Raw genomic sequence first — 72089 nt, 5'->3', positions numbered from 1 at the left:
CCAAAAGGTGGAGCGGAAGAGACTCGGCTTCATTGGTGACCTTCGTGTTTGAAGCCGCCTGAGGGACTCTCATCCCCAAGCAAAGACCCTTTCTGCGCACGGCCTCTAGGCGTTCGAACTGGCTCGGTGACGGTGATATCAGGGGCAGCTAATAAAGAATGCGGCTTGTTATAAGCGCATCATTCAGTTTAAGCATGGACATAGGATTGTTGCCCCAACGGACCCCTGCCGTGCGACGAAGAGCGTTGATCCTTTGCACTGATGCAGTGACTATACCATCAACCGCACGTTGCCATAATAACTTGTTGTCGATGGTAATTCCCAGGAAACGGGCACTTGTTGCACAACGAATTGAGTGGCCTCGAATATTCAGCGACAAACATGTTGACTTCAGCCTTGCTCCCGGGAAGAGCATGAAGGCCAATTTTTCCGCTGATAAAGATGGGCGCTCAACGATTGAAATAGCGCTCTTTGCTATCCGGGCCAAACGTTTGTGCTGGTACCATAAGATCCAAATGCAGATGTCATCGGCATGAATGGATATTTTAACTGCTTTCAGAGATAATTGCAGAACGTAAGGAAGGCTGGCCATAGCAGCGTTAAAAAGCAAGGGAGATAGAACACTTCCTTGTGGGACCCCGAGGGAAACGCGTCTCTCTTCGTTCGTTACATTTCCAAGCTAAACCCGGACACAACGGTCTCTTAGAAATTCATTTACGAACCGAAGAGCTTTACCCCACACACCCATGGCTTGTGGCCCGTTCACGATGCCTGCCTGAAGCACACAATCATGTGGCTTGGCAATGTCCATGAAGACGGTGAGAGTCGAGAGTCCGCTGACGTGGTGGTGCTCGATGTGGCTTAATAGGTCCAAAACATTGTCCTGGGCACTCAGTCATGGGCGAAATTCCGTCGTACACGATGGCCATCGTCTTCCTTGTTCAAGGTACCAAGTTAATCTTGTATATATTAATCTTTCCATCAACTTAGATACGCATGATGTAAGAGATACCGGTCGATATGATGCGAGGCTCGCAGGATCCTTTCCGGACTTTAGGACTGGCACCACCCATGCTGTCTTCCTAACAAATGAGATCTCTCCCGTGCTTCAGACATGAATAAATATGTCCAACAGAGCCCTTTTTCGCTCATATGGCAGATTTGTCAGCATTTGCCAATCAAATCGGGATCCACGGCAAAGTGTATTCTTAATTTGCTAAGTGCCATATCCAGCTCTCGAAAGGTGAATGGCGTATCCTTCATGTAAAAAAACTAGGGTGACAGAGGAATCGCCGCTCCTGCTGATCTGCCAGATGTGTACACATCTGCGAAATCCTCTGCAAGGGTTCGCAAATCTATTCCTTGCTTTAAAGCAAGTGCTTTAATTGAATTGCCTGTGTAAGCGGATCTTCCTTGAAAAACTATTTAATACTGCCAATAGCTTTGTCAAGGGTGTAAACGTTGATAAATTCTCACAGAAAGCGGCCCATTGATTTCGTCTTAATGTTTTCGTGTGGCGACGAATGGCAGCGTTTATACTGTTACATTTCGCTTTCGCAGATGAATTTCTTTTTGTTCTCGTTAGTTTTCGCTTCACTCGTCTCCGCGCTGCGCAGAGGTTCCCCAATTTCAAGTCAGGAGCAGGAAAATGGTGGGGCGAATTCAGCTCGCTTGCTTTGCAACATATCTGCGAACAGCTCACCAGTTTATTTGTCCAACGCTTCTCTTTAGGTGTCCCAGCGTGTTACATTGCAGAATCGTCGACCAGCAGCTCGAAATCCCAAGATATTGGTGCAGATGGGGAAATGGTTGCTGCCATCCTGTCTGGAGCCGTGGTCGATGATACCAGAAGGTCCATGAAGGAAAGTACAAGGTCTATTGCACTCGATGAATCTGGTGGCCTGAAAAATGTAGGTTTGCCACCGTTCGCCACACATAAGTCGGCAGCATCCGCAGCTGCTAGAAGTTCCTTGCCGCGAAAATCTACACTCTTCTCTCCCCAGAGTGGATGGTGCGCGTTAAAATCGCCACAGATTATTCGAGGAGCGGGACATCGAGTGCAAAAGTCCTTTAGGGGAGTCTCCATGGAGACTTTTTTTCATGGGCTGATGTACATCGATACTACACTGAGGTTTTGGTTTGCCAGGCACACTTGCACAGCAGCGACTTCCAGTGTGTTGGAACAGAGGTCTTGCACTGGTAAGGTGACGTGAGGTATTTCCCGCCTTATTTATATCATTGCGCTTTCATTTGCAGACGACGTTATGCTCGCGTTGCTGTGTCGGATGTGCCCTGGGAGCGTCCTTGCATTCGGTAGACCGGCTTCGGAGAGTGCTAGAATCGGTATTAGGATGTCGCGCAGGAAAAGTTTGAGTTCGCACAGACGTTTTAAAATAAAGCGGTTGACTGGGCTAGTTGGTATGGCATACTTGGGTTTTAGCAGCGCGAGAAAAGCACAAAAGACAAGAAAGGGACGAGACAAGCACGTTTTAAAAGACCGGCGCAGTTCCATTGCAATAATAAGGGCCCTTTTGAAGGACGAGATAGACCAGGTGGGCGGGACATTGCCATTATTCTACTGCGTGTATGTGGAAGCAGAGCAAGGTAACAGTGACTCTAGAGCCAGGACTGCTTCCAACATGTCCTTCGTTGAACTCGCAGGCATCTTAGCGACGTTTGAACGTAGTGCGGTGAACAGAGTACGAATAACGTGCTCGATGTTTTCTTGCTGTTTGATTCCAGATCGTACTTGAGGTGGGCTCAGTGCATCAGCGTAGGTACACTTGGCGGACTCTTTCGTGATACATTTCTCACCAGCGTTGAGCACTTGCATTGACTCAGTACCAGCTCTTGTCGGATTGAGGCGCGGAAAATTTCCTGCGTACTCGTTGTCCAAACCGCCATGTTGTGGCGCGCCGGACGTCTTCCTTGTGAGCGATGGTTCGTTCACAGTCTTCGGGCAGAGGACAAACGTCTTATTTCTTTGCTGCGCAGCTGTTCGTGCTGAACATCGGCCGTAGCTAGCAGGGTGGTCGCCACCACCGTTTGCACACAAAAGTTTTTCTTTACTTTTACACGTTTTAAAGTCATGAGGCCCCCAACAGCACTTACACCTTTGTTCCCCACGTCAGGGCTCAGCAACATTTTCAAAACGCTGACATTTAAAACAGCGTGGCGGCGTCTCCACGTAGTCTACAAGCTCGTGTCTGGTGAAGCCAAGGTTGATCTTCTCTGGACGTTCCGAATTGGGAGCGAATATGAGAACCACAAAGTCAGTGCGCCTTGATTCCCACTCAGAGGATGAGGTTCGGACCCGTCGTACGATTCTTCTTGCGTGGTATACTCCCTGAGGTATCAAGAAGGTTAACAGCTCTTCCTCCGAGTACCATCTTGAGACTCCATTTATAATGCATGTATTTTTCATATAGATGTGGGGTACACGGGCAAATATGGCAAGGCCGCAGATAATGTTGGTCTGTAGAAGCATAATAGCTTGGTGTTCTGTCTCTATATCCAAGAGCAGGGCTCCCTGTGCTGTGAAAGGGCTCTTAACTAGGGCTCAACTGATAATCGTTTCAATTTCCGAATATAGGTCAATAGGATTCACTTGCCTCAAGTTAGCTCCTTCGGATGTTGGGGCAATTAACACAGGAATGCCCACCGTCCCGTCTTTGCGATGTCGCACAAGGCGGAAACCACCCTCGTCCATGTCTAGATCTGTGAGGTTCGCCCCGTTGTGGTCCCCGACGGCAGTTGATTCGTCCTCTGATTCAACGCTGTGTTGTCGCTTGCAGTCAGGTATGCTTGCGCAAACCAGCTGGTGCTTCTGACCTGGTGTCACACCTTAGGAAGTCATGGCGGCGCTCTCACTGATGCTTGTTTCGTTTCGTCTAGCACCTTTCAACGTGGCGGGCTGCGCAGCACCCGTCGGTCGCCTATACGGCAGGTACCTTTTCGAGTCGTCCGACGTCTTAAGCAGTGCTGAGCCGTAATATAAACAAAAAGAACGATAAATGCAGACAGAGCTACTTAGCCAAGCAGCAACAGCTTCGTCGTCCTGACAACCTCAGAACAATCTCGTGCCCTAGCAGCGTTTCACACGTTAGCAACGCTGCACTTAAAACTCCGGAAATTAGTGTTGGTCCCATGTCACTGCGGATTACAAATAAATGAATTGACAGATGCTTTGGCACGAGCAATGTCACTTGATGGACCAGTAATTTTAGTACTTCCTGAGTTAGAATACTTATCAGGGGTTAGATATAGGCAATTCACTATTTTTACAGATAGTTTAAAAAATATCACACAGTGGACATATTATCAGAACCGCAAATTTCCATGAAAAGCCCAGTGGAGTCCATCAAAAAAACTTGAAATTATCATCTCCAGATTCCGGTGTCGTGTCCCTCCAATAAATTTCACTTACACAGAGCTGTCTGGCACTTTTCCCCCATTTGTCCGTTTTGGGAAGAAACAGAAACTATTGAACATTATTTTAGCTCATGTCGGAGCTATGCAGTAAATAAAGAAAAGACTTCTAGATATTCCATTTGCGAAGCTAGGTTTAAGTTTAACCACAGGAAATGCGCTAAATTTTGGTGCCTATGTTTTTGGAAATTCTCACAGAGAACCATTCGATGCAGTGTGTAATTTTATTCAAGACTCTGAACGTTTTCAACACAAAGGTCACGGTAACAGACACTAAACAAATAGTGTGTCCAGAAGTAATTTTCAAATGTGAATAAATCCGTGACATACTAAAAAAATTGCGTTTGGCAACACCAGCTGTCTGGTCGGCTCCCAAAGTCAAGGTATACCTATTAGTGTCTACTTTCTTGTTGATTTTTTTCACACTATCTAAATCTTTGGTTTCTTTCTTTTTTTAATATACATCATTCTACAGCTCCTCCCCCTTTTTGTTGTAAGCAATAGCGTAGTTATCGTCCATATGAGATTATATGTTCTCTTGGCTACTCCCCCAGAGTGGGTATGAGCCATGGATTCTAGGGTACAAACAAACAAACTAAATCATCGATTCTTGGCCGATCCTCCTGAGAGGGCACGAGCCTAGGCTGTGGAATCATCATCGTCATCATCATCAACAAGATCAACAAGGCAGGCGCTGACATAGCTTGATAAGATACATTTGTATTTAAATGTTAACAAATGAGCTTTACTGACATTCCTTTCAAAAGACCATAATAACATGACGCTTCATTATTGTACCAAATGTCTGGCTCTCCAGCAGCCCACACGGCACTTCGCCTTTGTCCTGAGAGAGAAGCTGCCGACGAGAGTTTTTGCTGCACCTGAACTGAAAGGAGGCGCGTACGTGATCGGCAAAGTGACCTCAAGGGGGATGCGTATGGCTCGAGGAGATTTTGACTGCTTCGGCAGTTGACGTTCGACAAGCGAAGATCGTGGCCATATCGGTGCCGCAAGTCTTGCTCAGGGGACGAATACGGAGTTTCCCACGCAAGGTATTGTGACAGCTGCAAAACTGAGCACCTTATTCGTATACTAAGCTGGCGAGACCATCAGCGGCACGCCGTCGACTCTCTTATGCGAATCACGAGCCGGCCTGGGGAACTTTTATTGTGACTTTTTTGCGATCCGTGTATTTAACATAGCCATATTTAGGCAAACGTATATCTTTGGGCTGCGTGGCAAATAGAAATTCAAAACCGAGAGCACGACGTTTTTGTAGTTTGTTCTGTAAACTTCTTGCGTTTCCTTCGGGTCCAGTGATACCAATAACAGTTCTGATTGAGTTTGTTTGTACTTGCTTTAGTGTTTGTTTCGAGCATGGTATGCTTTCTATCTGCGATTTATATCGCACGAACAATCTTGTTTTTCCTCTTGGTTCATTTTTTTATTTTTTCATATCCCTTTTTGTAATAAAATGCTGTTTGATTTGATTAAAATCTCCGGGTCTGCTATATGAGTAGGTCAGTCACACCTGAACATTGCTGCACGTGAAACGCAGCACGGGTCGACCGGCCTGCAAATAAATGTGAAATGTTTCACTTAGAGGCTTTTTAGGCGTCGCAGGCATGAACGTAAACTGGAAACTTGAGAGTCTGCAGCACGCTGCTATTATAGATGGGCGGGGCCTCACCAGAACTGTGTTGATACTTTATCTGCAAAGTATTCCACAAGAGAATAATGTAAAGTATGTTGGTTTGATAGATGGCCAATCTATGTCTTGGAAAAATGGCATTGAAAAATGGCATTGAATATACCGCAGTAACGGGTGGTCGCGCGGTTTGATTCCTAAGGCAACTGAGTTGTTGTCGGATAGGCATGCGCAGAAAAATGCTCCTGTTAATATATTACACGTACGTTCACCCGCTTTCGGAGTTTGGGTGCATTTCATACTCTGGGGGGCCTGCTTATACGCTTCATCGTCTCGTAATGATCGAAAGACAAGAATTGTTGGCATGTTAATTCTTCCTAAATTCGTCGAAATCAAGGTTTTGTACATGGAATCTCGGGTACCCCCAATTGCTGCCAGGGTGAAGGTGTAAGAGGTGCAATCATTTATAAGCCTGCACAATTCCACCGTATGACGTTCAGAAAATATTGCCTGTCTGGTTTTATTTTTTGGATCATACTCGCCGATATTCCGTACGCCTGAAATTGTGGCCAAACAGGCTCTTCTTGACATAATGTTCCAATTAGTGAAGTGACCAATAAGTATTGAGAGCAAATATAATAACATAGAATACAATTAATTTTTTTCGTGAAAAGCTCAAATAATGTCTTGACAGTTTTAAGTTCATTTTAAGTGATTACCTGGCCAATAAAAAAAGTCATTGCAACGGATGCTTTTCATTGCTGAGAATTGTGAACAATTGGTATTTTCTCGTCTACTCCACATTTATTCTATTCCTTTCGCCTTACAGATTTTGCGTTCATCTTTGTAGCAGAACATTAAGTGATCATTCTACCGCTCCGCTAAATAACAACATCAACAAGTGCTGCAGTAATTTTCGCAGACTCTTATCGGTGTGTTCTTCAATCACAGAAAATGGGGACTTGTATGTCGTGAGTGTATTTATATCTTTCATCTCATTTCAACGCATGTTGTGAGTGCACTGAAGTTTCAATAGGTTGGTTTGGCTTAAGGGACATAAGGGCCTATTTTCGAATAAATTTATGGATCATCTAGCAAAGTGACCCTAAAAGACCCGGTTTTCCGTCCATTTACAGCATCAAGTTGTGTAATAGGTGTCAGAATAAGCACAAAATTCATGTTAGGAAAAGTTCCTACTCCATTATTAGCAAACACAACCACATTTCAGCACCACAGACTCTCTTGAAACAGTAAATTAGGTCAAACAAGAGAACTTGAAGTTGTAGTCACTAGAATACGCTCTCAGTCCCCATATCTGACTTATTATTTAGGCAGAGCTAGTCTGGCAGTTTCCCCTAAATGTTCTGTTTGCCGAGTACGCGACACAATAGAACATTCCCATAGTTCCTACAACTGGTACTCTATTTTGCGGAAACATACTTCAGGTGTCGTTTGCTGACTCCTCAAACTATAGAACTAAATGTACCGAATGTGCTTTTGCTCGGGCCTTTGTCCCTTGGCCCCAGTGACGGGAAAGTTGCAACTGCCTTGGAGGAGTTTATTAAACCTTCAAAGAGATTTAGAATGTAGAGCATACCGACGCTGCTGTTTTTACGTAGCGTTTTTTTATTTCATAGTTTTTCTTTCTTCAATTACCAAGCTCACAGTTACTATTTATGTTTTTCCTCCTCAATATCTTAGTATTTGTAGTTTTGTTACGTTCGTTATTAGTTTTTTTATCCTTAACAAAATGAAATTCATTCCTGTAATTACGTAGGCCTATATGGTCAGATTTGGGTGCACGTTAAGGAACCCCAGGTGGTCGAAATTTCCGGAGCCCACCACTACGGCGTCTCTCATAATCTAATGGTGGTTTTGGGACGTTAATCCCCACATATCAATCAATTCCAGTAATTACGAATTTCTTTCGAAAACTATTCGGTTCTTTGCCAATCCCGTACCGTGAGTGTGTGCCACTGTTCAAGGTTCTACTCTATGCTGACATGTGCGCTCGTGTAGGCTGTCTTCCAGGCCAGTACTGTTTTTTTTTTGTACTTCAAAAACAGTGAAACGCACCCACTCTGCGGGACTGGCAGGCAGGCAGGCAAAAAACTTTATCTGAATCCGGAGAGCCATACCAACTTGCTGAACGTTCCATTCTTATACGAACAATACTTTTCAAGCAATTGCATACCACTTTTAAAGTACCAGTCAAAATTCAAACAGTCAAATATTTGAATAGGTCACATCAAAAGTGAATATTCGATTAAAGGCTAGATCGGCTGCCAGGTAACAATTATTCCACAAATTTTTAAATCAACCAGCCCTACTTTGTAACACTTTCAGTTGAATGTTGTCGCATCAAATTTATCAGCGAAAATAACTTATTACTAATTGAAAAAAAAAACTCGGCCATAAAACCATCAGCTCAGTAGTATACAGCTATCCGCACACGTTGACTGTGTGCAGCGCTCTTTGCCCTCCTTGTCTTTAAGACAGCCTATGTGTGATCCTCTTGTGGGAAATACACATGAAAATTTGGACGATTGGTTGCTGCTAACGAGAGTCCACCCCTCTACAAGTTAACAAAGTGTCGTTTGTGTCAGCGCGAACCTAAACGCGTGCGCGTTCCTTGATCGAAACGTTTATTGTCGCCACATGACAGGATGACCTTTTGAGCTCGGATGGACGACTAAACACTTGTGTAAAAACATTTTCATAATCTAAACACAGATGAGGTCACTAGCTTACTATTAGGATGCACCTGAACTTTGATTGCATGGTGCAGCTGCTCCTGAGCGCCTACAGTCACTGAGGGCTTTTGAAAGTGTCTTAAGGCTCTGTTCGAGTGAGCAAACTGAACATTAAATTGGGACATTTTCTCATGAAGAAAGTACTTTCTATTACTTCCTTTCCCTCCCTTTGTGTAGAAAGTATATTTGTTATTAAAATATATATTTGTTATTCAAAAACTCTAGCCATGGTGTGGCTTAAAAAACGGCGTGGCTTTCACAAAACATCAAAAAGAATTTACTATATTCTGTTTGCACCAATACATAGTCACGTGTGTAGCCCGATTCGAAGTGGTTTTCATGGTATTTAGAGATTAAATGCAGTCCATTTCCTGGAAAATACTCGCACACATAGGTCAAGTGGCATACAACGCTTCGGAAGAAATTTGCTTAGAACAATTTGCACCAAACCTTGTAATTTCCTTCTAAATTATGCACTGGTGCACAACCCTGTATATTGTGTGAATATTAACTTCAGGCATGACACTATAGAGTATTTCCGGCTAATGGTGCGCTCAAAAGAGACCTAAAAGTGCCATCTGCCCGCATTACGTAAGCGTTTCAACAATGTGTCTGAATTGTACCAAGTAAAAACCTCAAAGATATCTGTTTGACACTAAACCCTCCCCGCAGGTCAGATGGAGGTCTGTGTTTCACCATGAACATTGGTAAAATAAGGTGTTTTCCAAGTTCTTCAAAGGGTGCCTCCCTTTTTCCTCGAACAGAATTCCTGGCTATGGGGCTGCCCAGATGTTTATTTTCCCTTCGAGGCGCTGCTTTCAAGAGCTGGCTTCTACAGTACAAATAGGAGAATGCTGCAAACATCATGCGCTTCATCTTTCAAAAGCAAAGGTCAGTTAGTAGGGAGTGGTAACATTGTCTTACAAAGAAGGTCATTTCCACTGCGCAACAGCAGGAAAAATAAAAAAACGCCGAAGCGGTAATGGCGCAGTGCTTAGTAGTAAAACCTAATTGGCAGAAGAACATATCTTCGGTGCAAGCACAGGCATACACACACATAAAATGAATTCACATACCTCCACAGCAAGAAACAGTATGATGAGACGTTCTCCAAGTACACAAAATTTCTATATGAAAGCTGCATATCAGACCGATACCTAAAGGTTCACGTTCATAGAGTTATGTGACATCCCAGACTGAAAAATATGTCTACAGAGGCTGAGAGGAACGAACGGCAGCAAAAGCTTTTGTGCAGAGCACACTCAGCACCAGCGAAATCCTCCGATTCCATAGTCCCCCATAATCTGCGTAGTTCGGGAAAACTTTTGGACAAAGTTTTGCTCTCCCTTCACAATTCAAATCAAGTTCGTACACATAAGGCAAACTAAGTTTTAAGAATACAGCTGAATCTAGACATATGGCATTTCAAACGACCAGCAATCATCCTGCTTTCGAGTGTCGCTGCAGAAGTGTGCGTTAGATAAATGGTGCCGTTGGCTCGGAAAACTCCGGACAGGACGTGCACGGGGTCGAAGGATTATAAGCTTGTCTTGCCAAGTTGTAAGCGGACCCGTTTCCGGATATAGGGCCTTATAGAGTGGGGAGCCACTCGAGCAAGAGAACACGCACGAGAGTCGGCATTCGAGGAACGAGATTATACGCGCGTGAATCTGAACAATTTGTGAGGCGTGCTGGCTCCTAATTATTTGGGTGTCAGGTCGCAATAAGTGGAGCGACCATTGTGACTCAATAGGATTAGGCGTGAAACTGTCCAATGGGGGGTCAGCTTATTATGTATTGGCTGACTGTACAAAGCATCGCTGAAAAACCACTACTGTTAGCGAAGGCGTACGTCCAACGCAGTGTAGGCAGCAGCTAAGATTATGGTCTGCCTGACCCAATAAGTTGTCTAGGATATCATTTCGCAGCATTCTTCTTTGTCTCTAGTTGCGGCTTCTAGCTGCCTTAAAGACAAATGGCTGAAACTGAGACAGGCGATTTTTATCCTGAGAATCACGCACAAAAAACACACATTGCGAGCTAGATGTTACAGATACTAACCTACTGCAATGCACATGAAATATAGCAATGTTCACCTCACTTTAGCTCTCATTATCTTATAAAAGACTTGCATACTGCGTGATATTTTAGCCGGAACGAGACAGTATTTGTGAATTAGACATTGCCTTGAGTTCACAGTTGCATTCAGAGAACGTTGCTTGAATAAAGCTGCGAAGTAAGTATATGACGAAAATTGTTATGCAAGCTTGCAATAGATAGATAGATAGATAGATAGATAGGTAGATAGATAGATAGATAGATAGATAAATAGATAGATAGATAGATAGATAGATAGATAGATAGATTGATAGATAGATAGATAGATAGATAGATGGATATATAGATAGAAAGATAGATAGATAGATAGATAGATAGATAGATAGATAGATAGATAGATAGATAGATAGATAGATAGATAGATAGATAGATAGATAGATAGATAGATAGATAGATAGATAGATAGGTAGATAGATAGATAGATAGATAGTCAGACAGACAGCCAGCCAGCCAGCCAGCCAGACAGACAGACAGGCAGGCAGACACACAGACAGACAGACAGACAGACAGACAGACATACAGACAGATAGATAGATAGATAGATAGATAGATAGATAGATAGATAGATAGATAGATAGATAGATAGATAGATAGAAAGACATTGCAGTGATAGCACGAGTTCATCGATCAATAACACCAATAAAGGAGGAGGGGAGAACAGACGATGAAGACCACGCCATCGTACTATCTGGCCTACTGTTTGCACCAGTTTCTCGTAGTACATAATATATGCGCGTTTTTTTTTTTCATCAGTATGTACCCATGCGTTTTGTTCTCGTGAGGATTCCGGACAAATATTTATAATGAATAGGTTTAGGGGTTTTATAGTTGACGAATAAAACACACATATTTTCATTTCATGAATTGTTTTGTTCGGCAATGAGCAACCACAAGTAAACCTTCATTGAAGCAAGACCAAATTTTCGCAGAAAAATTAAACTCCTGATTGAATCAAAAGCTCACCAAAAAATTATTCGTAAATGGACGAAATTTGCTGCAATACAAGTCTGGAATGGAAGGAACGTATAATCCTTGAAGATATATATGGATGACACACAGAGACAAACGCACATGCATGTATAGATAGGGAAATAGAGCGCCAGCATGTGCGCGTCCTTCACCATTGTTCGTGTCTGCTTCACGCTTTTTAACAAGGGCTTTAATAGTGACAGGGTACTGCAGGCGTAATGATACCCCTATTCTAATTACGACGGTCTCTGCATTTTTCTTTGTCTTCTTCTAATGGTCCTAAAACCTCAAAGGTTGCGCCTGGAGACATTTTACTTCCGGAAAACGCTACGAGTGCGGTGGACTTGTGGCAGAGAAAGAGTTGCCGAGGGGACAATAAAGACGCAACTTCAAAGGGGAGCTCGCTGGTGCAGACGTTGAAACACAGACTAAGAGAGCCCTAGGCTTAGTGAGCGGTGGGCGTGGCACGAATTATGCGTCGAGCGTGATAAATTTTTTCAGCAAGCGCGTGCCATCTTCTCCCAGTCAAAAGCAGAGCAGCAACGACGAAGAGGAACAATTTGTCAGTACTTAGCTCTATGCCGTCCCGTTACCCGCTTTATCCTCCTTGAACAGATAGTTTTTTGCAGCCAATTTAGAACACCACGAGGCATTCCATGCTCGGCAACGGCTCTCAATCTTTGGCGCATATTCGCTCTTGGTGCCTGGCTGTACGTCACTGAGAAAGCTTGGGACACGAGCAAAAGTAATTTAACTCTTGCGCCTACTCTATTCCGTAGCCTCCAAAATTACGGGCGCGTGGCGTTGTTCTCTCCAGCCGTCGCAATCGCCGGGCTCCCCAGAAAAACCAGCGAGTCTCAACTCACGCGCCTGGCTCACGCTAGAGGCCGCGTTTAATGTGGGTTCCTTTAGCGGTGGAAACTATGGCAGAAAGTAGAGCACGCGGAATTTCAGCGTGCGTATGTTTTGTTTTGTTGTTTTCTTTAGCGTGTGAGCAAACATCACCGACAAATCTTCTGGCTGCACTAAGGCAAGTATTGTTTTCGGTTGGTGCTTTTATTTTGGTCCAATTGCCGAACAAAAGCATGCCAGCTGCTGAATTTTTCCTTTATGAATCATTGCAAGGAGCTATTATTTCGTCTGTAACAGAAGCAGTCTAGCATTCCATCTTTCTGCGAACGCGTATATGGGTGAAGACTGGGCTAACAATCATCACTGAATTACATTGCCCTCGTATCGTTAGAGATTTTTTCACTCATTTATCGCATACCAATATTTATCAGGTGGTCAACGCATTCTACTTACGCTCTAGATAGCAAGGTGCCATGATTGGGCTACTTAGTATTGTAATAAGTAACTTTGCCGGAATACTAAAAAAAGCTACAATTAGCCGACCTACATTTACTTCTCACGTCCTTCGCAATGAAAGTGCTTGAGTTATCATCGCCCTCTTTTATCGTCATCTGTATATTTATTATGTTTTGGTAGCACAATGTAAATATCCGTATCGGGTTCATTTGCAGTAATCTCGACTGTTTCAACTCAATGGTCGCACACACCGCCCAACGGCAACTTTCCGAAATTCAAGAATACGTCGAGGTAGACTACTGAAGAATAAAAATTGTGTGAGTGAATCTAAATGAAAAGAAGAGAAAAATGAGCCTGGTAACTCTCTCTTAAGGGGATGACACTTTAACAGTAGCTTACGAGGGATGGGGGTAAAGGAGGTATTAAAAGGATAGGAGGACAAGTTGAAGAGATAGAGAGAAAGGAGAGAGCGAGGCGCTGGGACAGCGAACGACAGAAAACGACGGAAGAGCAGAGAAGAAATATGGGCATGGTCCCAGGAATACGAGGACACAGCACGACTCGGCAAGAGCTCGTGTCGGCGTCAGGAGATAGCGTAGGGAGAGCCCAGTCGGCCAGAGCTGCGCTGTCGTCGGAAATCGCGGGGGCAGAACCGGTCGGCACGAAATCCAGAGATGGAGTCCCCAGAATAAAAAGTGCGAATTGTCACAGTTATGTAACGCGAAGTGTTTTATACCAGATACTCAAAACTCTGAACGCGTGCGGCCTTCTTCTTCAACAAGCAAAACATCTTTATGTTCGTTCTTACATTCACCATCATATCCACAGAACACCGTAAATTCATAGTACGAATGGGCGACCATAAGCGACCAGGGCACACCTGTAACCAGCCCGTAGTCGTGGCATAGCCGGTGATGTTCAGTCTAGACGTGGTTTAGACATTCTCTCTGTCTATTGTTTTCGGTGCGCTGGGAGGTAGTTGGAAAGAGAGACTGAAAACGCCTCGCGGGCCAGTGCGAAGCGTTGTGCGCTTCGAGAGCGCGGCTTCCGCGCCAGACTTGACGACAACGGCACGTTACGATGAGAGAGCAAGACAGTTGCTGATGTTGAGCGCCGAGTTTCGTTTGCTCAGTGACCGGTTCTCTCCAGCGGGTGTTATGTCTTCATAACGCGCTCATGCTGCGGCGTTCGCATGGTCAACTTGCGTGCATGCGTCGCTAGCATTCTGCATAGATGAAAGAAGATTTCGAATTGAAAGTCGAAATGAATATTTGATTCAATAATAGCGATTTAATAATTAGTAGCCGACTGGTGACGGTTCATACAATAGATGCTATGTCTATGCTCTAGTTTTTTCTTTTTAGAGAAAGTGACGTCAGGTCTTGTTTCTTCTATTCAAGAATATTTCAAACTACTGCGTATGACATATTATTGACATCAGATAGGAAAAAATCGGCGCATCCCTCTTACCGTGGGAATTGATGATATGTGGAGCACGAATAGGAAAAGTTGATATGTCACTTTAAAATCAGCACAACATTATGAGGGGGAGGTAAATGATGCAGTACATGACTTCCGTGTCATAATTATAAAGTTTGGATGCGTCGTTTACCTTCGTCATCTATCCACGTCACGTGATACTACGATACTAAGTTTAATATATGTGGAGCTAGCGAAACGACGGCGAGCACGATATTAGCGTGGTATGTTGTCACGTTCTCAAATGACACACGTGTAAAGGATTATCATGTTCGCACCAGTCATATATTTCGTCATCCATGACATCACGTAACACAAATTGGTATATCTAAAGCTAGCGAAACGGCCGCGACCTTATCATAAAGGGCCAAATTATATACTCCAATGTAGCGATGACGCGCACACACGCGGGGCACAGCGACGCTACGTTAGCAAAATGCGAGCACTCTGTAGTCTGACGCCAGGCGTGACCAGCACGACCAGCGTCTGTTGGCGCGGGCCGACGGCAACCGACGGTAAAATCGCGCCGATGCGTTACCCAGACAGTACTGCGTCTCACTCTTTTCGTGACGTAAGGACACCGGACACGCTGAAACGCGCATGCGTCAAAGCATCGCAGCGCGGCGTGCGCCTGCGAGTATAAGGCAGAAGCGATGCCTTGCGTGGCAACGCTGGCGTGACGTGTCAAAATTAACGCCGGCGAGCATGCGCACCACGTCCCGTCGAAATGTGTTGGTACCTTGACTGTGTCATATAGTCATGTTTTCACATGACACGCATCTCATGATTATCATGTTTGAACCAGTCACATATATGCGCCATCCATTGACTTCACGTAATACCAAACTTGGCATGTGTGAAGCTAGTGAAGCAGCCGCGAGCGCATTTTGAGTGTGGCGTGTAGTTATTTTGTTACATGACACGCATGTCGTGATCATCCATTTTGGATGTGTCATTTACCTATGTCGTCCGTTCGCGTTGCGTAATACTGAGTTTCGCACATGTGAAGCTAGCAAAGCGGCCGCCTGCGCATCATGAGCATGGCATGTAGTCATGTTGTTACATGACACGCATCTAATGATTGTCATGTTTGCACAAGTCACATACCTTTGTCAACCATTGACGTACCGTAATGCCAAGTTTGGCATATGTTACGCTAGTGAAATGGCCGTGAGCGGATCATGAGCGTGGCGCGCAGTTATGTTGTTACATGACACGCATGTCACAATTTTCTTGTTAGGGTTTGTCGCTTGTGTTCGCTATGCAATCATGTCATACCATACTAGTTTTGCAACATGTCATGTGAACGAGACCACCGCAAGAGCTGCAGGAGCATGAAAGGTTACTGATGACAATCATGACACACATGTCATTATTTTCATGTCATGAAATGGCGAATATGTTCTCCGTACAGTCATGTTATGCCATACGAAGTTTGGTATCGATATCATTATCAAAACGGCCAGGAGAGCTAAAAGTCGTAGGCGGATAGATAGATAGATAGATAGATAGATAGATAGATAGATAGATAGATAGATAAAAAAAGTGCCGCCACATCCACGAAATGAATGATGATGAATGGGCGAAGCTCCGGAGGTAAACCTGGTAAACCATGAATCCTCCGTACATTTTGCCCACTTGATTATATTGCAATGCTCCCCCTAGCGTACGTCGCCGCACCATATCGAACGATGACACGCGGCATATGTGGCATCACTCCCATTTTATAACACCTCGCATCTTTCATAATAAACTACACGTACCGCCGTCTAGTTTATAACATCTTGCATCTTTTGGATGGATGGATGGATGGACGGACGGACGGACGGACGGACAGATGGATGGATGGATGGATGGATGGATGGATGGATGGATGGATGGATGGATGGATGGATGGATGGATGGATGGATGGACGGACGGACGGACGGACGGACGGATGGACGGACGGACGGACGGACGGAGGACGGATGGATGGATGGATGGATGGATGGATGGATGGATGGATGGATGGATGGATGGATGGATTGACGGACGGATGGACGGATGGACGGATGGATATGGCTGTACCCTTTAGATCGCGGTGGCTAGCGTACTACTTAATGCCGTCAGCTACAAGTACCACCATCTAGTGAACACTGCAAGAACTGAACGAGAGGTGGCTGCATACAGGGGACGCACAGGCCACGCCTTGAGGAGCTTCGCTCCTAATAGATAGATAGATAGATAGATAGATAGATAGATAGATAGATAGATAGATAGATAGATAGATAGATAGATAGATAGATAGATAGATAGATAGATAGATAGATAGATATGCTCAAAGTCGCTGAAGTTCGCTAAGAAATGCTCCGCACTTAAAATGCGGGCACGAGGCACTAGCATGCGCATTGGGGAAGTCAATTGCGCCACCAACGACAGATTTGCGAGTAGGTGCGATTATAAAACGCTCGACAATCATAAAAACAGAAAGCCCAATGCACAAGCGAAATCAGAATGCCACATTCTGCACTCGCGGGTTACATGCAAATATATGGCTCACTTTGTTGTTCCTTTCGTGGAACTACTCGTGATTTAGATTGGACGCTGTCCAGAGACGTATTACAGGCGCGCTAATGTAATTACAGCTGCAACGTGTAGCGCGACGTGGTTTTATTGCTTTTAGGGATGAAACTCTTCATTGCTCACTTCGTCGGTCTTTCTTCTATCCAGCATAGCCAGCATATCCACGGAGTGAGTTATATGATGAGTGGGGCAAGCGTCCGTTCCTCCTAAGCGTGCTGTACTGTGATCGAAGTCGACGAACGCATGGACGAACAAATGCACAGATGAATGAACGGACGCTTCACCCCACTAATCATTCACTCCGTGCATATTCTTTGGTTTTGTTTATTTATCACTCGCGTGCCCAGCAGAGTTTTACTTGTCGTTGAGAAGTCTTACTGAGCGTGCCTCATCTATGGGGAAGACCAGATGTGGCGAGCACTGCTTGAAGGCCAGCGTTCCAGCCTAAGAAGCGAAGAACGCTTCTAAGGAGCAATAAAACCACGTCGTAGCGCAGCTGTGATTACATTAAAGCGTCTGCAAGAATTCTCGCGACATCATTACAACAAAAATCAGTGCTAGTTCAATGAGAACAGAAGAATCCATTCAATCGAGTGTAAAAAGTGATTCATGGACGTAGAACGCTGCAGTCTTCTCACCTTATTGCGGATTGCGCTGCCATTTTTCTTTTTTTTCCCTGGTGCCCCGCACCCTTTTATATACAGCTTACGAGCTTCGAAGTTTCAGGCACATGCGGATCTCTTGCAGAATGGAATGAAAAAAACTTTATTTCAGGCCTGCAGGACGCGCTTAGCGCGTAGCGGGCGTCTCCCACGTAGGGACCGACAGGGAGTACCTGGCGGCCGCTTCGTGGGCCTGCTGGACGGCCCATTGCTGGTCGGCAAAAAGTGAGCTCCTGAGGGACCTCTCCCACTTGCTTGAGGTAGAGTCGGGCGTAGTTGTTCTACACTCCCAGAGCATGTGTGCGAGTGTCGCTGTGTGTCCACATGACGGGCATGTGTCGCTGGGGTATGCATCGGGATAATAAACGTGAAGCGTGCCAAGGTTTGGGTACGTGTGTGTCTGTTATAGGTGTAAGGTTAATGCCTGCGGTCGGTTAAGTTTCAGATGTGGGGTTGGAAAAATGTGGCGTTCCAGGTAAAAGTGCTTTGTTATTTCATTGTACGTAATTGGTGAATCCCGATTGGTATCTAACTCAGCAAGATGGGGTTGCCCTGTGGCAAGGGCACGCACTGCATCATGGCCGATCTCGTTGAGGTTGGATAGGCACCCGGCACCTGGCCGAGATGGGCGGGGAATTAGATGACAGTGTGGTGTTTCAGGGCACTCGCGTCTGCTTTGCGCAGGATACGTAGAGCCTGGTCGGAGATGACTCCGTGTTCGAAGGCTTTGATGGCCGGCATGGAGTCGCTGTAGATAAATTCCCGTATGCTATCGAGCATAGCTATAGCTATAGCTGCTTGCTCCGCTACTTCGGGGTTTCAGGTGAGGATTGTGGCCGAGTTAAGAGTCTGTTGCGTGGATGATACCGCGACCTCGGCGAACGCTCGGTTGTTGTCATAGGCAGCGGCATCCACGAACGAGACGTTGTCCGCTTCCGTGTGTGTGCGCTTGAGAATGGCGGTCGCTCGCGCAAGGCGCCTGCCTCTGTTGTATTCGGGGTGTACATTTCGTGGAATGGGTCGCAGATTTCACGGAAAATTCGAGTTAACTCTGGGGGGTTCCTTGCCCTCGAGGAGAAGAAGCCGAGCTCGAGCAGAATATAGCAGCCCGCCTTGATGGCGGTGAGTCGGGTCAATTGCACGCGTTCCTGATCTTCAGCGATCTCTTCTAGCGTGTTATGTACGCTAAGCTCGAGAAGTTTGTACGTTGGAGTGGTGGTAGGGAAGCCAAAATCTCGTTTGACTACTTTGCGAATAAGCGCATTGAGTTTATCGCGCTCAGCACGTAGCCTTTTGTGTATAGTGGCACCGTAGGTAAAATGGCACAAAACACAGGCCATCGGCCATACCATGCTGAATGCGCCGGTTCTCGTCAGATCTCTTGCAGAGACATCGCAATTTTTACTGATATAATATAGGCGGCGCCAATCTACAGCAAAATAAAAATCCCATTTGAATATGAAACGCTTCAGAATTGACTTTGGCTTTCGTACTTCCATGACCAGGCATTTGCACACAAAGGTAAAGTTATTTAAAAGCGCAATACCATTTTTTACCGCCTCACAGAAGCTTCATCAACAGCGCGGCAGCCTTTTCGACCGAAAGAAAGAGCGCCGTGGTGCGGAGAAAATAGTGAGCCACGCTTCTCCGGAAACATGCACTCTCCGCGCGATTTGAACGGCCGGAGAGAAACCCGCCGTGGACCCGCAATCTCAGTGGCCATGTTTATTCACATGCAGTTTTCTGTCTCTCTGCCCACGCGAATGCAACCTGTGGTGCTGCTTTATTCAAACACATCTCCTCAGGGCCCTAGAAAAGTATTTCCCTGCATTTCATGCGGGAAATAACCAGCGAATGTCTTTTTAATGTTTCATATCCGATAACAGTTTATGCGAAATATAAATTATTTAGGAAGTGATTGCATTGCTATATAAATAACTGAAGCACTATGGTAGCAGTTTATCCCCTGTATATTTCCTTCAAGATGTTTACATATGCTTCGTCGACGGCAAGATTCTGCAGTGTCTGCATGACTGCTGATATTTCTATTGAATCAAACGCCTTCTTGTAATATATGAAGGCTATGCATAGTGGTTGGCTATATTCGAAGCACTTCTTTGTTACCTGATTGATAGTATGAATGTGGTGGATTGTTGAGAGATTTTTAAGGGGATTGTTCAGAAGAAGGGTGTTAGGCATGGGGATATACTCTACCCAGTGCTATTACCGCGTGCTTACAGGTGGTTTTTAGAGGCCTTAAATTTCAGAGGGCTTCTTAGGAATAAGAGTTAATGGAGAGTAACTTAGTAACCGGCGATTAGCCGATGACATTGAACAGCTGAGTAACTCAGGGGACGAATTGCAACTCACGATTATGGAGTTAGACAAGGAGAGCAGGAAGGTATGTCTTAAAATAATCTGCAGAAAATGAAACTAGTGTACAACAACTTCGTAAAAGAGTAGCGCTTCGGAATAGAAAACAGTAAAGTTGAAATTGTAAAAGACTATATGTGCTTAGGACAAGTAATAACCGTAGTGCCGAACCACGGTAATAAAGTAACTAGAAGAATAAGAATGAAGTTGAGCACATTTTGCAAGCACTTTCAAATCATGAGAAGTAGATTGTCACTATTCCTCAAGAGGAAGGTAGATAACAGCTGCATCTTGCCGGTACATAGCTACGGAGCAGAAACATGGAGTCTTACAAAGAGAGTTCAGCTTAATTTGGGGATGACGCAACGAGCGATGTAAAGGAAAGTGGTAGGTGTAACCTTAAGAGACAAGAAGAGAGCAGAGTGGATTGGGGAACCAACCGGGGTTAAAGGATATCACAGTTGAAATCAAGAAGAAATGAACATGGGCCGGGAATGCAGTGCGTGGACAGGATAACCCCTGGTCATTAAGGGTAACTAACTGGATTCCCAGACAAGGCAAGTGGGTTGATGGGAAACAGAAGGTTAGGTGGGCAGATGAGATTAAAAAGTTTGTGGGTATAAATTAGCAGCAGCTAGCACAGGACTGGGTTCACTGGTGGAACTGGGGAGTGGCCTATATCCTACAGTGAACGTAGTAAAGCTGATGATGTTATTGTTGTTGTTGTTGATGATGATGATGATGATGATGATGATGCATAACTGAAACAACTTTATTTGCTTTTCGTTTCCATAAACGAACAGGGTGTGTGAACTTTTAAAGAACGACTTGTTATATGCCCGGTCAGGTCCAGAATAAAAATTCTGTTATATTCTCCTTTGAGACAGATGGAACTAAATGGCACACAGTCTATTCGCAAATAATTTCAGCCAAATCGCCAGCTGGCAGAGAGACCTCGAAACATAATATTGAGACGCCTGTTGCAGACGACCTCATTGTTCGAACCTGTGGTAAGTGTTCTTGCACATTACTTCATCGTAAAAAAGCATTGAGAAGAACAAAAAAATGAAGGCAATCCAACACAATTTTTTTTGCCTTTCATTCTTTTTGTGGCGAAAATAATGCAATTGTACTTCTTCACCAGCTTTCATTTCCTAAGGCAATGGCGAAGACGGCGTAAAGGACCCACCTCCGCTTCATAAAGTTATTCCAACGATGATCGTTTATTTTCGTCACTTATGTCCTACACCACTGTACTAAAAGGTTGTGTTCTATCCTTCAAACAGTATCAACAAATCAAAAGGATAAAACAGATACCATGAATCGGAATGTGTGTATGGGAACGTAACGAAGCAATACAAAGTAATGGCATTTTACTGGAGGGCTCTGGATACCATCAACTAGCTAATATTCTGAAATTCCATTGTACATGGTTGTCTAACATTCCATTTCCATCAAAAGATTGGATCTTTCCCGAGGTTTTCATTCAAGCACCGTAAATAGTCTAGAATAGCCCGGAAACAGTTATCGTGGAGTTAGTTTCAACGTCCAGGCTGTGTTTTGTCAAGGCGCGACCAAGATTTTGCTATATTACGACGTACAGGAGTTTTGAGCTGTGCTGTTAGATCTTGGGCGCTTGGTTTCGTTGTTTTGTGGGCACGCGTAAGTGATAGAGACCTGCCTAATTCAGTAACGTTCATATTGCCTGCATGATGTGTAATCGTAGGGTTCAGGAAGCCAAAAAGGTCTTTTTACACGCACCTCTGCATCACTGTATAGCAGCAAGTATGAAGTAAATGAGGTAGCAGGTATGAAGTGTCGCAATCATGAAGTGAGTGAGAAGAAAAAAAGTTTCACACAAGCAGCGTGACTGTGCATGCCATACAAACAAATCAGAATGTTTTGAAGAAAGGATATTAGAGGGAATGTAAAACGCTCTTGACGACTATGTGTGCATGAATTGGACGGTGAAATCAAGCCGTTAGAACCATATGCAGACCAATTAAAGCTTTCTGCATAAACTCTAGTTTAAGAAATTAAAGTATAAACGACTACATAGTGTAGATGCTCAGCCAAACGAGTTTATAAACGTGTTGATCCCTACCTATGTGACACTGTTCTACGTTACGTAGCACCGGTCACTGATCTGATTGGATGTGTCTAATAAACATCATTTTATCTCTTCTGGGCAGCGAGTGTCATCTGCTTGTGTTGAAACAAGTAACGTATTTAAGTGAGAGTAGTCACAGTGTTTATGTCGAGGTTTCTTCCCTTCTACACAATGAAAGTGTCCTAGCTGATTGCTGTGCCCAAAATGTTCCAATTGGTGACTTGTAAAGCTGTGATATCGCCTAATGTTTATAAGGCATCTGGTAAGCTTGATCCCTTCCACTTGTTGCTGAACACAGCACATTCTCAACAGGAATATAGTGGCCTTCAAATTTGGGGATACCACTCTAGCTAATATCTACATCAACAACTGTGGGCTATCTAGCAGGCTCGTAGAATGCTGAAAAGACTGGACATAATGTATACACAGGTGGCATGAGCACGGGGTGGCAACCTTGGAGGTGCTTCCAAACATCACCGATATGTCCTGAATATAGGCCAGGTTTTAACGCGGTAGCTTTAAAAAGCTCGTGTCCCAGAAAACCCGCCACCGGCGTCGGCTCTGTTGGTTGTAAGCGAAATTTTGTCTGTGCTTCTGTGACCGAAAGATCAAGTTACCAAGATAGGCGCGGAATACCGCTACTTCTTCACGTGTGCGGGCGCAATCACACAGACAAAGCCACGCATTAGAAGGAAAAAAAGCGCTTAAGGTCACAAGGCGCGGTAGTTTCTTTACGCTGCCACCTCTCCCTGCTTAGCTTCCAGCGCTTTCGTCGGTACCAGAAAAGAGATGATGCAATAGCAGCATGCTACAAACCTTTGTAACTCCACTCGCACTGTATGGATTCTTAAACTTTTTGCAATGATGAATTCGTGAGACAGTAAGCTTTTCTAGTGAATTCATTTCATCATTGCTTAAAAAAGTGTTTCAGAGCCTATTTAACACGTTTTGTTCGACAGGCGTAGAGACAAAAATGAGCCCATTCGGCGATAATAGTACACGCTGGTCCAATCTACTGTGTGCGTGTTTGTGTGCGTTCGTGTGTATGTAACAAACATGTGAATAAGTATGCACTTAGTGGTTTAAGGGTGCACTAGATGCCATATTTTGCTACCGCGTTCAAGTCCTAAAGCCGAAGCTTGGGGTCTCCCAATTTTTGCATGAGTTTCTAAACGTCTGACCAGCAACTTACTTGGAGTAATTTACTCCCAGAATTTATGAAACACACCATCTGCTAAGCTCTTTTTTTTCAAAGTCAGGATGTTTTTACTCCAAAACAAAGCTGCTTCTTATGAATATCACCCAATATTTCTACAATATTTTATCTTGTGACTCGTATTTCATCATAAAAACTGACATACCACACGCAAAGGGCGAGTGTGTGCATCAAAAACAAACATCTCCATTGAAAAACACATTTACTAGGCAGTTTTTGTGCGATTGGATCGAAAACATACACTAATTTTGAAACCTATTACTTGTAAAATATAATGATTGACACATAATATGGGCAATTTTTGTAATCCTGACACGAGTGATTTCTGTTGCACCCTGTCCTGATGCGCATGCACGAAAAACCATGCATCCGCGTTAAATAACAATTCTGACTAATAAACCTTCAGTTAGGAGATAATTTAGACTCCAACCAAAACTTTTGAACAAACCCGACGTTCCGAACCGATTTGGTTCCTTCCTCCGGGGTTTCTGCGGAGGCTACGTAGCAGCGGCGTCTTTAAAGCACTCGCGGTGTGAATAATGACCCCCCTCTCTTTCTCTCTCGTTTTGCCGTGGAGTGCAGCCAGTGTGCATACACAGGGAAACGGGTTCTGAGATGGCGGTTAATATTATGGGCAGTACTCTGTATGTGCCACGACTCGAGTAACAACCTTCTACTCCAGTTCGGCTCTCTTTCAACAATTGTCGTCGCTTCGAAATTTATCTGGTGATCTAACGTCTCAGCATGTTCGGCGACTGCGCTGCGCTCCTTGTAGAACTTCCGCGCATTGTTGGCGTGTTGCTTCAGTCGTTGCGGTAGGTTTTCCGTCTCGCCAATATACGACGAGGGGCACGAGTGCTTTGAAGACGGTGCTGCTTCGTAGCCTCCACAGTCACCCCTGAGAAAGAAACCAAGTCGGTTTCAAAACGTCGGGTTTCTTCAAAACTTTTGGTTGGAGTCTAAATCATCTCCCAGTTTCATACCCAACCAGACGGAGCTCTGTCAAATGTTTAAATTCAAACCTTCAGTTGTGAGAGCAAGCGCTGTCCTTGTCAGCCTCTTCTGTCTGCCTGTTTTTAGTGCGTTTCAACAAAGTTTTCAAGTACGAAAAAATTGGCAGATCCCATGTTCAGGGGAATTAATGATATGTGAAGCACCATTGAGAAAGTTTGATATGTCACTTTAAAATCAGCTCAAAGTTACGAGGTGGAGGTCAATGATGCCATACATGGCTTCCGTGCCATTATTATGTATGGATGTGTGGTTTATCTTTGCCTTCAATTCACGTCACGTGATACCAAGCTTAGTATAGGTGGAGCTAGGGAATGCCCACGAGCAAGCCATGAGCGTGGTATGTTGCCATGTTCCTAAATTACACGCGTGTCAGGAATATATTTGCACCTGTCATACACTTCGTCATCCATTGACGTCACGTAACACCAAATTTGGTATATGTGGAGCTTGCAAAACGGCCGCAAGCGTATCATGAAGGGCCCGAAATACTTTATTGTAGCACTGACGCGCGTGCACGCTGGGCACAGCGACGCTACGTTTACAAAACGCCAGTACTCTATAGTCCCACGCCAGGCGCGACCAGCGCGGCTCGACGGCGACCGGCGCGAAATGCGGCATGCTGAATTTCGTGCCGATGCGCTACCCAGACAACACCGCATTTCTCTCTTTTCATAATGAAGGGACGCCGGACGCACTAAAATGCGCATGCGTCTAAGAACGCAGGGCGGCGCGCGCCTGCGATTACATGGCAGGAGCGGCGCCTTTTGTGGAAACACCGGCGTGACGCGACGAAAGGAACGCTGGTGAGCACGCGCCCAGCGTCACGTCGAAATGTATTGGCGCCTTGACTGTGGCATGTAGTCATGTTCCCACATGAAGCGCATCTCATGATTGTTATGTTTGCATCCGTCACATACCTTCGTCATTCATTGACGTCACGTAATACCAAATTTGGCATATGTGAAGCTAGCAAAACAGCCACGAGCGCATCAGTCATGTTGTTACATAACACGCATGTCGTGATTAGCATATTTGGATGTGTCATTTCCCTATGTCGGCCGTTCGCGTCGCGTAATACCAAGTTTGCTACATGTGATGCCAGGGAAACCGCCGCGAGCGCATCATGAGCGTAGCACGAAGTCATGTTCTTACATGACACGAATCTCATGCTTATAATGTTTGCACCGGTGTCATACCTTTGTCATCCATTCACGTCCCGTAATACCAAGTTTGGCATAACGGGAGCTAGCGAAACAGCCACGAGCTCCTTGTGAGCGTGGCATGTAGTCATTTTGTTACATGACATGGAATCTCATGATTATCATGTTCGCACGACTCACATACCTTCATCATCCATTCACGTACCGTACTACCAAATTTGGTGTATGTGACGCTAGCGACACGGCCGCGAGCGCATCATGAGCGTGGCATGTAGTAATGTTGTTACATGACACGCATGTCATGCTTTTCCTGTTAGGGTCTGTTGCTTGCGTTCGCCATGCAATCATGTCATACCATACCAGTTTTGCAACATGCCATGTGAACTAAACCACTGCAAAAGCTGCAAGACCATGAAATGTAAATCATGACATTCATGACATGACTGTCAAGATTTTCGTGCTACGACTAATTAAATATATTTTTCACACAGTCAAGTTATGCCATACCAAGTCTGGTATCGATACCATGATCCGGGAGAACTAAAAGTCGTAGGCGGATAGATAGATCGATAGATAGATAGATAGATAGATAGATAGGTAGGTAGATAGATAGATAGATAGATAGATAGATAGATAGATAAATAGATAGATGCGCTCAATCTCGCCGAAGTTCGCTAAGAAATGCTTCGCATTTAAAACGACCATTTCAAAGAAGTTACAATCCCCCCCCCCCCCCCTTTCATCAAGGAAAAATTCTTTATGGCCCTGGTTTCGTCTTGCTGCTGTTCGTTTTCCCTCTGTTCTTTCACGGGCACTTGTCTACACTCACAGCTTAAGTTCGACTTACAGTTCAGCCAGATTTGTTTGAATGGACCTACCTCGTGCTGATAAAACTGTTTTCCTCCTAGAGTTTGGTTAACTCAATTGGTGGCATGTGTGGCGAGGTGACAATAGTATGCATAGTAATTAAACTTGTATTGATTTACCCACCAGCAAAATATTCAAGAATCAAGCAGATTGAACTGCTGGCGCTAAGCATAATTGTTGCACGTGGTCCTGGCTTGTTCTGTGGAGTATTAACGAGCCCCCTCCCCCTCTCTTTAAAGAATGTAAAGCAGCGCACAAAGCGAGGTGAACATGTACAAAAGCAAGCGCTAACTTGGCGTCTACATGAACTGTCCAGCCCTGATACTAGTATTTTAAGCGATTAGCACCACATAGTTCATTCACGCATGCATCACCATATATTCACGTGGGTTCGTTAAAAGTGAGCTTCACTTATGACATATTTCTCGATAAGAAGTGTTGTTCAGAGAGATGTTAAAGACAGAATAGTATTCTGATAAGCGGTCATGTGTATGCGTTCCACGAGTGAAGCAAAAGTGCGTAAAATAAGGGAGAGCGACATGGAATACGAATAGTTTCGAGCTCTGTTCACTGAAGGAAAAATAAAAAAAAACATAATAAAAGAAAAGTGCAATTCTTCCTGCCTAGTGGCATAGCACCCGTCCATTCATGCTGTAGAAAAGTAGAGAAAATAAAAAATATATAAATTAAAGCTAGAAAACGCTCATGATTGATTTGATTTATTTGTGTGGTTTAACGTCCCAAAACCACCATATGATTATGAGAGATGCCGTAGTGGGGGGCTCCGGAAATTTCGACCACCTGGGGTTCTTTAACGTGCACCCAAATCTGAGTGCACGGGCCTACAACATTTCCGCCTGCATCGGAAATGCAACCGCCACAGCCGGGATTTGATCCCGCGATCTGCGGGTAGGAAACGCTCCACATGGTCAGGTCACCGCATAGTTTGGCATAGAACTTTAAAAAGCAACATGCGAAAAATTTCGATGCCGTACGACATCGACCGATGTATCTCATTGGCGCATCTGAAAAACGTCGCCACGTCGTCAGCGAAAACGATAAGCGGAAATCAATGCCATGAATCGACCTTCGTGAGTGGTGGTATAGGAAGGGTTTGCTGGTTTTCACGAAATCCGTGTCTGCACGAATCAACCTAGATAAGAGCAATTAAGAGAAAAAGACAGCAATACAAAATCTAGGCGACGAGCTCGGAATACAGGTTAACTTCATGCTCGGAGAGATTTGTTGAAGTTGCTTCATCAGAAAACCGCATTCATACGGCTGAATCTGCACTTAAACCAAGTTACAACATCTCTAATTTCAAGCAGATAGCAACGAGCTATCAGATGGCGTACGTACCGCCACCTGTTTGAAGTTTAAAAATATCCAGTACTTCAAAGAATTGATAAATATTTGACGTTTAGCGTCCCGAAACTCCTATATGAATATGAGAGACGCCGTAGTTGAGGACTCCGGAAGTTTCGACCACCTGGGAATCTTTAACGTGCACTCGGATCAGAGCACACGGGCCTACAACATTTCCGCCTCCATCGTGAATGCAGCCGCCGCTGCCGGGATTTTATCCTGTGACCTGCGGGTCAGCAGCCGAGTACCTTAGCCACTAGACTATGGCGGTAGGGGGTACTCGATAGAAATATTTACCTTTTGTAATGAGAGAAAAAAAATGAACACTGAAAGGAAAAAAAAGATAGCTTCAAAGTTTTTCACCGAGCCATCATACAATGGAAAATGACCATACAAATAAAACCTATACATAAATGGTGCATCATGCACAAGTGCGGCCTTCTTGTGTAAAAAAAGCACAACTGTGATCGAAATAATTGTTATTGGCTTCATGTGCGACCAATTTTTTAAATATACTTATAACGAATTTGCTATTAGAAGACATGAATGGATGACGAAGATACATGACTGGTACAAAGAAGATAATTATGACAGACGACTCATCTAAGAACATGGCGATATCCCACGATCATGCTCCACTCGCGATCGCTTCGCTCGCTACGCATATACCTAATTTGATATTACGTGACGTCAATTTGCGATGAAGGTAAATTACACGTCCAAGTACGATAATCATGGCATGCGCGTCATGTAAAACAAGAATACATGTTACGCTCATAGTGCACTAACGGCCATTTTGCTATCTTTCAATATACCAATATGGTATTACCTGCCGTGAATGGATGACGAACACAAACACCAGGCCCAAACTTGATAATTATGGCATCAAAGTCATGTGCGGCATGATATATATGCCTACCACCGCTGGTGCCTGTATTGAAGACTTTAGTGGTGCCGTCGTTACACAACTATAAGCAACGTATAATTGCATCTTATCTATATACGTGAGGGCACATAACAATTATAATCGCGTTTGCTGTGTACTACACCTTTACACATTGCAACGTCGTGCTGATTTTAAAGTGAAATGTGAACCTCTTTCATCCGTACTTCGCATATTATCAATTTTCACTGTATGTGGAATCTGCGAATTGCTTTGTCTACGTACCTAATATCACCAGTTGCACTTTACCATTGTGTTGCCCCCCTTTTAAAACTAACTTTTTTTTTTGCAAAATCATTGCACATCTTTCTGGCTATTACACTACAGCCCGAAGAATGATGAAAGTCAAGCTAACTCCAGCACTACAAACACAAAATGTCATGACAGAAATTGCCCACTTAACTTCCTCTTATCAGCTATCAGCTGGTAATTCCAATCTGGAGTTAACGCTGTGCCTGCTTGCATCTGAAATAAACGCTTTTTGCCCCCGTCTCTGCCAGGACTTCTTGCCTTATACCTCACGAGTTGATGCGTATAATTGTTATTTTTTTGTTCGCGAAATAGCTGAATGGAATAGCCTTTCTATGGAAGTTCTCAGCAGCTTCGATAGCATAGCATATCCTCACGGTACAAACTCAGGGTGACTTTTTCCCTGCCGGCATACGTGTGGTACGTCGTGTTTGGGCCTCCTCAGCTGACTCATCCCATAATAATTCGCCTCACCCCATGATAGTTGTGCTAATGTATGATGTATGTGGAGGTATATCAATTGTTATTATTGTTAACAGTGCTTTAGCGTCTGCTCACAGAAAGCTTTCACATTGTACGATGGTCCATAGTACTTCGTCAAGCTTAAAAGACATGTCTACAAAGGTTTGTATTACCGGTGGGGACATTTTATAAATTCCAAGACAACAATTGTCAGCTAAATGAATACCACCTTACCGAGTTCATATACACCATATCCACTGAAATTTTATATCGAGGAAGGTTGCTCAAAGTGATACAGCGAGCATATTTCCAAAAAAATATTGAGCATATTTCCCAAAATAATATTTCTTACATTCCATGTAAAAGCTGTTTTCTTTTGTTTACACGCTATTTTTCATTAATTTAATGTTTTTAACGTTGAACAACCTTCATCTTAAAGATGAACACACGTTGATACAGCACGTATGGGTTTTATTCATTTTAAGAGAATTCACTATTCACTAAGAGTCGTATTCACTATTCACAACCACACAGTCAGGCATTGTATGGCACAATCCTCATGACATTTTTCACGCGCATCGTAGTTTGCAAGCAGGAACATGTGCCCCATAGACTTTCAAGAGTGAAGATAACGAATGTCATAACCTTGTTAAAGGGGTCCTGCGACACTTTTGGCAAAACCCTATTTAGCACCGGAACGCGTATAGCGATGATACTGAGACGATTGCTACAAAAACTATGAAAACTATGAAACTATGTGTAAGAGTGAGCTTGGAAGTTGACTGATTCTTCAACAACAAATCTGCCATCTGTCGGCGTGGCGCAGCGGTTAATGTGCTTAGTTAGAAATCCTGAGGTGGCCGGTTTGATTCCGCACTGTCGCACCTATTTTTTACGGGTGTATTCTACGTGGTTTTTCATACAAATATTTTTATTATTTTTAGTGGCAGCTCGTCACGGTAGTTCTGACGCTGGTTCACGCTTCAGCACTGCCGGCGTTAGCGCGCAGTCCACCATACACCACCATACACCATGTGCTACCAACATTTCCACCGCCATAATGCACCGAAATGGTGGATGGTGGAATCCATCATTCCTATGGTGAACGGTTTTTCAATAGGTTAGTAGTAGTAGTAATTGTAGATGAAGTACTTATTATTATAAATATTAGCAATAGTTGTAATAATAGTAGTTGTAGCAGTAGTAGTTGTATATGGTAGCAATGCCGTTTACGGCTGAAGAAAAGCTTCCGCTAGAGTTTTTGGAAGCTTACTTGAAAACAGTTAGGTTATGAAAAATGCAAACGATGAACCACACAGGGTGATTTTTCAGCTCAAAGCAGGAAGATCGAAACACCAATTTCGTAAGAAAAAAAGAAGTGTGGTTTTGTTTGTGCCGCATGAGCAGTTTGTCGCATTGTTTCTTGGATGCAACATAATTCATTTTCGTGCGTCGTGGGTCATTAAGCCTTCTTTATAGGTGCGGCATCGGTCCCTGTTGTTTAACTAGAGGCCTTTTCCTCTTCTGAAATTTGCGTTTTTCTATTACATCCAACAACTGCGTTCGCTGCAGAACTTGCGTGTTACGTTTATCTTCTACTGTCACTATAAACACGCAGTTAATCATGACAAGTGCATTAACGTTTGAATGAATGCGCACCGCGCCGACATTCCATTAAAGTATTGAGATCTTTGCAGTTGCTTCGGTAGTGTAGTTATTAAGAGTAAAATTAGATAACGCCAATGCACGTGTTTGTATACGAACAATTGTGCTCAGGGGCTATAGTTGAATTTTTCTATACAATTGACGAGGCTTAACATTGTGCAGTCTTCCGAAACTGGAGGCATTGTGTGCACAAGGTGATTGTTTTACTGTCAGTGGCATATTATCAAACGAAGTTACGAAAACGGGCTTCATGGACATGTACCTTGTGGACATTCATTTGTCTTCATCTTTGGTAAAACCTATGTGAGTATTATGAGAAAGATACAAAGAAATAGCTGCTACATATGCGCAATAGCTAAAATTTGACCGCCAGTAGTACTGGGGCGTCTCCGTTGCTCGGCATCAAAAAATTACGAATACTGAAAGAAAGTGCTTTGTCTTTAACGCACTACATACAGCCGTCAGATTTAATACGTTACCTATGTATAAATGCCTGCAGGAGTCTTCTTTTTGGTTTTCACAATTTCGCACACAAAACATGCCCTCTGGGAGATGTCGTCTGTTGCACCCGGTTCCTGTGTTGTACCCACAGAAGGCTATTAAGGGCGAAGCTCCTTGTAGTCTGACCTTGTCACGCATCACGCGTAACCGAGAGAAGAAGAGACGAGAAAGAAAAGAAGGTAGTATCTAACGAACAGTATAATAGATGGCGCTGTCTCATAGAAATAAATACAAGATGCAGTAATGTAAGGACATTTTAGATAGCGCTGTACCGCTACTCTCCGATCGACTATTGTGTGGGCTGTGCCTGGGTACGTGGAGAACGAGTGCCTCTTTCAGTCTCCTGGATAGTCGATCTACGTGGCGCATGGTTGGTGGGTCATTGAAGAAGCTGAGTGGCAAGAGCGTTGAAGACACTTGCACTCGGCTTCCTTGGCTAGCCTCTCGTCACTGTTATCCACGTGCCGTCTACATTCGCGAACGCGATCGGACGCATTAACACATGCATAGACAGACGGACACACGGACAGATGGATGGATGTGAGCTTCACCCCACTCATGATGATTCGCTCCTTGAGTATGCTGGGATTTTTCGTCCTTGACACGTTTGGCAATCGTTCGCGTATTTCTGTCTTTTTTTATAAATAACTATAGAACAGTTTAGATTCGTGCTGTGATTCTTCTGTGGTCGTCAGCGTTTCTGGTCGCCTCGCCGTCTGTGAATTGTGAAGGCGTACATCCCTTCATTCAATAATGCAAAGCGAACTTCAAAACACTCTAGACAAAGACGCGCTATATGTAGCCAGGTCTGCCTGGCCGCAGAGTGGCCGTTGCATTCAAAGTAGTTAGGTAGATCTTCGATGAGAAGTAACAATGTAGCTTATTTTTTTTGACATTTCAGCCAAAGTCTAACCTTCATCAGGAATGAGGGTACAATTCGTTGGTGTTCACCTTTATACAATTTTAGACAGAGAGAGAGTACGTAACACAAACTGAAAACACAAAGTAGACCCCCCCCCCACCACCTCCTTCAACTGTTTTATCCTTCTTATTGCTTTCCTTTTCCCCTTTTCTTCTTTTTCTTTTTTTTCGGCGATCACCTTTAAGATCTCCGGGGTCGGCTTATCCTTTCTTCTACTAACGTAGTGTTCCCCGCTAGACGGCGCCACATGGCTGTGGCGGGTCAGGGGTGGAGAAAAAGAGCTTTTTAGGGGCGAAGCTCCTTATAGCGGCACCCGTTCGTCCTTCGTAGTCATAGTCGTAGTCGTAGTGTGTAACCAGTCTTACGTTTTGACCTCCAAGGTGGTGTCTGTGGGAGATTTCTCCTGAACGTCGTTGAACAATAAAAAAAACTCGCAGCGTGCGCGTTATATGAAAGCCGCATTCTTCTGTCTCTCCTTCCCCAATAGCAGCCATTGACATGTTCCAGTACGAAACGTTAGTAGAAGTAGAAGTGTTGAAAGCCGACTTCTGTGTCTCTCATTCCCAGTAGCAGCCTTTGTTTACCTCCAAGGTAGTGGCTGGTGAGATTTCTCCTGTGCGTGAATAAATAATAAAGAATTTTTGTTCAAAACGCCGTTGATTGATGAAATAAACGAACGAAAGACGCCAGATGTTTTCTAAATGTAATAAAAAAGACGCCAGATGTTTCTGAAGCAAAACAAAAATAAGACGCCAGCTACTTAACAAATAACGCCACATGTTTCCTAAAGCAATGGTTTCATAATCGAAACCATATCAATACAGGTTTGTAGTTGCCGATGGTCGTTGCCGTTGGCGTGTTCTCGTAGGGATAAGGATGCCGAAAGGCGGAAGCGCAGGGCAGCGGCGGCGCGAGCTTGCAGACAGGACCCTGAAGTGAGAGCACGCGAGGCAGAAGCGCACCGGGAAGCTGCGCCATGTCGCCTCCAAGATCCTGCTGTGCGGGAACATGAAGCCACATCAGCAAGGCAGTGTCGGCAAGATCCCGCCGTACGTGAACAAGAAGCTGCAGCGGCACGTCAGCGTCGGCAAGATCCTTCCATACGGGAACGAGAGGCTGAGGCAGCACGTAAATGTCGCCAAGGAGATCTTGAAAACCTTCGACAATAGGAAGCGGCGAGGAAGTGCGCATATCGCCAGGAGCGCCCAGAGATGAGAGAACACGAGGCGTCTGCAAAGCGTGTCATGAAAGAACACGAAGGTGCAGACGCCCATTTCCATAGAGATTTCCTGAAAATCACCGTTGGGCGTAGCTGTAACGTATGCGATAGACTCTGGTTCTCTAACAACCTAATCACGATATCGTCGATCACAAAAGAAAAGTCTCGCAATAATGCCATCACCACGTTGCAGCGAGTTTCCCGGCGCAACCGCCGAGGATTACAAGGTTTCCTCGAACTGTAAAGATTCTCTGACGGGTGGCAAGGTACCTTTGATGAGCGTTTCAAATGGTTACAAGTATCAACCGAAACCAAACTTGCCTCCCCTAAGTCGAGTAGAAGAACACCTCATTGCACCTCGTCTACCCTTCATGAGTGTCAGAAAATTAACGCATGGAAGCGGCCAATACAGCATCAAGGGGCAAGTAGTCAACGTTCCTATAAACGTTCCTTAACACGGTTCAATGCCTGCCTCGTGACATTCCGTATGACGTGGCAATAGACGTTTATCTCAAGCGCCGGCTCGTGTTCAAACCGCCATACAAGAAGGACCTGGTTACTAAAAGAAACATACACGCCTAGCCTAAATACTTTGAAAACACTCCCCTGTACAAGTACCTCAACATCAAAATTGACTGGAACCGTCTCGGCAAAATTAATGACAATACCGGTGGTGCAGACGACAACATGACATGCGACGTCGACGAGAATGAGCAAGCGCCGGAGGTTACCGATCTCGACGACCCCATGGAAGCAACAATCGCTCTCAACACGATGTCGCATTCCATGATCTTTCAGGACGGCGCCAGCGGCGTCATCGTCGCCGACAAAAACTGCGACGGCGTGGCTGCGGAAAATTCCGCAGCGCTATCCGTGGTGCGAAAGGCGGCAGCAAGGGTACCCGACGGTCAGATACGAGGCCCGCACAGTTAACACGTAGCACCGGGTGAAGGACAAGTTTCTACTTTTCTACTCTTTGACATGTATGCCGAAGAGCTGTCGTTTCCTCAGATATACCTTAGCCACCCGTGAATAATGAAATACGAACGAGCAACAGCGTTCATGAAGGCAAGCAGTGAGATCCGACGTACCGATCGAAGAGGAGTGCGCCGCGACCACGTCCCTTACATAACTGAGAAAGTGATGCGTCACAATTTTGCCGACAAGACAATGACGTTCCGAACACACGCCATCACTAATGCCATAACCAATCAGTAACTCGAAAATTCCATATTCATGGACGAAATAATCAACCAGTATCTCGGTTTCATGAGGGGGGTACCGAACACTGTACAGTACTGGCAAGACCGAAAGAAGGATCTCTCTGCATTGATCCGGCTACTCGGCAAGCCTCACGCTTTTCTCACTTTCTCCGCCTCCAAACTGCACTGGGACAGCCTCCTGGAGACTTTGGAGCGGTTACGAGTGAGACCGCGAGGCGTTGCGCGTGTCGTGCAAGAGTTGAGTTGGATGGAATGCACCGAGTTGGCAAACAATCACCCTGTCGCGTGTGCAATGACACCCATCGAATCTTTAACGTGATTCTCAACATACTCAAAGACAAGCGATGTTCTCCGTTCAAGCCTTACGTTGTGGTAGACTTCTTCAAGCGGGTCGAATTCCAACAACGAGGAAGTGTCCACATTCATATTATTCTGTGGTTAGACAACGCCCCACAAGAAGTCTGCGGCAACATGCCTCGCACGCTGGACATGGTTGACGCGTAGCTAACGCTCAAAACCGACCTCTCAAAGAGACCTAGAACTCAACTACACGCACACAACCACACTTGCTACAAAAGTGATCGTACCACGTGTCGTTTCGATGCCCCCTTCAAGCCAAGCAAGGAAACGACAATCGTAGTTCCCTTTCCTCCTACCAAAGATGCTGCAGAAAAGCAATATCGTCGGAACCTGAAGCAACGCTACGAAAAAATGCATGCCGCTATAGAAAAGGAGTCCTTTCTCTCGATCGAAGAATTCCTTGCCACATTTAACGTCAACTCGGACGCAGAGTACATGGACATTCTACGAGTGGGATTTACGCACCCTTGCGTTTTACACCGGCGCACCCCACACAAAAGATGGTCAAGCCCCCTAACCCTTGGATGGCCAGAGTGCTAGACTACAACATGGACCTACAAGTTGTACTAGACCACTACGCCTGTGCCACGTACGTTGTGGACTATGTAAACAAGGCCGACCACGGAATGTCAAATTTCCACAACGCAGTCATGTAAATCACCGAAGAAAATTGGGAAATGGACTACGCCGCCATCATACGTTTACTAGGTGTAACGATGCTCAAGAGAGTCGAAATGTCTGCGCAAGAAGCGGCTTGGCTTCTCCTGCGGCAAGACATGTTTGAAAAGAGCCATGACGTCGTCTATATACTCACGTGCTACCCGGAAGAACGCGTGCGAGTCCACAAGACCAACCAGGAGTTGGTGAATGTCAGTGCCGCCTTAACGGACGTATGGAAACTGAACATCATTCAAACGTACTAGGCAAGGCCGGCAAAAATGAAAGGCGTCTGTCTTGAGGACTTTGCCTGCAATTACAAGCGCGACTACAGTCTTCGTAAGCAGCAGGTTATCATCCGGTACCGTCACTATAGTGCGACGGACCGGCCTGACGATTACATGAGAGAGCAGGGGCTGCTCTACGTACCTTTCTGTAACGAGGCTATAGACGTGCTCGACAACTACAAATACGTCCAGACTTACGAAGGCAACAAAGACCTCATTGCCACCAAACATCGAAAATACAACGTCACCGACGACGACGACATCGTAGCTCAACATATCGAAGAGTACTGGCGTCAACGAGAACAATAGGCCGCCGCAACTGCCGCCGAGGATGCCACCACGGATAGAGCCGCAGTTTCCGCCGCCATGCTTAACGCCGAAAAAGACGCCGACCTCTTACCCAACAAAGAGTTAATGTCGGCCGTCAAGGAATCCAGTCCCTGTGCCACAGTCCGCAAAAGGCAAAAAGTAATGGAAAGAAAGGGGTACGCGAGGCTCATGGGAATGACCAACGCCGAGCATTACGAACTGATACGAGAAGTCATCCATCGACAGACTACGCTCGGTGCGCCTCCCTTACGCGTCTTTCTAACGGGACCTGCGGGTTGCGGTAAGACGTTCGTCTTGGAGCTCCTAATGGACGTGTACAACCGCTACAACGACCCCACTCCTTACAACGCATACGTCGTCTGTGCGAGTACGGAAAGGCCGCCGTTGCCGTTGGCGGAACCACCGTACACTTTGCTTTCAAGGTAACACGTAATAAGAGATACGGAGGGTTACGAGAGAGCGAACTTAGCACATTCCGAGTTGTCTTCAGGAACATCAAGTGCGTAATCGTTGATGAAATCAGCATGCTGTCTGCAGACACTCTAAATGCCATAGATTGTAGATTGAAACTGATTATTCAGTGACTGATGGAAACTTGCGGAGGACTCGGCATCGTAATGTGTAGATACTTACGTCAACTGCCTCCAGTACTTGCGAACGAAGTCTACAAGTGATGCAGAGAAAGTGGAGGTCTCACGGGAACCACCGTCAAGTGGCAATACCTAGAATACTTTGCGTTGGTACAAGTCATCCGGCAAGCCGAAGCCTCCCTTTTCGGCTCTAATTGCAAAGATTGGAGACGGCAAGGCACTGCTGGACGATAAACTCAAATTGCTAGAAAGTCGTTTTGTAACCGAGGAAGAGGCTTTGACGCAGGCACCATCGGCCATACCAATTTTCTACTCGAACGAGGAAGTAAATAAATTTAATACGTCCGTTGCACAGCGAGTGGCACGAGATATTGTTACGCTGCATTCCGAAGACGTGCAGCTGGGGTGTGCCAACCAAAACGCACTACGCAAGGCAATGGCAAAGGTAGAGAAAATGTCGCACACCGAGTTTGCCAACCTCCCTCACGAAATTCTCATTGTCATAGACAAACCATATATGATAACAACCAAAATCGACGTCCTCGACGGTCTCGTGAACGGAGCTTTAGGCATTCTCAAGGTGTGAGAGAAAGCACCCGGTATTGACTTTCCGAGACGCCTGTTGTTGCACTTTGCCGATGTGGCTACGACCGGTAGGCTTACTCGTCTGCGATGCGCGCATGCAGTTAACGAAGCCAGACGAAGTGGTCAAGTAATTGACAACTGCTGGGTTCCCATAGAATCTCGAGTTACGACACTCATTCTAGATCGTAAAACTAGTGTCTCTTGCAAGAGAAAGCAATTCCCATTATTGCAAACTAGTACAATCACTGTACCTAAATCACAAGGTGCCACGTACGCGTCCATTGCCTACGAATTCAATAAGACACACCCACAAAAATAGTTTACGTCGCACTCAATAGGTCCACGAGTATAAATAACTCTTATCTCACGAACGCAAAAGGAGACCACAAGTTCTACCACAAGGCAAACAACGAGTACAGGGCCATGACAAACGAATTCCAGCGGCTCGATCAGCACCGGCTACCTACCGTCACGCAGTGGTACCGTAAAGCCAAACAAGATGACGTCAATCACACTGCGGAGTTCACGTTTGCCCTCCTCAACGACCGTTCTCTCTTTGCACACTACCAAGATGTGAAACGGGACCCCATTCTAACTGAAGTCTACATGCTCTGCTTTACCGAGACCTGGAACGCCAAACGCCTCTACATCAAAGGCTATGCACCAGTGGTATTCATCGATGACTCGGTATACGAAATCCCGCTGGTGTTGCAGTTTTCGTAAAGCAAGCCGAAGAAGCTCGAGATATGGACCTAGCACTCTGCACACAGAGCAACCATGGAGAAAGTGCTGCAGTCGAATTTGGTGGCATCACCGTCTTGATACTGTACCTGGAACCAAATCTTGCCATTGAAGACATCAAACTGTTCATCGACAGAGACATGTGTATATACGACAAGTCGAAGCCTTTCATGCTCGTCGGTGACTTCAACGTTGACATTACAAACCCCAACAAACATTGGTTGATACATCACATGTCAGAAAAGTGCGAACTCAAATTCATATCCTTTGAAAACCGAAACCCAACCACCAACAGAGACACCTGCATCGACATCGTGTTTGCCAACTTTCATCTGCAACCAGTGCAAGAACCACTTAGCTTACATTTCACTGAGCACAAAGCAGTCATAAGGAAAGGACAACGGAAACCAGCAATAAAGTTTGATAAACCATTTATTCAATTGTTTAACGTCTTTTTTTTATCAGGCGAATTAATTGAAGAAAATTTCACGGTATTACTTCAAGGAGCTTCGCCCGGCCTCATCATTATTCACCTCGTGGATATGCCGTCAATTTTCTTTAAGAAGTTTACGCCTTTACTACTCACTGTCACGTGAACATCTTGTCATTGAAAGAGGGGCGCCACGTATTGCCGCGCAGGCTGGCAAGCGGGTGCAATATCAATTCTGGCCCGCTCCTGCATTACGCAGTATGCGCGCCTCCTGATTGTGCACAAAGTTGGTTTTGAACATTTCATGCTTGGCAAAACTCATTGTTTAGTAAGGTAGAAGCAGAAAGAGGCCAAATCTGTATTTAGGAAGAGTAGTTACACTTAGAAGTAGTTACAGTTGTGCAGTTACCATCGCAGCTGCAGTGCCGTGAAATCAATCATTTTTCTCATGGCCGTTATTGTTTTCTAAGGCGTTATTTGCTGCAAGTGTACTCAGATTCACATTCATTGCTCTCTCGAGGGTGTTAAATCGGTGGATTAGGTATGGCTCACGTTGTTCACGTTCCCGGTTTGTTTTAAATGCCGTGCGTAAAAGTGTTGCTAATAGTTTGCCCAATGCATGGTCGGGAAGGTTGTGATGTTTTTATAGGGTTAGACTTATGGCTAATTTCGAATGGGCTCTGTGAATATTGAAACGAGTGCTAAATGGTGTTTCTGTTTGCCCAATGTACTGCATTCTGCGCAAGTATCACTCGAGTAGGTATACCAGATTAGAGGAATCGTTTGTTAGGTTTCCTCGTATTTGAATCGAAAGCTTGGATTGTGTGCTGGTTACTTTGTCTGTTTCTTGCATGTCTTTACATACAAGACATCATGACTTTACGCAATGTCAGCATGAATTACTAGGGGGTGAAGTATTGATTTGACAGTGGACAAGTGTGTCTTTATGGTTGCGTAGTCGTCGGTAGACGACACCAGGTGCTAACGGGAATGCGCGTTTCAGACATTCACTTTGTTCCGGTATGTTGTAACGTCGTTTAAAGATTTTGTTTGCACTGGGGAAGTTCTGCTTTAAGTTAAGCAGAGGTTTGTTCGTGGTGGGTCTTCTTGCGGCGGTCACATGATAAGTACGTCATCACACTTCATTTTTATTGCTTTCTCAACGGCGTCATCAATTACACATGGCGGGTATGTTCGTTTATCGAGCAAAAGTTTTAGCCTCCGTGAGCTTGTGCCAAAAATCAGGGCCTCCTGAGCAGATTCACTTACACTAGTGAGCCCGGCTCTATGGAATTCTGTTTTTAGAGTGGCACGGGTGATCGATTTGGTAATGCAGGTATTGTAGTCGATTCATTGGTTTGCGATATAGAGTTGTAGAAAGTTTGTCTTCTTCTGTCGTTATTTTAACATCAAGAACGTTTATGGTTGCTTGCGAGTAGGTGTGTGTGTGAATTGTATGTTTCGCTGTACAGCGTTGTAAGTGTCGATAAAGCTGTGAAGTTCATTCTCCCTGTGGGTCCAAATAAAAAAGATGCTGTATATGTATCTTCTGCATAAGAGTATTTTCAAGAAACTTAGTGCAAGAAATTCCGATTCTAGCTTTTCCATAATCATGCTGGCATAATTGGGTGCCAATTTGATGCCCATAGTGGTCCCACTAATTTGTTGAAAATACTCTTGGTTGAGCTGAACAGAATTTATTTCTAGGACAATCCTCGTGAAAATTGCGATGGCAGAGGAATCTGGTGTGTCAGGTTGTCTATGGTCTGTGTACATATATTGTAATTGAGCTAAGCCATCATCGTGAGGAATATTTGTATACAATGAAGACAAATAGAGAGTAACCAACAACGAGTTTTTCGGCACACGAAGACCTGAAACGTGTCGCAAAAAATGTGTGGTGTCTTTTATGTACGACGCAAGGGTGCATGGAATGTTGATAATTACTTTTTCCACGTGCCTTCTAATTGGTTCAGTTATTTTACGTATGGCTGATATGATTGGTCGACCTGGGTTTCTGGGTGTATGAATTTTTGAAAGGATGTAGAAGTGACTAAGACGAGGAAATGCTGCTCGCATGAGTCTGTGGTGAGTGTTGGTAAACTTTTCTGAATCCAACAGTTTCTTTAGGGCTGTTCATATGATACGTTTGCATTCGTCTGTCGGATCACCTGGGAGGTGTTCGTAAAAATTTAAGTCATCTAGTTGGCTGTATGCTTTTTGTAAGTAGTTGGTTGTATTAGGACTACGATTTCTCCTCCTTTGTCAGCGGGTTTTATTGTCATGTGTGTCCTTGTTGCCAGATTTCTCATACTCATTGGTTTAAGATTTTATCAAGTTTCTTGCTTTCTGTCTGTTTCTTGATATCTTTCCGTACTGCGGTGATATAAAGGTCCAGACACTTGTCTCGATTACTGTTTGGTGTCCAATCACTTGTTCTATGACCGTGTACTTTTTCGTGGCTAGAAGACCTGTGCATGAAATATTCATGCAACATGAAGCTTAAGTTGTCGAGGTCTCAGAGCAAGTGGAATTCGTCAAAACATTCGTGGTAGGGCGGAAGCTTAGTCCTTTGAATAGCATTTATTCTTCGTCAGGTGACACACACATATATATATATATATATTGTATTAGGTATGACGAAAGGCAGGGACGTCAGCCGGTAAGCAAGAATATGGTTCTCTACCCTGCACTGGGGAAGAGGAGGGCAAGACGAAAAAGTAAAAAAGAGGAAATGAGAGAGAATGAGGGGAGATACGCGAAAACTCACACACCGCTGGAAAGTCACAATCGTTCGACAAAGCGGGCCACTAGCAAAAAACTAAGAGCACCTTCGTCACTTTTCGACTTAAAGCAAGATCTTTCTGACACTCAAAAATTGATTTACAAGAGGTTAATATTTATTCATGGTTCCACTAACATCATTTAGTCACAATACTAGGCTTTGGCTAAGAACCTATGCAATGCTTCTATAAAAAATAAAGTATTGCTAAAATATGTTAGGCGGCACTTATTATGCTGGTGCAAGCTAAACTACCATGCTACTAATGATGGTTTTAAAAATAATTTGACAAGCTAAAAGAGTAAATCATCAAGAAACTTAGTTTTTGCTGCATCTTTTTGTATGTTATAGGAGTTAGAACCTGTGGCAAATATTGTAGGTCGATTGTAAAACGAATCAAATTCACGGACACATATTAACTAATACCATCAGCCAATGGAATTAACCAGCCCACAAAATCACTGAACGCCCAGCTTGTCTTACTTAGCTCTTCACTGTAAGTATAGCTTTTTACGCACTCTTTTGTTACTGCCAATTACGTTGCGCGTACGGTCATTTTTTGTCTTCGTGTTTTTGCAAAAAGCAATTTATTTTTTTGTCTTTGACAGTTGTCTCCAGATAATCCAATATTTATGCCACGGTCCTGAACTTATATTAGCTTCGTCTTAACAGTATTTTCTAACAGTACGTAGATCTAAAAGAAGCAGAAACTCAGTGATATAAAGCGCTGTGCAAGTTGTCCGAGTGAGATCTTAAGTTTTTAAGAAACACTCTCTCTAATATCACGCTCCTGATACGTCCTTTGCAAAATAAACCATTATAACACAGCGCGTCAAAGTGCGTAGGTCATGCAGTCGATGTGCTGACGTTACATCGCATGTTGTATACACACCTAAAACTGTGCCATGTATCAGCAATCCGTATACATTTGGATACTTTTTTTCTGCTTTTTCTCTGTTTGGACGGGTGCCACTGGCGTAGTTCAGTTTAGCGCTATTCCCATGCTTTAAAGTTTTCAATGAAATAGAAAACAAAAAAGTTCGATAAGACTGGCACTCGGCGTCAAGACTTTTGAGCCAGAAATCCTATTACCTTTAGGTCATGTGTAAGGCTCTGCTCGGCCGCGTATACGTATCTTGTTTCCACCACGCGGTACAAAATGAGATCCAGAAGGTTCCTCGGTCACGCGGTATATTCCAAGACAAACAAAGAAGGCTTTTCTGTTTCAAGGAACGCAGGAGCGAGCACCAACAAGAGGGCTTCTGACGTTTACTTTCGTTGGGATTACAATGAAAATATTTCTTGAGTAAAGAGTATGCTCTGCGCTTATCTTCCTAGAGGGTTCTATTTCATTGATGCTGTATACCTCTGAACAAAGCATACCAACAATTTGGTAGCTAAAGTGAGACCTTTCATTCAGAAGGATATACAACAGCCGTTTGCCGTGTACAATGCAGTGTACATTGCAGTGTAGTTTGTACATTATGGCAAGGAATGAAGGAAAATAGGGGGAAAAGAACGGCAGGGACGTTAACCAGATTATAGGCAGATAGTTTGCTACCCTGCGCTTGGGAGGGGGATGGGGGAGAAGAAAGATAGAGAGCAGAGAAGGAAGAGAGATAAACACAGTACATTCGGCAGCACACACGCGCACACTCAGTCATAATCCAGTCTTGTCTTTCGCGGTGTGTGACATTGCTGTTACAGCCGCTTGTTCAAGTCCGTGTGGCATAGGAATTTCAACAGAGCTTTTGTCGCCTTCTCTTGCAATGTCTTCTGTTGCAATGTCTCACATCACGGTAAACTTAGTGTTGCACATTGAAGTATCCACTGGAACGTAGCGTCTTACAGCACACTATAAAACAGCTCTCATTTAAAGAAGTATTGTTATGAATTGTAAATATCTTCAGGTTGTTTCCTCAAATTGAAAAGTCAGGTTTTTAAGAATCCTAAAAAAGTGGCATGGAGGCTCTTGAAGTCGCTCAATGTATTTTTATTACCACTACCATAAAACAAAAGCTGGTTTCGGTATCGAGAATGTGGCTTCGTAGCAGTTTGTCAAGAGAGGTCTGCGACGAGACGAACGCGACTCGCGACATATATGCTAGAATCAGCAGCCAGCCAGTTTGTGGTCCACAGCACGTGGTTCACGTAAAAAATGGTGAGTGCATTTGCAGTCCAGAGAGACTGACAGTGTTTTCTTCGATTTAGGCTACAAGAACAACTCAAATTTCTGAAACTGAGTGAATTGTGTTGAGTTGTAATAACGTACAATGCGGTGGGTCTGGCATGACATTGCTCAATAACAAACTTTAGAATAAAGGTAAAATATTTTTGGCGTGTTGTCATGTTCCGGTGTATAAAGAACGTTGATATTGTACACTACAAGAACAAAAAATGTCGCTTTTGAGTTGCCTCAAAACTATGTCAACATTTCTTTCATAAAGGCACATTTGAGAAGCTAAGCTTGGAGTGATGCCTGCAATCGGTGTAGCCGCTCTGTTAAGTAATATAGACGCTCATAAATATCGGTTAGTTCATCAACCAATCAACCAATGAATCAATCAATCGATCAATCAATTATTCAGTCATTTTATTTCCTCTTGATGAGAGCAGTACCGGACCAAAAGATCAAGATCTTGACGTGGTCTCGACCACGTTACAAGTCGGCAAAGCAGCATGAATGGTAGGATTATGTCTAAAGAATACAAATGAACGCAAAACATCGCATAAATTATACAAACATTTATCAGACAAATCATTCCAAACAGAAATAAGATAAATGACATATATATTCTTGAAGTGCCACGAACGTGAAAAAGCAACAATGGATGAAAACAATGGCCAAAAAATAGGTGTGCTGAACGAAGTGTTTATAGTGGCAGTCTTGTTCAGACGGAGGTTCGAAATCTCTGCGGCTTGAGAATTAGAGAGAAGAAAGTAACCTATAGGACAATAGTTGTTCGTCATAACATTTGTTGGTTTAGGCACACTTCAACCTCTGTTGTGCCTGGTGATTCGAACACTTGGATTTAGATTAAAACTTTAGCAAGAATAATTGTAGTATTGGTTCCATGCTTAACAAACTTTTTATGACACAACAAAAACCTGTAATTGTTCAAAGGCTATTTTTGGTAGAAGATACAACTTGCGAGAAATTGTCACTCCAGTAGTACACAACACTATGCTAAAGTACTGTAACAAAGGTAGAAGAAATAAGATTGGAAAGAAAGAAATAGGAAGAATAGAACGCAGACGTGCAAGGACACTATTGGCCAATGAGACCTTAAAGCATAGACTATCAACTTGTGCAACCAAGATGGGGCGCCATTGAAAATATACTCCAATTTTTCTAATGAAATCAATCATATCCAACTGCTCAGTGTCCAGAAATAAATTCATCTCATTTGTAAAAGTTCTCTCTTTCAGCGTATAAATAGTATATGTTGTTCCCTTGAGTACCAAGTGATTGCTTACATCTTTACCTCGGCACCACTTACCTTTTTGTAGCAGCCCTACTTGTTAAAAACCTATATTCCCATAGAAAAAGCTAATTGAAGTAATGTTACGCTGCCTTAAGCATAAGTCACTGGGAAGCAGCATTGTTCAAGTGATTACAACAAGACAATAAGTGGCATAATTCGTATACTTGTACAACCCTTATACAAAAAGCTGGTCATCCCGGGCAAAATGAGGCCGTCGAAAATCAAAATGGAACAATCATTCGTTTATTGTTTTTCTTGTATCAACTTTAGCGATACAGAATTCTCCGCTTGCTTTGATGTATGGTCGTTCTCTTTGGCAAAGTGCCTGTGGCATTCGCAGCTTGTTGGGCCAATTCTATAGTTCCCAGTTGGTTTACCGTGTCAACTTTGTAATGTCGTGTCTCGCAATGTGCTAAGAGCTTGAGCACTGTGTTTCGCGGTCACTGCTCTGCATTTTCATGCAAACAATGCTTGGTGCATTGTGTTATGCGTACAGCCTCACAGTCTGTTCTTAATGCAAGAGAAAAATTCTTGTCACACGTTTTTCTATAAATATGGTCTATAAGCGTAATATATTGATAACTCATTTTGACAGGTCTTTTCTGTGCGAACTGTTTAATCAACATGTTCTAAGTATCGTCCTTCTCTGTTAATCTCATAATGGTGGCATGCTCACGGGAAGCCTTCTGTAGCACAAATCTTATAAATCTCTGGGGGTTCTCTGCCCAGCTCTTTGTTGTTTGGCATGTTGGCCTTTTTTTGGTACTAGAACTTCCAGAAGTTCTCAGTTTCCGATAGCATTGTGAATGTTCTGTTTAGGTAAGTTGATATGCTACTTGCGTGAGTGTGAAGACGTTTGCGAATCTTTCATAACTTTGTGTGCCCCTGAACAAGAAGGCAATCACCATGCTTTCTGCCGTTGCGCTTTTTAGAGTACGGTGTGTAACCGCTATTTCTTGAAGAGTGATAGCGTAATCTTTGGTCACATCACGACCAGTGGTGCATATCGGCGTCCATGCAGCAGGTGTCTTGGCTGTCAGAGTAGCGATGGTGGCACTTATACCGTAGAATGAAAGCGTTGAAAGGTTGACGCAAATGTTTGTTTGGTCACGAAAGAGTAACCATAAAATGCCGTCTTTTACGTCATCAAACCGTGTCCTCCATATTGACATGGCACGCGTAAGCCACGGGCAGCGTTATTCGGGTATGTGCCACAAGTGATTCACAGTTCATATCTGTTAAGAACGGCAAAAGCAAGCGTTCTTGACAATGTGAGAGCACTAAGAGGACTGAAATCACCAGGTGTGACTCGAAGAATGCAAATAATTTATATCAGTGTCGTAAGCAGCAAAAGAGCCCAAGCATTTTGCTTGACAACCAAGTATTCTACCAAAAAGCTCTCCTGGTCTTGGAACTGATTTTGTAAAATACTGTATGCAACAGTAATGCTGGTGAAGCATGGTTTATGATTTCAGTGCTGGTGGTATAAATGTATGAACGTGACATACGTGCTTTTATGGTAAAGACGTCCCATTGGGTTACGCCACTTGTACTCTTAAGCCCCTTCCACTAAAGCTGGTATTCGAAATTGTAGTGCGGGCTATCATCCTTCGAAGCACTAGCGTTAAAGATCAGTTCACCGCTTTCAGCAATTGTAACATCCCTGTTACTGTTCACATCGTTAAGTAGCTTTAAACATGCGATACAAAATATATGCGAATGTTCAACATAATTCTGCACGTACATTTGTACGAATCTTTAGTGTCGTTTCGCAGTATGTCCCAACGTTTCGCTAGCTAAAGAACAAGCGACCTAACTCGGATATGCCAGAACATAGGTAGCGTGAGTGACAGACAGACAGACAGACAGACAGACAGACAGACAGACAGACAGACAGACAGACAGACAGACGGACGGATGGATGGATGGAGAGACAGACCGACAGACACACAGATGCAGGGATAAAGAGGCTAACAAGTCAGTTCACGCGAGTCAAGCGCCAGCCCACAATAGAGACGTCACTCCAGGTGCTTGCAGGCTTTCACCGGTGGGCCAGCTGTGCGCTGTGTGACATCACTGCTCCTTGCGCATGCTTATTATGGCTCTTGTGCGTGCACGCGAAACCGCTTTGGCTCGGCTAGTGCAGGTAACGATAAAGAAAAACGTTGCACCACAATGACTGTCCCCCTGCATGCTTCCCATAACATCGAATCCCTCAGAACGCAGTATCAGTTAATTATTTTGTAAATGAAAATATTGCAGAAACTCTAATAATGCCTTTATTATTATTCCACTTTTTTACTTCACGGCCGTTTCAAAAGTAAATCGCAAAGCAGCAAAACTTTTCTATTCACTGTGTACTTAGCGTCGAATGTTCTCGAGCATGCGCTGCCGGATTTCTAACGAGTTTCTGTCACGGCAACAACTCATCAGGCAGTTGAAAGGGCATCACACCACAACTCAGCTCAAGTTTCATGTTTGTGATAGCACTCAAGGGCACGCATATGAGGACGCACTAAAACTACAACTAGAAATGATGTGCCAGTATATTTCAACAGCCATTTTTCTAAGAACGTGGGATGTATTTTCAAAAGAAATATAGCGACGAACAATGTTTCTGTGGTAAATAGCACCTAATATACGACTGAACTTAACATTACTAACCTAAGAACGTCAGTGGTGCGTTGTAAGTTACCTTCTTAGTGTGATATGAGGCCTTTAAGAAGAGTCAGTCATTCATTGACTTCATTGGCAGCATTCATTGGCAGCATTCATTGACTTATGATAAGAGTCCCACATGCCAGGTTTGTCAAAACTTGGTAAACTTGGAAGTTAGTAGCTCTCCTTATTAAGATAACAATTAGACGCAACTTGCACAAGACAAGGATAACTGCGAAAAATCATTTAACGTATATAAAGACCTATTTTTCGACTGCTTGTGGCGTGAATGCACCCAGCTCGAATCAACTTCCCCTACATTCCGGTTGGAATTAGTCACACATAATGCCCAATTTCTGTAAATCTTTATAGGTTTCTGCAAAGGCGTAATCGAAAAAAAAAGCATTCAAGAGATGCACAACAATGCGAAACGTGAATGAAGCAGAATTGCTTCTCGATCATTGTGATACATTCATTTATTGTTGGAGACATCGATCCTCGGTCGTGACCTTACAATCACAGTAAAAACACGAAAATCATTTCTTTTTCTGCAGCTAAGGTGTTTCCATGAACAACTGGAAGCAATAGATATCATATTTCTATAGTTTGAATAGTTTGCGAAATAACATTCGTATTTTCTCACTATGATAAACGGCATGTGATATGCATGAACTATCTAGTGCATATTTCTTTGCTGCACTCCTCAGAATATCTCTTATTTAGAACAGGAGTGTCATTCATTCCTTAATTTAGTTCTCCTTTAACTTTTTATTGGGTATTGGACGCGAGATCGAGCAGAGTCACCACCTGGGGCTACTGGCCAAATAGTCGAAGTCCACACTTCGCCTATTTTCGCTTCGCTTTGTCTAATGCTCCCTGCGTTGTCTGCTAGCCACGCCATGTTGCTAAGTGCGCGTGCGTCATGCACGTTCTCAAAATGTGGTTTACCGGTTATGTCAGTGCAAGTGTAACGTTTTTTACGTATGCCTTAAACGACGTACGAGATCATTTGGCCTTGTTTGGCTGCTAATGCATTGTAATAAGAACGGCTAGTGCAAGTTTTCAGAGTGTTTATTGTCGTCGTGCCCTTCATTTATCAGAATAGTTTAAGAGTGGATGGCAGTTTCTGTTTAAAGCACATCACAAAATGCTTTTGGCATCCTCCCCAACATCACGATCACTAAATGGTGTGTGCATGCAGCGTTTAATAGCGTTTTAATTGTAACTAAAATTTCATCTTTTTGACGTTCTTTCCAGCGTTTGTTTGGCACTGTTGGTGGCCACTGTTTTCAGCGTTTGTTTGGCGCTATTAGTGACTGACGGAAAGCAGTGGTGATTTTTTGTTTGAAAAAAAAAGACATGCTTGTCCCATTAAACAGGCCTTTGTTGTAACACCGTCATGAACGTTTCCTTAACGAAAGCTTTCTGCTCAAGTCTTATATAAGATTTTTACTGGTGCAACAAAATGTCAACCACTGAGCTTTCTGAAAACACTAATCGAACTTCTCACATATCATGGGGAACAGAATGAAAGAAAAATGTCAAATGCGTATAAGGTGCGAACAGTGGTACTGAACCAATCGAACTGATATGCTCGATTTCTGCGATCTTTGTTTCTCTCTTTTACGTAGTATGCAGATAACAAAGATTTTAAAGTCACGCTACAGCAGTGCGCAGCAGGCGGATCACAAGCTAACCATGTTCAAACAACACAGAAAAGCGTGATTCAGTGTGAAAGCGCGAAGAGAATTACCCAGGGCGAGCATCCCTATAAAAAGCAGAATGCACTTTACTCGCGGGTAATGTTAACGTTGCATAAGGTTCGGGCACCGATTCAATAGAGAAGAGCGTGGGTATTACCAGTAGACTGTAGTCAACCCATTTTATCCGCCGACAATCGGCTCAGACAACAACGAAACGCCGCTGCCTGTGTTTGTATAAGCGCAGTGACTTCCCTCCTAAATGGCGGGTCATGTGAATGCCACAGCCCTACGAAGAACTTTAACCCCCGTATTCTAGAATGCACCTTCACTCAACGCTTTACCTTCAATTCAGAAAGCGGGTAGGAGCGCCATTTCTAGGCAGGGAAAGTCACTGCATATCAGTGATAATTTGCTGGTATTCTTGCGTAGCGCAGCGTCATTTTCAGCCGAGCACCGGCGCAGTGCGCTACTCTGTCATTGAAGGGTGAAAGTCGAGTTGAGGAGCATCTGTGAATACGGGGGTAAGACTTTCAAAAAGTATCAGGTGACACGAATGGAGTCACATCTTAGTTGAAACACAGTTGTCCACAAAACCTAAATTCTGTGCGAATCGCCTTAGTCTTTATGGTATAGCCTTGCGAACATAAACCAGCAGTGGCCGAGCGGCTACAACATACATAAGGTATTGTCAACTCCCGCACTGAAGAGAACATACAAAGAAGGTCACAGCTTTGCCACAAAGGTGAAGCAACGAACGCGATAGCAACCAATTGGAAGGTCGCGCGCACAATGAACAGCTGATTGAAACGTGTTCCACGTTTGTCGCGAACAAATGACGCACGAAACCTACTCACAGGTACAGGTGCCCGTGAATAGGCGTCTCAGTTTTTACTTCGTTCTGTCTGGAAAGCGTGGCTTTTTCGCAAACGAAGGCTGTGCAACAATTGCAGTGACCATTGTGCGCCCCGTAACTACAACAGAATCGTTTCAGTGCAAGCCGAACATTAACGAATTCGTATAATCCTCCCCACCGGGAGATAAGGGAACGCGAGAGATTGTCCACTCTCCTCCTCTCCACGGGCCAAAATACGACCGAGAAATGAAGCCACCGTGAGCTCATTGTGCTATCTTGCTGATTACTAAAAACACGATAGCCCCCCCCCCCCTCGCCCCTCTTTGATTCCCGCCAAAAGCGGTAAGTAGTAGATATAAATAGCTTGCCGTTTCAACGTCGAGTGAGGTGCTCCTCGAAATCTCTATGCTAACGCCTTGCATTCATGACGCGGAGGTCCCACGTTCGCTTCCACGCATCGGAGCCTTTTTTTAGATTTTTTCTGGCGTTTTTATATATCTAGATACGTATACATATACGGTGAGTGACGCCGATGCCGGCAGCGAAATTCAGCCAAGAGTGTTTGTAGAATTTCTATCAAATAAAAAGCGTAGCTTGTACTAGTAGCGCGAAGCTGAACTATTTAGCAAAGGTAGCATTTGACATAGTTTATTGTATAATGGAAAACACTTGGCAGAGACGGTAAGTTTGTGCTAATAGTACAAAATTCAGGTATACCTGGCTAGACATGTATCATGACGAGCCGTTAAGCTGTGTAGCCTAATTTTAGTGACGTGACTAAATGGTACATGATTTGTCATGAAAATAGATGTTGCGTGATGTCACTTGATTCCTAGCTACGCGTGAGGTTACGTCATATTACATTGTTCTAGCCCGCTAAATGATGTTCCGTAATTTTTGGTCTTGCGAGCATTATATGCTTTTTGGTCTCATATCAGACTTGCCCATCCTAGTCTTCATATCCAGAGTGGAAAAATTGGAGCACGTGTTCTGGATGTGAAACAGAGTTCATGAAGACCAAACGAGCACGTACTGGTTTATGATGATGCTAACTAAAGTTGAAACTACCCAACATAATTAAAAGCCTAAATACCTCCGTTCTTAAAAAATCGACGCTATTCGAAGGTGCAAGAGAAAAATTCCGTACATCCTGAACGAAACATTCTTTCATGAACTCCAACTTTCCCTATGACTTCATTGACCCGGACCAATTTTTGCGGATGACGTCAAACTAGCACATCAAACAAAAATAGGCACGACTTGGATATTCGCCCACGCTTTTTCTCGGGAAATATTCCTCCGAATGCCCGGCCACGCACGTTTGATCAATACTGTACGCGCCGAGGAAGGCTTACTGCTCTTGGCTCCACAGAGAACGCGTGTTTTATTTTTACTATGTACTCTGGCTGGCGCTGTGCTCATCAAGCATTCAAGCCACTTCGGACAGTTGAGGCGCCATAAGAGTCCATGGAGAGTTGCTGTATCACTTCCAATCTTGTCGAACTGCCCAAGTTTCATGTATAAAAATCGGTGACGAGAATTGTTTTTTCAAAGGGAGAGCATGCTTAGCATTTTTATCCGTAGATCTCCAAGTCAAAAACGAGACTATGTGGCTCTTGAGACAGTATTGAGTGAATAAGATCGCAATGAAGGCAAGCAAACCTTACTAGACAACGATTTCGCAAAAGCTGTAATGTCTTCGTCCAGCCCTGCATGGTTTTCAGAGACTTGCCTGTTGCCCTTACCTCATACAATGACAGAGCAAACCGAAAATCTTTGAACATGTCTCTATTCTACCTCCTAGTGATCATTCGTGTTGTTCTCACCAAACGACAGATGAACGAATAATAAATATCGTGTCTTGTGTTTGTAGCACACTATAGTGAATTTTAGAAGGCTATGGACCTCATGGGATGAGTTTTCTGTTATCCTTTTGCTCACCCTTCAATGAAAAGTGTTTACGCCCTCACTTATTAATCACCACAGGCTGGAATTTTTTGTACTCTAAGCTAAGCAGCAACAGTACTTTGACAAAGAAAAACTATGTCAAAATTTGTGTTTGAAACACACTTTAGTGGTAAAAAGTTTCTAATTTTTATAGATGCAAGGGCTCTGCAACGTTTTTCGATGTAACAACATGAAGGCCTCACCTTTAGAATCATCCGGACATCTTATTTGGGTATTGTTTCAACTGTAAGCTGAAAGTTAGGTGTAACAGTTTAAGCGACTTTAATTCCTCTCTTTCACTGCCAACTAGCTCGGCTAAAGCATCACAGTATCTGAGCGCTTAATAGAGAGGCAAGCACCATTAAGACCGGTTTTCGAGCATTTAGAAGATGCGCTGCCATTGTTTGGGTTACTGGGTACAATTATCAGTGCTGCCGAGCACCCATCTTTTTTAAGAGGGAAATAACTCCGGCGTGGTGCTCGATGTTCCCCGCACTCATAAATTTTTCTATAAATACACTATAGGGAACTCTGGCGCTAGTGTCTAGGGGAGATGGAGCGCAGAGTTCTTAAGCGATCGTGAGCATGATAAATATGGTACATGAAATTGTGTAATCTTTGAACTTCTGGTCCAGGTTCACTTCGCGTAGCTTGAGTCTGCTTTGGCAAGAAACAAAATTCAGCATATGTTAAGCAGTTTCACTTTGCTACCTTAAACTTCGTGGCTCACCACTTCAAATCAGCTCACAAGTTCAAAATGGCTTCTTGCATTGAAAATAACACCAAAACACAGCAATACGCAAAGCCACAATTGCGTTCAAAGCCACAAAGTACGAAGGTTAGACGAGCCCGCGTACTACCTATCATTCCCACGATCCCTGAACAATCACATCACGAGAGCCCCCTCTCGTTTATTTTAGGAAGCTTTATGCCCGCCTTCATTTCACAAGGAGGCAACCGTCAGTTTACCTTTGCCCTGCTCACACTCAGCATTACTGCGCTATGGCCTCGGCGGTGTGCCTTCCTTGTAGTTGTTGTCATCGACGCCTGCTGCAGCAATCGACACATGATGAGAAGCTTCGTACACCGTTGGGTGAACGGGTCGAGTGAGCTTTTCACGAACGATCACCGTATTGTGGATGCGAGATCAATCGACGTGTATTCGTCAGTATGATCTCGCGTGTATTCTTAAACATTCGCAACAGTGGTTACATTTGGTAGGCGGCCGGACATTGCTGTGGGACACCGCATCTTCATAGCCTCGAATGAGCGCTTGTGGCTCGTGGGGTCGACTACTGTGCCAAGGCTCTCTTCGGTCATCAGGAACCTATGTACATCCTTGGCAATTTCCTTCAACATTTAGTCAGCTTTGTCCTCCTTTGATCTCGCAGAGCTTCAAGATAGCCTTGCTATAGGTCAGGCACGTCTCTCCTGAGATATAGGCTCTGTGCAGTACCGCATGTTCCGCTTGCTTTCTTTTTACTACAGAGTCTCTGAAGCACGCCCTCATTTCGGAAACGAAACAATGCCATGACCTGTGGGCATCCTCGTGGTTTTCTTACTACACAGCACTGTGTCTGTTATAAGAATACTACAATGGACAGCTGGGTCACAGCGTCCTACTAGCCGTATTTCCTCAGGCATTTGAGGTGCATGAGCAAGGCGTCCACAACCTCGCAAGATTTACCACCAAATATACGAGACCCTATCAGGTACTGACGTAACCAGAGAACAGATGCGGCTGAAGCTGGCACTAGTGGTGCTGCTTGGACTGGTGCATGATCTGCAGCGGCGAGGATCCAGGTTCCCTCTTCGCTGAGAAGCATCTCAGCCGCTAGTGGTAGACGAGGCAGCCAAGCAAGGTGGCGACTTCAGCATAAATCACGCGCTTGCAGAACCATGGTGTTTCGTCGGCTACGCAGCGCTTCCACCAAAATTTGTTACCTTTAAAATAAGGTTGGTGGAGTTTATTTAGGAAACGATAATTAGTCTCAGCAATGGCAGGCAAAAATGAAGTTCACGGGTTGCACCCGACAACTTATCCTTCTAAATTATGCCCAGCTTACATCACAGCCTGCCTCATACCGTAACATTATCACTTCTATTCTATGCAACAAATGTTAAGCCACAAGAACATTTTTTGTGGTGGAAATATGGAAACAATAAAAAGAACGATAGGCCTTCGTGAAACACTCAGTGCAGAAATGGCGAAAGCTGAAAGAGGCGCGTTTTCAGGCCACACTGTAAACGCTTTTCGGGTGACTGCCACAAGTGCACTTGCGAGGCGAAGCCAACACGATAAATCATCAAATTTTTGCAACGTAGTGAATAACCCATTTTATTATTTGTCATTTGTTGGAGAAGCGAGGCACCCGCTACATTTCTTTAAGACAGTATGTTAGGTTATTATTACTGTGTCTGAGGACGATAAAGAGTTATAGCTGACCTATTTTATAGCGTTTGATGTCGAAGGTGAACCACTCATTACGCAATTAGCAGTATGCGGAACCTTATTATTTTACTTTCCTACCCCCTGTCACATTTCATGGCATACTTACTAGCCCCAGTAAGGCAAAATGAAGATTGATTGATTGATTTGTGGGGTTTAACGTCCCAAAACCACCATATGATTATGAGAGACGCCGTAGTGGAGGGCTCCGGAAATTTTGACCACCTGGGGTTCTTTAACGTGCACCCAAATCTGAGCACACGGGCCTCGACATTTCCGCCTCCATCGAAAATTCAGCCGCCGCAGCCGGGATTTGAACCCGCGACCTGCGGGTCAGCAGCCGAGTAGGCAAAATGAAGAACCCATGCAAGTTCTGCAAGTTATGGTAGACATTTTTTATACTACGCTGAGTGTAACACGTCTATACATATGATTCCTAGCCGAAACTGTTTGAAGAAATTTCATGATAAGCAGTACCACAGGTTTCCAGTGTTACTGAAAAGCAACAACGCATTACTCACCTATAATAAGCGTATTTTTTTTTGTGACAGCGTAATTGGCATATTTTGACCTGGTTTATGGATGCCAAAGTTTTTGATGCTGCCAAAGCTTTTTTTATGAATTTTGTTACAACGTGAAGTATGACTTCCCTATTAAAGTGAAATAAATAGCTCTACCCGCTCTAATATAACAAATGGCTCTTACTGTTGCAGTATGTACGTTAGCTTGCTTATCAAACAACAATTCACTTTTCCTCATTGCTTCATTTTGTTTGCTATCGTGTACTTACAAGCCTCTAATACTGTTATGTTTGACGCTGCAAGCAACTTACGCGGTTAATATGAGTAAATTAGCACGCTGATAAACGAACAGCCTGATTAGAGATTCCGCAAGTGTTCGGTAGCGAGGTGTTATTAGAATGCCTTGGGGAGCACCACCATCAGTCGCACTTATTTATACGAATACACGAAAGAGCCGACAATCTATAATATCTCAGAAAAGCAGCACTCAATTAATTCTGCCCTCTGCTTAACGCTGAAGTGCCATCGACTACACTCTGCATATGCTAGTGCGGTAAATATCCATATAGAACACCACAGAAATGCAAAAGCGCATCGCTTCTTTTGCGTGCTATGAGTGACGGTCAGCCCACGGGATGCGGAAATCCCCGAGTCTGTTTCTGGGTACTGCTAGTGTGCTCTTTTTTATTCAGTGAGGCTTCTGATCTCTCATTTCTGGGATGAAATCTGCCCTGAGTATGATGCACCTTCAGCCGTTAAAGTTGAACGGTCACTTGCAATATGTAGCTCCTTTCACGCAGCAAATTAGCGTTTTACTTCTGTGGACCAAGAAAAAATAGATTTCATTTGACGTTAACGAGGGTATTTTTTATGTTGTAGTACTAAATAATGCATTTATATATTCGGACTTAGGCGCTTCTTTCTGTCTCGTTTCATCTGTATTTTCATTCGGAACAAAATGTTAATAATTGCAACAACCATCCCGTAATCTTGTTCTGCATATAGCATTCATTTTTGTTAACCAGAATCTGTGATGTAGCACATTTAATAATGCAATATATTATACAGTGATTCACCGCAAGCGTTATCTCATATTGTTCTCGATAACAAAGAATACATGTCCGTTCAGCAAACGATTGCGCTGTAGTGTTTCATTTGTATTGGCTACTGATTCAATTTGGCCCCTACGAACTTCCAAAAGGGCACCATTTCTACTAGAAAGTAAGGCATGATCAGGGCAACCACTAGAGACCGAATTGTCTATAGCCACAGTAATGCTGTAATGCCGCATAACATTGCAGGGTGATGGCACGCCGTAGTGATGATAATATGTAATATGAATATAAGTTTTCTTAGAATTCTTAAGGGGTTGTGCGTGGTTTAGTTCCTCAAAAAAAGTCACACACACCTAAGTAATTTTAAGAAAACGCTGTTTTATTGTGCACTTACTGCTTTTCTTGATGTCACAGTACACTTGTGCGATGAAAGCTAATTACGCTCTGCATAGATGTGTGACGCTATATATAGGAGATCTGGCCTGGCTCATACGCCACATCTATTTCCATCTTACGTCTTATTTCTAGGCTCCAACCATCCCTCTTGCATGCCTCTTTTCGTCACAGGATTCCCCGTCCCTCTGAAAGATGGCATTAGATACAAAGTGCAACAAAATGAAGACGAGATTAAGAAACAATAATGCTCGAACTCATAGTTTCACGTCTCAACGAAGTTCCACAATCTCACTACAGCTTCAAGGCCGAGGGGATCAGTTAGGTAAATTCGATTACAACTCTGGTGGGCGACGTTGACTATTATGTTCCGGGCAGTGGGGGCCACATATGAATACTGACAATACTGCCTGAACTCCTGTGGGGAATAAGAAAGGTTGGAAAGCCTTGTAGCAGCGGCAGCTCGGATGTGGTCGTGGTCGTATTTTTTGTCGTCAATGATGCACTCCCCTTACTTCAAGTTTGCGTCTTCTTGGCAGATTGTAATTGCGTGATCTCCGAGTGCTTGCGTTGCGCAAATAAGTCCTTCCACGCCTTTCTTGGTGTTCTTTGTGGTGCTGTAGCTGGTGGAATCTCAGGCGAGGAGAGTATCACCGAAGACGCTTTTCCATGCGAAAATGTATTGCTTCATATTATGGTCTTTGGGTTAAAATATATTTTTCAATGTTTTTCAAGCCCTAAATGCCCCTTCGTTGAAGTTTTTATTGATCGTTTCTTTTGCTACAGTTTCTCTTGTTGTTGTGTGAGTTAGTGGATTTGCCATTGCGTGTTTTGGTGAGGACGCTATGTAGAAATTGCAGGTGGTCAGCGTCGTTGAATGAGCATATAGTGTTGATAGTCACAGCTCAATTTTCGAGTGAAATGAAAACATGATTAGTGTCAACGAAATCAGTAGCTGCATATTCGTTCTTATCAGTGACACCTATGTTCAATAGTTTTACTTTTTGAACTTTCTGCTGGGCAAGCTGTTGAAGATTACATTACCGCAAACATGTAATCTACTTTCAATTCTGAGTGTGTGTTTCTTAGTGGAAAACTGAGCCAAATGTACCGAAAGTGCGACTGCTTTCAGAATGGCAGTGGTTGAGAAGGTAGTTGTACGATATTTCAAAATGGTCTGTCAGGCATGTATCGATACGGCGAGAGTGACGAACACCAGAAGAGCGACATTACGCAACCTAGGGGGTGGCTACGTAAGCAAGATGAGGAGTAAAGTTCCATGGGTTGTGGAATCATGACTTTATTTTTGCATTGCAAAAAAAAGGTGAGCATTGGTGATATTTGTGCAGATGGAAACCCACGTGGAAGGTGGTGTATTACGCGAAAGCGGCCGGGATGTATTTCCATGACGAGATGGCTGAAGACACCTAAAGGGAATTGCAATGGTATGCTCCGTGCTCAATTACGTGTAGGCTGCCGAAGACTACAATAACCGAGTTCGAATGCATTGAGATGGTGTGCTTTATTTGAATATTTATTATGGTCTTGAAACTAGATAATAATTTTCTCTATGATCTTTTACCACGATTGAATGATCCGAAAGATGTGAGTGATGTAAAATTTGTATACCTCATCAGTTATGTAGTCGGTGAAGTTTGTGGCCATCTCCTATTCGGACCACGACGCAGGCGTTGCTTGGAGCTGGAATATGGTGTACCAGTTTTGTACAGGTCCGTAAAGGTCAAGGTCAAGGTGAGCTGACGGTTCTGTCATGGTGATGCTTGCTGTGTACTGCTAGGAGATGATTCCGGAGTTGAAGTATGAAAGTAAGATTGCTGCCATTCTTGATCCCGCTGTGCCACTACAGATAGGTACGCGGAATATTATCTCGGCATTCGACAAAAAAAAAGCAAGACTGTTTCGATGATTACTTCGGGTGGTTCACAATGGTGGCAACAGAGTAGGGACTAGCCGAGAGTGAAGTGGGACACCACGTTAAGTATGCTTTTCACGGGCGAGGCACTCAAAGTGTATGAACGACTGCCTTCCACAGACTCGCCTTATTTGCTATGAAAAAGCAAATAAGGCGTTACTACAGCGATTGCGGTTTAAGTACACAAGCACCATGAAGAGTTTTAGTGTTGTAAGCCTGAGGACCTCGAAACAGGCAGCCAGCTTGTTGTTCGTCTTCAGGGCTACTTCGATCAATAAATCAAATTGCCTGGTACAAATAAAACATCTGAGAGCATAAGGGTTGTTCTATCTGCCGAGCAGTTCATATTAAACTGTCATTACAAGCTGTCAATACTTAGCAAAGATAAAAACGGCCAGACCTTGGCACAAATGTCAGGAGCTTGCGATTATGTCATGGAAGCTCAGTGACGGAAAAATGTTTGCTAGTTCCGAGTGACACGCGGAGACCCTACTGCCTAAAGAGAATGAAGCCACAAGGATTCTCCGCCACAGCCGCAAACAAAATACTTTATTTGCCACCACTTCGGTTACGCCGCTGCGGCGTGTCGTTCAAAAAAACAGGGCACCCCTTTGTCAGCCTTGTATGAGCATGCGGCATCGTGCGGCCAAATGCGGGCGGAGCACGCCCGCCAATGAAGTGGCGGGCGTGTTATCAGAAGTCAGGGAATGTACTAACGCCAAGAGAAAGCATGGCACAGGAGTGAGTCTATTCTCAGTTGTCTCACATCACGAACGCATCCATAATTCCTGGTGTCGTAACGAGCGACAAGAATCATCGACGTATAGGAGACTCTACCAAAATTTTCATCCCAACATTCGTAGTGCATGTATTCGGACAAAAGATGAGATTGTTACGTGATACCAGCAGTAACACAGCAGTCGTTAATTGAAGCCAGGTGCTTTACGCGGCGCTAACTAAAGGTACCGGTAGAATGATTTTTTTGTGGACGGGACCTTGCTGTAGCTCCCAGAGGCAGAGTTGTTTCTGTCATCACTTCACTACACAAGAAAGCTGCATGGTAGGTGCATGGAGCTTTTTATGTTCGGTGTGAATATTGGTAACATGCCGGTTGGCCGTTTGCTAAGGCTGCAAACCCGTATTGACAGTACAGGTCTGAAGAGACTCGTCCTTGGTAGTTGGCGAATTTCTTTTGGCAATTTTCGAAGTAGAAGACCCTATAGATAACACCAACGATGTCTGGAAACAGCAATGACGGGCAGCCTCGTAGCCTACAAAATCTGCTATCATCAAAGAAGAATTGTAGAACCCTCTTTGACGCACGGTTTTGATGCCTCAAGAGCGTGCAAGCACATCCACGACGAAAGTTTCTCCGAAACAAAGTGTCTTGAGCTGTGCATTGCCAAAGATTGAAAAAGTAGCCTGCAGCCATCAAGCAGCCTGTGAGCCTATTGGAGTCTGTAATTCCAAGCAGAAAAGCCGGTTAACACAATCCCTTAAACTGATCAACAATACAACTCTATATATCCTTGTTCTAGTTGGTCTAACTCTAAATATAGATTTGAGCGACATCATCTTTCACAGTATCGCCCTCCTTGGCTCTCTATTCAGCCGAAGACTGCAAGCGCTATTGCAGCTTTGAGCAAGAAAACAGTTTTTGTTAAAGCAACTGGACATAATGGAGGTGATGATGCCATTGCTGGCTCGGAACAGTCATTAAAGTGAGCTTACTCTTACGTATGAAGAAGTAGACCAGCATCTACTTCAAGCCACTTTTAAGGAAGGAAAAAGCAAGACAGATCAGATGCACTAAGGAGGGGTAGCGTCCGTAGTACCCAGCTATGTGTAAGAGAAAACCACTGAATTTCTGCTAAACCTTTGTGCAGCAGTTCGATGCTTTGGATGCAATAATAGGAGCAGTACTTACAAAAACCCATAACAGGTCATTGCATCCCACAGCTACAAAGAAGTGCAGCATCTTGCTCAGAAGATGTGGTGAATTGCAATTAATTTCCTCTCCTCAACCAGCTTCAACACTACATAAGGAGAGAAGATGTTCAATGGTTCGGCAAGTGCGTTGACTCCAGTGCTTGTTGGCAGCACGCAGGAAGAGCGGTTGTGTGGTGAAGAGACGGTTTATTGGAGCACTCAGGCGTCTGTCTAGCGTCATCTCCGAGCCTACGCTCTCGTTTCACATCCAAACACCCTCTTTTTAATCCTCAGTCAAACAATGGGTCTTCACACAAGCCAACACACGTTGGGGCTCATATCGCCACAACGAATTGAAGGAGCACTTTCATAACAGACACTGAATTGGTAACAAACACGTTACAAAATACAAAAAGCAAAGGCACAGGTTCTCTGCCAAACACGTGGCGTCATAACCTCTCCAACGTTAGTTCCAGGGGCCGTGTTAGTCCATTGCTCTTCACTCCCCTGTTAGCAAGTAAATTGGCTGGCTGACATCCTCCGGTAGCTGTTTTCCAGGCTCAAGCTCTCTCAGTTCACGCATTAAACGGAGCTTCGTTAAAAAAACATCCCAAGAACACTCGGCAATGACCTAATGCGGGGGGCAAGCTCGCCCACATGCTTTCAAAGCCGCATTGTCGCCAAATGATGAATGCACACCACAACTATGTCTCGGTTGGCCCAATGGTTGACCCTTGCGGCCTTTTCAAACAGCACACGTGAATCCCAAACAACCAACTTAAAACGCAGCGTCCCCGCATCCAATGGTTCTTGCGAGACGCGCTCCCGGTAGGTTTTCCCCTTTTTGTCCCAACTCGGCGCTACTTCGACGGCTCTGCTCATGAACCGTGTGAACAACGGAGTCGCACATCTTTTCCATGCACTAGTCTTCCGTGCTTCCCTTCAAGGAACTGATCCGCGTCGTTTGTTGCCAGATTGGAAATTAACCAAGCGATCAACAGCGCCCGCATACTTTCCGCCACAACAACATGCCAACTTTGTCTACCTCATGCTAGCTAGTGCTATCCCGTGATCAAATTTGGAAGAGCTTCATTCTACTGCTTTGGCGAATGCCACACGAGGGCTTGCATGAAGGTACATATGTGCGTTGCAAATGGCTTTGGTAGAGTCTATTTCTGAAGTAGCTTCCAGGTCCTTTGTTTACAGTTGGTGTCACTATAGTTTGAAGGCTGTGTAACTTGGAAATGAGCATGCAGTTGATTGATGTAGTGTGTTGCAAATTTGAGCCACCCTAAATGAACCGTATTTAGACTAGGACGTTGAAGTCACATGTACAGGGAATCGTGTTCACTGTGAATTGTATTGTACCTTAATGCGATGTGCTCATGTTTCGCCTTATGTTCGTATATATATTGCTTGATGAAAAAAAGGCGCGAGGGAGCTTGCGTGTAGTGCACGCCAAGAAGCGAGTGGGCCTGTGTGTGTGTGTGTGTGTGTGTGTGTGCGTGTGTGTGTGCGTGTGCGTGTGCGTGTGCGTGTGCGTGCGTGTGTGTGTGTGTGTGTGTGTGTGTGTGTGTGTGTGTGTGTGTGTGTGTGTGTGTGTGTGTGTGTGTGTGTGTGTGTGTGTGTGTGTGTGTGTGTGTGTGGTAGTGGACGAAGAGGGTGAGGACGCTCATGCAAGCGCAAAAAAAGAAAAGACCGTCGGTGTGACTGGTTGAATACGGTCGGGTGGCTGGACCCGATTGTCGTACGTCACCATTGTGGTCCATGAATTTACGCTACGGGCTTCACGCAGTCGCCAACTACATCCGTCTCTTCATCATGACAATGGCAAGCATCAAGATTTCTCTCAAATTCCAAGGGCCTGTGCCAACCTCTATGAAGCTGCCCTCTCACAACTCAGCACCCCTACTCGTCACCATGTCTAAGCACTACGCCTCGCTCAACGCGTTGAACACTCCAGTCAGTGAGCCTGAATCAACCTAGAGCGCATGACTTTTGGGTAATGTTACGGATGCAAATTCGCTTGTGCCTGGTTTTTATGTGTTTGCATGGCTTGATTGGTGGGAGCATGTGTTTCTCGTGTTCGTAAATTTTAGACCTGCAAGCAGCCGCGTCGTTTGTTTCGACCATTGATGCTCCCAACCTTCCTTACGTAAAGATATACCAATTTGTATTGATAAAGGGCTGTGTGAATTCACAGTCATATCTTTCGGCTTTTGCGACGCCCCAGCTATTTTTGAGCAAATGATGAACACGATACTCGAAGCCATATTTTTAATATTTTTTGTTACTCAAATGACATAGTCCTCTTTTCAATCGATTTTTTTACCCATTCAACCCGCCTCGAGCAAATTGTGTCTTGTACTGCGCCACCGGGCTGCAACTGAATCCGAAGAAATGCTACTTCGCCGCCTGAAAGCTCTCGACCTTAGGACACGTGGTTTCGAAAGACGGCAGTTTCTTTTGACCCTGCCAAGCCTACAGATGTTTCGGAGTTTCTCAAACCGACTACCATGAACCAGCTCCGAAGCTTCGTTGGCCTTTGACCAAAGCACCGTCTTATTTACGGCGCTTCGCCCGCAATTTCGCGACAACTATCACTCCTTTGATCATTGTTTTATAGCCGGTTCTAGTGATCTTTCGGCATAGTCCTCCACTTGTGACAATACTTTCAATGAACTGAGCCACTTTTTAGGTCACCGCCTATTTTGCGACTATATAAACCGTCTGAACTCACAGAGATCCATACAGACATCTAGCGGTGTCTGGCTGGGCGCTACTTTGGCGCAGTGGAGAAACAACTTCCAAGAATACGTGTTTTGCTACGCAAACCTAACTCTGAGCAAAGCCGATAACAACTATTCTCTCGCTGAAACGGGGTGCCTCTCCAATATTTGAGTGATAGAAAAATTTTCACCTTAACGTGTATGGATGCCCTTTTGACCTCGTGATCGACCACCCTCTTCCTTTGCTGGTTATCGTCACTAAAAGATCCATGTCGTTGCCTCGACTGATGGGCTTTAAGCCTACAAGAATACGATGTCCGCGTAGTGTATCACTCAGGCCGGAATGTATTGTCCGAGTGCATGAGAGTTGTACAGGGTTACTCTGACAACCCAGTTTCAGATGAAGCCACGGCTTTGTGATCAAACACGTGCTAGCCACGCAGACGTTCGGGATTCAATTTTTGCTTGAACTAAAAATGTTTCATAAAAAAGCTCACTCAACGATTATGATATAAACAAATTATATCGTGATAAAAAGTGAGGGTCGCTGCTGACTGTTTTGTATGCGATCTTACCCAAGATTACAAAAGGATAGTGAATATGGCCGCTCCAGGGACACTCTTGGCGGTGAGAGCGCAGCACGTAAATGGCTGTACAAGCCACCCGATGATGGCGGCCGATAATAGCGCTGGCAACCGCAACCGTAAAATCAAAGTTCACAGTTGCCGCTCCAACCCACCGCACTCTTCTCACGCGTCTATTGAAGTTCGTTAGAGACGGACGGGGTGTTTCCTTTCTGGCTGAGCATTCGATTGCCTGTCCAAGAGGTGTGGAGGTGTTATCGCCTGCACCGTGATGGAGGTAAGCCGGCTTGTTTGATCTCTGATCCAGTCGCACTAACGACCCTACTCTCGCTAATACCCACAAGTATAACGTACTGTCCGCCGAGGGATCTTATTGATATAAACCATTGATATGAATACAGTGCATGGTGGTGAAGGAGACGACAAAAACACGCCGAGATTGCCCATGTAGTACTTTGAAAATAATAATTTCATTCTCAGACAATGCTGACGGTGGCACCGACACCGGTGCTCTAATCCAACAGATTTGTTTTCATATTGCTGCGGGATGTGTATTGGACCTGAGAACCTAGTTTCATGGACAGACACTCGCTGTGGTCTCGTTCATAATATAAACTTCTGAATGTAGAACTGAATATTATAATCGAAATGAAAATTTTGCAGATGCCACACAATAATCGATTTAGCATGATGGGAAGTGATCAGTGCGCAATTCTGTGTATATTTTTTTTTCTTTCAACCAGGTGTGTCAAGATGGATCGATGTATTTTGAAGTTATGTGCTTATTGAGGGCTCACCGGGCACTTCAAGACCGGTATTTACGGGATAACATGTCCTGGCGTGACGTCAGCACTCATATTAGAGCACAGAAACTAAGTGCACTGTATTGTGCAATGATGTAAATTTTACACGGAAGTTTTGTCAGTGTATTATCGTGAGGTCACATAATAGTTGAGTAGATCTTGCAGAATAATATTGCAATAAGAATGTTTATTAGTCCGCTATAAATATGGAGTCAGCACTGCAACTAGAGAAATTATTTCACCACAGGAGTACGTATTCAGAGCTTCTTGCTTTGGTATAATTTTACACAGACAGCCCCAGTGCTGTAGCCAACGGGGGAGCCCTAAGAGCACGTCCTCGTACCTACCTCCCTCACCTCCGACATGCGGATGAAGGCGGTTGTTTTAATGAGAAAAAATAATTATTATGTGTTTTTGAACGTCGTCGACTGCGGCCTCGCTTTCCCGAAAAAAAATATTCTGGCTTCAGGCCTAGCCACAGCACAACCACAAGGAACGTTGAAGCGATATTACGTCTGTAGGAGCTCTTTTTTTTTTCAAAATAGGGTCTACGCGTGGCGTGGCTCTGTGGTAGAACACGTCAGTGCCTAGCAGAACGCTTGGGTTGGACTTCCGCTGGGATGCACAATTTTATCTCCAATTGTCACGTCAATGACGCTAATGTTGCTGTTTCTTCCCACTCTCACATTTATGCGACCAATGTCTGTTCTCGCTTTCGTAACTACATGTATACCATTAATCGCCTGTGGCTCATACAACAACTCTACGGCCCAAGGTATGTGCAACGCAAGTCTGGTGGAACGGATTGTATGGCGTATGGGACAAGGTTCCCACGTCATTGACGTGGTGACAAGATGGTGTTAATAATCATATACTGTTACTTCTTGCCCGTGCCAGTTTCGGTGGACACCAAGGTTTGATCTGGTAGTTAAATAAATTGATACGCATATATATATATATATATATATATATATATATGTACGCACTCCGAGTCACCTCGGTCTTGTGCTTACTGCTGTCACTTTATAACTTGATAACTTGCTCATCTCATCTGCCCACGTAACTTCATGTGTTCCCATCGCCTCGCTTAACTTAACTAGGAATCCAGTCAATTATCCTTTTCTGTCTGTGATTTTGCACATGTCCAGTTTTTGTTCTTGGTTTGAACTGTCATATACTTGGCGCTGGTTTTTACCCCGACCCGCTTTGCTCACTTTTTGTCTGTTCAGGTTATATCTATTATTTTCCTTTGTAAGGCTCGCTGCGTCATCCTCATCTGAACGTAGAACCTCTTTCCGATCCTCAAGGTTTTTCTTCCATAGGTAAGTACCCTGGAGATTCATCTGTTAAATGCCGTCTCTTGAGAGATATTTGCAATCTACCATTCATGATTTTAGAAATCTTGCCTAATGTGCTCATCTCTATTTTTATTCTTCTAGTTACTTTGATCTCGTGGACTGGCTCCTTGGTTGCTACGTATACTAAGTGTACGTACTATTTTACAATTTCAAGTGCACTGCTACCTATCTCGGCGCTTCTTTTTTGAAGTTGTACATTACTTGTGTTTACTGCAGAATAATTTTAAGACCTACCTTTCTGCCCTCCTTGTTTAGTTAAGTAATCATGTACGGTAATTAGTCCTATGACTTACTCAGCAATATAATATGACCAGGAAAGCGCACGTTTAGGGTGCTCCCCATAAACTCTTATTCCTAACTCTTCCCATTATAGTACTTGGAAATCCTCCAGTAAGATCGCGGTTTAGAATTCTACAAGTAGATTAAAGCTTTAAAATTAGTTATCTGATGATATATTTGCCTTGCACTATCTTTAATTTCGAACAGATAAACTACGAACGTGCTGCAATGATGTTAAGTATTTTCACTAACAGAATATAATTTGGCCCTTTATCAACAAAGCCTGCGTGGCATGTGAAACTTGATTTTGTTGTGGTAAACCACGATACATAATTAAGAAATAATAATGAATGAACATCTTCACGCATGCTTATGAGTGAAAAATGAAGCTTAAGACAGGTTTTTTTTATTCAGTACGTCATTGCAGCACGCCGCCAGACTTAGACTTAAATTATCAAAGGCACGTAGGAAAAGTTAAGGCAGGCAAGACCCTTCTGTTTTCAAACTTCGCTGGACATCTTGTGAACTCGATGTGCATATTCTACGCGAAGCGTTCAGTGGGCCTGCTCCCACACTTCAGAGTCGTCGTTCCCCAGACTTCATTAAACGTGATTGCAGACTTAACTAACAGAAGTTCGACACTCATTTTCTTCTCAAACGAAGCTCGACATTTAAGATAAATAGATAAATGAGCTGCGATGCTGCCGCCACACAGGTGGCCATCGCTTTGTGGTAAGTAGACTGAAGACGAAAGCTTTACATCTGCATCTCAATAGAACTTCGCAGCCCAACTTAACGGAAAATCTGCATAGCTTCAGTGGAATTTCTATGCGCGTATTTAGAAGTGTTTGCGAACGTTTCCTGACAAAGTATTCTTCCAACGTCTTGAATAGCATTTGTTCCTGTTTTTCCGAAATCCCTCCGGGAGCCCACAGAATTCATCCATTTTCTGCATATGCTCAAACTTGAAGGCAGCTAGATAGGATAATTGGCTAGGGTACAATACTTTTATGTCTACCTTTACTTTTGGGGAGAGTCAGCGACCATGCTGTTCGAGGCTATGTGGATACACGACAACGTGGCGATTGAAGTTTACATCATCGAGCATTAAAGAACACAAAAATAAAAAGAAACGATAATTTCCTACGCAACTTTAAGAGGTGTGCTAGCTCTTAACAAGGACGTCCGTTTGCTCACATGAACGTTTTGCGGGTTAGATAAGTCACACAAAAAGTTTTTTACTCTGTTTTTCAAACGATGTTGAAAGTTTCCATATGTTTGTGAGCGTGAAGTGTGCAGCACAACTAGTGGCAATTACAATGTACTTTATCGTGCAGTCTTCTGAAATAGACAAAGCGAAAGAAACGTGAAAAAATGGCTGCTCGGCATTGAGAGCGATGAGCGCCTTAATGAGTCCGTGATAATCTCATCATCTGCGAAACACGCCATGACTTAAAGAATATTCTCTATAATTGCTGGTGCTCGTACTACTTTCAGTTTCTCACATCATACACTTCATATATTAAGAAATATCAAAAACAATCGTGACACCTACCATACATTTTAGAGGGAGAGGCGGTTGCGAGGAGTGCTGAGACAGCCAATCGTTTTTCGGCAAATTGAGCCCGCTCAGATATATTTTTTGTCACCAGAAGTCAGTTGACAGCTTCGAGAACCAGAGTCTGCTTGGAATGAACCAACTAGTCAGCCGGTACCACTGGGTGCATTGGCTCGCATCTTTCATTCTGCAGTTTATGAGCATCAATTCAGGCGTCGCTGAAAGTTGCATCACATGTCTGTATTGTGTTATATATCAGCAACTGTGCCTCTTCGGCAGTGCTACTCTACATATTTTAGCGTACATGTGTCTCAACCGTACGGAGATTGCTGCTGTCATTGCTTATAATAATGCTAGAGAAAAAACTGCTGCCTAAATTGTTTTTGAGTCATGTTTTTTTGAAAAGTAGTGCTTCAATATTGCTATATAGGATCTGAAATGAGAATATAAAAGGATTTTAAGTCAAGTTAGCTGAAACTGCTTGCCATAGCCATAGGGAGAAGAAAGAAGCCATAGAAAAAGACCACCTGAATTGAGGCGTGTATGCACCTAATTTGTTTATTGGTCTTGTCAGCAGCCATTTGTAAAAGCTTTCTTAAGTAAACGTGCGTAGATTGTGAAACCCGGTGTCAGATATTGCTACTGTTCTGATTCACTTGTTGCCGAGAAAGGTCCTCACGTATTGGTGGTAGACCTTTTAATGAGCTGTTTCAGGTGCATCGTGCCATAACGTGTTGCCTAATAATTTCTGTAACTTCAGAGGTTTCCTCCATACGATGCACCACCCTTGCTAAAATGTATACCTCATAAACCTAAATATGTCTCACAAGTGACTCCTGCATACCTCAGTGACAAACTGTTATGCCTACCTGCACTTTCGGAGGGAGTTTCAATCTTTGTTTTCTGTGTTTTTCTTCTTTCACCAGCCTTTCCGTTCCCGCAATGCAGCGTTGCGATCGTGGTTCATGTCTCGTTGTCTTCATTGCCTTGACTTTTCCTGGTATCTCACTGTCTCTTTCTCAGGATTCAGCACTTGATCTTTTGTACAATGTTATATTTCAGCAAGCAGAGCTCCATATTTAGCATTGTAGCCACTGACGAATATAATTACATAGACATTAGCTCTTGTTTAGACTCGGCGAAATCATTTACCCAATATATTTATGAAGCTTACGAGATGTGTTCGCCCGTTTACACTTGAAAAAATATTGTTACGTCTACTTGCGTAATCCCTCTTTAAGATATCTGCAAGCATTTTTTTCTATAAATGCGCAGCTTGTCATGGAATTCGCTTGAGTGATTGTATACTGTACTGCAGCAAGGTTTGCATGATCTTCTTACAGATTGTTCATGCTTCATATTGAAGTTTTATTGCTCCCATGGTTCTGAAAAAAAAACAAAGCTTATCTTAAGACCAGTGCATGGGTATTTCAGCTAATTTGAGCCTATATATCATTTTTCTCGGCGTCTACAAAATTCCCTAACATCGCGTGGCCTCTGGACGATTCAAGCCATTTAACCAATAAATACACACTAAAATTGCTATTCGCGAAGCACGTGATTGGCAAATATGTAAAACTGGTGGTTTCTTAAAATGTTAACAGGTGTGTCGTGTATGCCACGTCTTACAATGGTGCGTTACTAATGAACTCGTAGCCGTTTGCTAGTTTGGTAAGCCTTAAATGTATGCCTTGTGGCGTGTCTATATGACAAGGTTAGATGACAGATGACAACGACTAATGATGATATGAATGTGAAGTGTAGCTCGGTTTACATATTATGGAAAAGTAGGTGCAAAGGTACACAGCGGATGACAAAGCCTAGCGCTTGTCCTTGTCCTTTGTTTGCCCAATGCGTACATTTTGCGCTTAGCTCGTGACATAAAAAAATACCACTGAGCCCACTCTTACACCGTTCCACATTCATGATGTGCCTGCGGACGCATCGCTATTGCTTGGTATACATCAATACTGGTGTTGCTCTACGGGCCTGTAAGATGGACGTAAATCACAGGATTTAACCTCAACGCTATGACGTGTGAATGATGTGCGCCATCACTTATTGACATCTTAGTGCTGCATTGGTTGCAATTTCGCAAACTTTATATCACTGAAATTACTATTGCATGGAGTGATTGTATGGCGAGCATATATTCAACAGCCCTTAACATAAAAATCACTGGTATAGTGGCTAAGGCACTCGGCTGCTGATACGTAGGTCAAAGGATCGAGTCTCGGCTGCAGTGGCTGCTGTAGTGATTGAGGGGAAAATGCTTGAAGCCCGTGTGCTCATCTCTAGGCACCCGTTAAAGGACCCCAGGTGATGGTGAATTTTTCTTAAGCCCTTGACCATACGCCCTTTCCCAATCGCATGGTGGTTTCGGGACGTTAAACCCAAAGAACCATTACTATAACACGTAAATTTTGTGCATGCCCCGAATCAAATGATTCACACAAGGCTGTTGTGGTCCAGTGGTGGTTGTTTCGTTAACTGTACAAATGAAAAAGTTAATATGACTTGACGAGAGTGCAGGTCGAACTTAAATTATACGTGATGCGTTCTATTTGCCTGAAAGGCCATTTAGTGTAATGATATACACCAAATTTTAGGTGCATGCATACACAGCAAGACATGAACCAGTGAAGCACCACTCACGACAGGAATGAATACGTTGGCCTCAAAGACAAACATTGCTATGTATTCAGCCCCTTGCTGGCGTCTTCGCATCACATTGCTTGCCACAGTGTGTGGGTATTTCTGTCTTTTCCGCTCAAAATGGTAACTTTCCAGCATTTGCTTCGTCAGCCAAAACGTTGCCGCAGATAAGTTGTAGACGTACGAGAAATTGTAATTTACTGCTGCGCACCCGCTATATAGGTAAAAACGAGCAACAGGGATGTTTCTGACAATACTTCACAACTTTTTCTGGTACGCTAAACTTTCAGGTACCGTAGTACAAGGAATGAACTGGCAAGGGAGTGCTTATCACATTCTTAAAAATGATATGACAGGTTCCGCTAGAACTAGCAGCTTCCGGTTGCTCAGTAAACACAAACTCCACGCCTGTTTAGGGCAGTTAAACATGCGGTGTGTTCGACGAAGCACGTTATCAAGAAACGTGTATTCACTGTATTGTTTAAATTAGCACAAACAGAGCAACGCGAAAAGAAGGTATTCTTTTTCCAAATTCATTTCTCCGTGACAAATTAAACCGCATTGTTAGGCCACAGAGAAATTCGCTTTACTTTATAAGGATCTGCTGAAGGCAATTGTTCTTGAAAAAAGTAATTCATACTTAAGCAACACTAGAAATAAAATGTATCACAATATATATAGAAATTCAGTTTTAATACATATTATACCTTTAAAATATTGATTCTTATGAAATCTTCCCAGCCACTTCATTTGCGGGTGGGGCACTACACAAGATGCAGTTTCGTATCCGCCCCCCTTGGCTCCTTTTAAATTCCTCCATGGGTGAGGCAGCACGAATTGCTATGATGCTGGTTGCTGTTTACTACACGTCAAAGAAGAATTAGTTTATTAGAGGCCACAAAAATCACGGTTAAACCTTCTCTAAATGGGAAAGTGTAAACCATTATTGTAGCGGTAATTGCATGCAAAAAAGTTCTTTATTGTATCTTTCTTGCGCACATAGAAGCACGTTGGATAAACCTGGAGGAGAATTAACACGCCACTACGTACGCGTGACTAGAACCGCAAACATATTGCTCATCCCATAAACATGGTCACTTATTGCAGCAGGTGCTTTTGTCATTAAAAATTTCAATGCACCGCATCTGTGTCGTGATATATGGACCAACATGGCTTTTTTATTTAAATCTAGGAAGCTAGCTACTAGAACTCGTAACA

The sequence above is a fragment of the Rhipicephalus microplus genome, chromosome 2, assembly GCF_043290135.1.
Source record: "Rhipicephalus microplus isolate Deutch F79 chromosome 2, USDA_Rmic, whole genome shotgun sequence".
Taxonomy (NCBI): domain Eukaryota; kingdom Metazoa; phylum Arthropoda; class Arachnida; order Ixodida; family Ixodidae; genus Rhipicephalus; species Rhipicephalus microplus.
This window is presented reverse-complemented; position numbering follows the sequence as displayed.